The 66,122-nt window shown below is 36.7% G+C and overlaps 4 protein-coding genes across 8 annotated transcripts; all 4 read right to left on the bottom strand.

The window, feature by feature from the left end:
* Positions 1 to 632: 632 nt before the first annotated feature.
* Positions 633 to 7,590, bottom strand: LOC127660860 (putative transcription factor Ovo-like 1). The gene is made up of 4 exons (XM_052151309.1): positions 6,998 to 7,590; positions 3,710 to 3,954; positions 3,200 to 3,491; positions 633 to 1,911 (listed from the first exon to the last, which is right to left on the bottom strand). Exons 1-4 carry the CDS (start codon positions 7,095 to 7,097, stop codon positions 1,589 to 1,591), a joined length of 960 nt encoding a protein of 319 aa, XP_052007269.1. The 5' UTR covers positions 7,098 to 7,590; the 3' UTR covers positions 633 to 1,588.
* A 7,621-nt stretch (positions 7,591 to 15,211) lies between these two features.
* Positions 15,212 to 29,340, bottom strand: LOC127619631 (zinc finger protein RFP-like). 3 transcript variants are annotated; one of them, XM_052092571.1, is made up of 8 exons: positions 29,200 to 29,340; positions 25,231 to 25,934; positions 22,970 to 23,065; positions 20,996 to 21,229; positions 18,973 to 19,117; positions 18,790 to 18,834; positions 18,620 to 18,646; positions 15,215 to 17,025 (listed from the first exon to the last, which is right to left on the bottom strand). In XM_052092571.1, exons 2-8 carry the CDS (start codon positions 25,918 to 25,920, stop codon positions 16,484 to 16,486), a joined length of 1,779 nt encoding a protein of 592 aa, XP_051948531.1. In that variant the 5' UTR covers positions 25,921 to 25,934; positions 29,200 to 29,340; the 3' UTR covers positions 15,215 to 16,483. The 3 variants fall into 3 exon arrangements, with proteins under 3 accessions (XP_051948541.1, XP_051948531.1, XP_051948526.1); XM_052092566.1 differs by having other exon boundaries at positions 15,217 to 17,025; positions 18,790 to 19,117; XM_052092581.1 differs by lacking the exon at positions 20,996 to 21,229 and having other exon boundaries at positions 15,212 to 17,025; positions 18,790 to 19,117.
* A 706-nt stretch (positions 29,341 to 30,046) lies between these two features.
* si:dkey-9k7.3 (circularly permutated Ras protein 1) lies at positions 30,047 to 55,226 on the bottom strand. Of its 2 annotated transcripts, XM_052139993.1 has the most exons (19): positions 55,146 to 55,226; positions 48,224 to 48,307; positions 44,621 to 44,713; positions 44,306 to 44,392; positions 43,775 to 43,872; positions 43,463 to 43,663; positions 39,990 to 40,040; positions 39,800 to 39,889; positions 38,842 to 38,993; positions 37,237 to 37,318; positions 36,974 to 37,098; positions 36,659 to 36,743; positions 35,637 to 35,743; positions 34,742 to 34,851; positions 33,982 to 34,093; positions 33,658 to 33,798; positions 32,452 to 32,545; positions 30,511 to 30,561; positions 30,047 to 30,420 (listed from the first exon to the last, which is right to left on the bottom strand). In XM_052139993.1, the coding sequence occupies exons 2-19, from the start codon at positions 48,303 to 48,305 to the stop codon at positions 30,325 to 30,327; spliced, it is 1,857 nt and encodes a 618-aa protein (XP_051995953.1). In that variant the 5' UTR covers positions 48,306 to 48,307; positions 55,146 to 55,226; the 3' UTR covers positions 30,047 to 30,324. The 2 variants fall into 2 exon arrangements, with proteins under 2 accessions (XP_051995953.1, XP_051995962.1); XM_052140002.1 differs by lacking the exons at positions 44,306 to 44,392; positions 44,621 to 44,713; positions 48,224 to 48,307; positions 55,146 to 55,226 and adding an exon at positions 44,142 to 44,248.
* Positions 55,227 to 55,707: 481 nt separating this feature from the next.
* On the bottom strand, positions 55,708 to 64,965 carry tkfc (triokinase/FMN cyclase). Of its 2 annotated transcripts, none has more exons than XM_052149190.1 (16): positions 64,924 to 64,965; positions 64,426 to 64,615; positions 62,619 to 62,911; positions 61,405 to 61,483; positions 61,156 to 61,245; positions 60,997 to 61,031; positions 60,824 to 60,908; positions 60,608 to 60,697; positions 60,307 to 60,423; positions 59,968 to 60,084; positions 58,476 to 58,613; positions 57,965 to 58,071; positions 57,757 to 57,860; positions 57,243 to 57,276; positions 56,865 to 56,957; positions 55,708 to 56,753 (listed from the first exon to the last, which is right to left on the bottom strand). In XM_052149190.1, the coding sequence occupies exons 1-16, from the start codon at positions 64,927 to 64,929 to the stop codon at positions 56,595 to 56,597; spliced, it is 1,737 nt and encodes a 578-aa protein (XP_052005150.1). In that variant the 5' UTR covers positions 64,930 to 64,965; the 3' UTR covers positions 55,708 to 56,594. The 2 variants fall into 2 exon arrangements, with proteins under 2 accessions (XP_052005150.1, XP_052005145.1); XM_052149185.1 differs by having other exon boundaries at positions 64,426 to 64,618; positions 64,924 to 64,954.
* Positions 64,966 to 66,122: the final 1,157 nt, after the last annotated feature.

Below are 66,122 nucleotides of genomic sequence, written 5' to 3'. Positions count from 1 at the left end.
TATATGCTGTAAAATGTAATTTGTAACGTTTTCCGTTAGATTACTCAAGGTCAGTAATCTAAATACTTTGGAAGATAAATTGATAAATCAAATTGATCTTATTTTAAGGATTTTTTTAGATATTTTTACAGGAAAACAATACAAAATGTATTATCAAGTTTATGATTTTTTCCCTAATATCAAAGGTCTTACTAGAAAAAAATTTATTATGATCCAACGTGAATGTTCTTGATTAAAAAAATATGATCTGGTAACGTGCATGTAAAATGGCTAGAAATAGCATTTTAGCTTAGCGTAAAGCTAACAATTTACACAAGGTTTATTTCTATTTCTTCTGCTCCAAACTTACTTCAAACTTACTTCTCTGTCTACTCGTATGAATTTAACACATCATAAGAAAGTTTCACCGCTGTTCAAATGCACTTTTATCACATAATTTATATGTATAAATGTTTTCCATCTGAAAGGACAAAATATTAAATGAAACACATGACAATAAAATGCAAAGTAATCTCTTCAGTAATCAAAATATTTTTTGAATATAACTTTATTCTAATTACCAATGATTAAAATTGTATCTGTAGTGGAATACAGTTATATATTGTATTTTAAATATTTAATCCTGTTCCCCAACTGGGTATGCTTTGCCTGTCCCTAAAATTGCAATTGAATGAATCACACTAAATTTTAAACCTTCAACTAAAAAACATTTATTGTGGAGGTGTGTTCACACACTCTTTGATGATCTCCTAAATAGAATGCCACAGAGCCTACATGTATATTCAAACAATGACACGAAACCTTGTTTATGATATTTTTGAATGTAAAAAAGTTTTAAAAAAATCATGCAACCCGAAATACACAAGCATTACAGAAAGGCTGTTACTTACATGCGACAATAAAGTATCAAATTTACAGCAAAATGTTCATATCTGCCAAGAAAAATATTAAAATACACCAAGATAAATATAAATCTCTTTTTATGATAAATCTATGCATGAATATATTACAAACAGCAGTAATGAATAACAACACACATTCAATTCCCTTTTAAGAATCCCTATTTCCAAACATTCACAAAAATAGACCATAAAAAAAGAAAAGAAGCAGAGCACTGATATGTAACTCAGTCCCTGCAGAGTTCATAACAGTATTATTTTAGTGTTGAACACTGCTACATAGCATTGTTTTCCCACAGTACAAATGCAAACATGTCACATTCATCTATGCGTTTCTCCTGAGAGGTGTTTCATCTCACCTATTTTAGTAATAATAATAATAATATGTATGTAAACTGAAGTAGTGCATATTTATGCTGTAGACGTGTTAGTCTGCTATTGTGTAGTTTCACAGGGAAAAGTACAGCCAGATTCTACAGCAAAAGTGTAAGCTTAATCTCAGCTTACTGCCATAAAAACATCAAAACACATAATAATTTTGATGTCTTGACATTCCTTTTACAAACTCCCCCTTCCCTTATATCTGTACCTTAAATGAAACAATATGTCATCAAAATGCACATTAATCACCCTCACTTATAATAATGAATCCTTGTTCTACCTCTACCCTGATCCTACAGTTAGAGGAGTCACATACAATCATCACTATAATGGGAGAGAGGAGAACCAGGTTGGGAGGTCTCATCTTTGGTAGAGTTCACTGCTGCTGACTGTCTTCGTGTCCCCTTGCCCTGCAGGAGGGCACTGTCTGGATGTTCACTGTGTAGGTGGTGCAGCAATGTATCCTGGGTTGATGCCGTATGGCCACACTCTTCACAGACGTATAGCTTGCTGCGACGCTCTTTATAAGCATACTGCTGTGTGACACCATGAATCTTTTTCATGTGGGACTCCAGAGAGCAGCGCTGGGTGAAAGCCTTCTCACAAAGATCACACTTATATGGACGAACACCTGCAAGGAAAAGAGAATGCGATACTTGTTTAAAAAAAGAGTTGTACCTATTGAAATGGCACATAAACTAATGTTAAATGATGATAAAATGCTTTCTTCTATTTCACCCATATGAAATATTCCAGTGTCAATACAATTTAAGCTCAGTCGACAGCATCATTTTGATTACCACAAAATACAATTTTGATTTGTCTCCTTTTTCTTTAAAAAAAAGCTAAAATCAAGCTTAAGTGAGGCACTTAAAAATGAAGTGAATGGGGAACTTTTTGGAGGGTTTAAAAGGGTTTAAATGCTTTTATAATGTCACTTACATTAATTCTTCTCAAAAAACATGTATTATTTGAGCTGTAAAGTTGTTTAATTAATTTTTCCAGGCGTTTTAGGCTTTACTGCGTTACGTCGTCATGACAACAAAGTTATACAATTGGACAAAGGTTTACAGAGAAAAGGTTAGTAAGCGATTTTATCACACTAAAATCATTGAGGTAATAAAAGTGATGCCACAAATGCTGTTGATCTTAACTTGTATTGCACCCAAATTCTTCCTTTAATATGCAGAGACAACAATAAGTGAGCCATTCATAGACTAATTCCCCTAAGAAGTATAAACACAGTGGCTCTATAAAACTTTTTACAATTTAAACTCCCATAGCGAAATATAAACTAATCAACGAACAATGTTATAATTTTTTTTCCTAAGTTTAACCACTAATCCAACCGTTAACCAAACCATACACTATAATCCCTTATCCAAACCCCAAACATTACCATGATTTTATAGGAAAATAACCTTTTTGATGTGCACCATGGAAGAAAGACAATATCAGGGTTAGAAATGATAAGTGTATTACATGTTATTGACATACATAAGTCATTTGTATTAAATATACAAATACGGAATGAATAACCAAATTTGTTATTTGCTTAAGGCAAGCTAAAATTAGATGCCTGTATTTTATCCATTTTAAATTGGTTGGAATATATGGGAATAAAAGTTACGCATTTTCATACAAGTCAAGTCTTAATATATCTTACAATTTCGCAATCTCGTACAAATTATGAGGAGTTGCCATGAGACAGTGTTTGAGCATCCCAGACAACTACTGGCGTGAGTTTGGGGTGGGATAATATGTTTGTTCGACCAATGGAAGATGGGAGGAGGGTTTGAGAAACATGTTTGAAAATCGGTCATTATTTTTGCAATTCGGTTTGATGAAGCTAGTGGTGCAGAAATGGCTCACTTCACCATTAACAAGAACATTTTTGAGCATAAATTAAGTTTCCTTACCTGTGTGTGTGCGGACATGCCTTTTGAGGTCGAAGGTATCGTTAAAGCCCTTTCCGCAGAAGTCACACAAGTGTCTCTTCTGATCACTGTGGCATTTCAGGTGTCTGTTTAGCATGCGCTGGAATTGAAAGACTTTTTGACACACCTGGCAAACATAGGTGCTGCCACCTGACTGCACTGAGGATGGCTTAGTATCAAACGGGGGGCAAGGTGATGCAATAGAAACAGGTGGATCTGCAGTGATAATAGGGACAATGGGTGGAGCCTCTGTGGGAAGCTCACCTGTGGTCACCTGCAGTGAAATAAAAGAAAAATAAAATAGACATATTTAATGGCAGTGTAAACAATCTAACTAGAAAGTGATATGTGTTTAACCCACACATGCACAAGCAACATACAAAGTCAAATCAATTATGTGACACAATGGCCCTACATCTGAATAGTATAACTGCAGTAACTAGATCTTAGATCAACATGGTAAAGGTAAACAACTTTACCCAGAAGCCTCACCTTTATTTTATTGCGGACATATGTATTGTTGTGTGAGCTTCGAATGTGCTCTGTCTCTGGACTCTGATGCTGCCCCAGAGCAGTGCAGGATGGGAGCTCAGCTGCAGGAACCACTGCAGAGGGGTCATATGTGTACATCTGGTTGTTTTTGTAAATACTGTGGTCCTTGCGTGTGGACAAGCACAGAGCCACCTCCGCCGGACTGGCTTCTGTCTCCTCTCGCAGAGCAAGGGGAGACATTGAGGCTGGAAGAGACAGAAGACACACAGGTGTCAGTAATGATGGTTCTATATTACAGGTGTTTCATATATTAAGTGTTTTAGTTACGCATCAAGAAGTACAAACTGAATAATTATTTTCAAAATGAAAAAAGTCAATCATTGTCATTACATTATTTGAATTACATTAGGTAGGCAATTGTACAGTATGAATACATTTCATAGACAAATTATGACAAGGACAGGTGCACAAATCTTTCCAGTTCAACTGTGTTTTAGAACATCTTCGCTTTGTAAAACAAGTGTGGCTTACATCCTGCATAGTTTAAGATGAAGGATGTGATTGCTAGACAATCAGAAACTGGGTGTGTATGTGGCTCTTGAGGCAAAGGGGGACAGTTGTGCCTCTGGGCCAGGTGTGTGCAAGAGTGAGTGGGTGGGTGGGTGGCTGCTGTGTTTGAGTGTGCAAGTGTATTGTGCCGGGCTGAAGTCAAACCACTCCTGTTACTGCTTTACCAGTCCGACCAGCTGGGCTAGAGACACAGGCTTGAGCTCCCTTTATACAAATATCCAAACAACACAATGCAACAGAGGAATAATCTGCAAATGTTTGCAGGTGAACTATCATGTTCTGTCCTAAATGGTTGTTCAATTATACTACACATATGCACTAAAGCGATTATTAGGCCACAAGCAAAAACATGAAGATGCATGGCACCACACTTAAAATGGTAGAGTCTGAACAATGAATGTTGACTCTGGTGTGGCACAATCGACTGGGTTGCAAATTAAAATGCAAATATCTAATGTGTGCTGCGGCTAACGGTAATATCCAACAACTTATTATTCATAACAACCATATCATCCAGACCTATGCTTTTCCAAACCCGGTTGCCTTTCATTAAGGAATTTAAAAGCCAACTCCTTAAGAGTCCAGAATGTCAATGTGATTTATAAACAAGAGGGTTTATTAATTTTGCACTGTTTGTTTATTGTTTATTTATTAATAGCAGTGATTGTTACTTTTTCACATGCCCTGGTGTTTGCCAACCCCTCCCTTCACAGATAGTCAACCACACCATACATGCAGCCACCATTGAGCACCAGTCAACATGAGGGTGTATGACAGGACAAATAAAATTATCAAAAAAGTGGGACCTCACAACTAGATTGGGCATAAAACTATTTTATATATGAGCGACAATGCATTTTAAATTAAAAGCATTATAAATCAAAGTAATAAAAAATAAATCCGAATTTAGCATTAGCCTACGTGTCTATAGGCTACTACCATGCAGTCTCCATTAACTCTAAATTAGCTCTTCAACCACAGCATATGTGTATTTAATGTAGTTTTTTTAATTATCTTAAATTGCGTTGAAAGTTCCAACGCCTGTTACTTTTCTCTATTGTTTTTCGTGTTAATGACAGAAGTTTCTTTGGCATCGCATCCAGGGCGAAGAAGCTAATAAAACTATTAGGAACAACTAGAGACAAACCTTGTGGACTAGGGAAACGAACGTAATGAATTGATTAAAACAAGGGTCATAAAATGGGTTGACGACTTCGATAAATATAACAATGCCTGCGCTCCGGGTTTGTTCATCAGATATCTAAAAGTGAGGTGAAAGGTACACTTGCTGAGTGCGTGTGTGTGTGTGTGTGTGTGTGTGTGTGTGTGTGTGTGTGTGTGTGTGTGTGTGTTTGCTAAGGGTGTAGCGGGAAAAGGGAGCCAGCGCGGCGAAGCCCGTTATTTCCTTCAACGATGTAAACATTAACCCAAAACCATATCATGGCTGGCGAAAAACTCGAGGACCAGGATGCGTAAAATAATAATAATAATAAAAAATAATAATAAAAAAAATATATAGGCTATATATATATATATATATATATATATATATATATATATATATATATATATATATATATATATATATATATATATATATATATAAGTAAAATGTATTTTAAATAAATATATAAATAAACAAAGAAAGAAAAAAGAAAAGTGTAGAGAATGTAATTAATCACCGATTAATTACTACCTTACACAAGTCTGCAATCGGTAGTATAGTGGCAACGAATGCACTATTCCTCCTGACATGAATCGATGCTTTATATGCCTTTGATTCAAGATGGTTCAGTTTTAGGCACACATTAAGAAGAGTAGCCTATAGGTTACACTAAGTATATGAACTAGATATTATATAAATATATTAAAAATCTGTAAAGCATTTTTATTCACTGTTTATATTTTGCCTTTATTATAAACTGATTATTTAGAAATTGCATTCCAGAGAAATATAAAAAGAAACAATCCGTCTGTAGCAGGCTAGCCTGTGATTATTCAAGTAAAGTCTGAAGAATTTAAAGGGCTCATATAACGAGCGGTTATGTATCCCGTTAGGTGAACAGCAGTAATGTGATAGCCGTATTGTTTTCTCGAAGATCAGTTAAAAGAGGGCAGATATCAGGTCTTGGAAAAGCAAGTGAATAATTCCATAAAACACAAAACATTTTAAAGTAAAAAAGTTCACAATTCCTATTACATTTATTCATTTAGCGTCTTACAAAAGAGGAATTATACATTATAAGGGATTAATCTCAAGGAGACAATTAGGCTGTAAGTTGAACCCCAGATGGCTGTCTGTAGTCGAAACTGGCACCGCACTATTGTAATGAGTTTTCATGTTATAAGGAAGACAGTTGGGTCTGAAGGTCAACTAGGAACAGTAACGGCCCTCTTAACACGCACGCACGCACGCACGCACGCACGCACGCACGCACGCACGCACACGCATTTTATAAGATCAAATAGTTATTCAGACATTCAGAATTTTTTTATGTGTATTTGTTATGTGCTATTCATTGCATGCTAAACAAGCTTGGCTTAGTTCAAATACACACAAATGCAGTCTCCGAAAACTAAAGAGAAAAATAAGCCATGAATAAGTTACTCCTCAATACCTGACTTTCATTGAGTAGGGCTATAACTGTTGTGTGATGCATCCGTACCGTTATTCGGAGTGAACTCGGAAAAACAGGGTTTAATTGTAAATATTCTCACCTGGAATATAAATGTCACCGCGCTCATGGTCTGGTAGATTGCTCCAGTTTCTCTTGCCGGGTGAAGTATTAGTTTTTTTCACTAGAAAGGCTCGCGGCATTGTGTAGATTCCCGAGGTATTCCTGCCCCGCTATCTCTCGAAATTAAAAAGTAGGGTTTTCCGCCCTCTAAACTAGGCTACTTTGGTGAAAACCGGTCAACAATATAGGCTACATATGCATATAGCCTACAGTGTAGGCTACAGTCCTTCTTGGATGATGTCTGCAAATTAATTGTCCTCGATAGTTTTAGAAAAGATAAGCCGTTTCTTCGCTCTATACGCACACCTCCACGGCAAACTCTGATACCTGTACAGTTTCCCACTATATGTGCCCGCTTCTGCTTACACCTTCCGCCGCCTTCCGCTATACTCTGAGTTCGCGCGAAGTCTTCCTCCGAAAAGTGCGCAATATAGTAGGTCTACACACAGCTAGATGCCTTTGTCGAGGTGAGGGGCGATGTTGGTGACAAGTAAATAGTTAAAACTGCTCAAACGACGGACTTCAAACCGAATTTCAGAGGCTGATTGAAGCGCAGGTACACATTTCATGAGGAAACAGGTAACAATGCGCATGTGTCTGAATATAACGGTGACAACAAACCCGACCCAGTCCGGCCTCTACGTCTTACCTGTCCAACCGGTTTTCTCTCTCTTCCCCCTCCCCTGCACAATTCCGCTTCAAGGTGGCACTGAAGTGAATGTAGAGGTAATAGCCTACGAGACGAGATGGTAGCGACGGCCTAAAACTAAACGAACCAAAAAAAGAGCTCTTAAAGCCGATTGCAGGAAAACGTGTCAGTTGCGTCAGGTAGGCTATAGCCTAATACATGAAAGACTGAGAAGTCTCTTCCTGTTTTATTAAATCAAGTAACACCATAAACATTTTTAATCTAAAATTACAGTAATAGCTCAAATTCCCTAATATTTTAGGCCTACATCAGGGGCGGACTAGCACTAAAAAGTGGCCCTGGACTTTCTTGCCCACAACACACCGGCTCATTGATTTCACACAGTGCAAAAATTCGAATAACTTTAAAACACATATAATTACTGTAAATGTGATGAGGGTATTTTTATGAGAAAGCACTAAAATAAGCACTTTATAGTTCAAACAATTAACATGTCTGAAAACTTTTTCATAACATACAGATGTTAGGATAACATTTACATAAAAGTACAAGGGAAAGTATGTATTTAAGGTGCTGTGACAAGTCAGCATTTCTTCTAAGTTTTTAAAAATCTTAATCACCCTTCAACTTTTTTCTAGAAGTGCAAATAAACTATTGTCTTCGATAATATGAGGTTGTGGAAGAAAGTGTCATACAGCAGGACACTGATGACAATACCTAAAATTCCATGTCATTTACTCACATAACTGTGTAAATGTTTATTAAAAAAAATTATAATGAATAAATAATGAATAAAATCAATGAAAAAATGTGGCCAGAATATGTACATAAACAAATATAAATATATGTACAAAAATAAAATAAACAAACCTCTTAAAGTGTAGATCTTTGCAGATATTTTGCAGATGAATCGCAAATATTTTCACTCCATATGAGTTTGCTGCATCTTTATATCTGCAGGGTTTTAATTACTTCCCCTATTATTCTTTAGAAAAAGTGAGAAGCCCTATGATTTGACAAGTGCTGTTTCTGCTATCCTTTAAACAATGTAAACCTCAAAGACTCAAATAGCCACAAAGTAATATTTTTCATTTATTTTCTGCATGTTTAGGCATGAGCCTTATTCAGCAAGCAGCACTTCAGCTCACAGTAATGCTTTGTAGTATGTATAAATTATGCAAATGACTATGTACTGCTCATAGATTTACTGTTTGCAGATATGCTGCTGTTATTGTATTTGTTGTAACTTGCAGTTATTTGTCATTTTGTGATTACTGAGAGCTCTTCTTATGCTTAATATGTTGTTTTTGGTTGCCACCATTATTGTGATTTGTATGTCAATTAATGAGATCCAAACGAGGTACATATTCACACAGATAGGCACTACAATATTTAAGTAATTTCAAAATAAAAGCCATTATATTGGTTTTACCTTACAGTTTTTGAATGTGTGCTTTGAAATGGGGTAAGCGCGGCCATGTTTGAGCCCAGAGTGGTCACCAATATCATCTGTAGGATGGGCTGGCTCAAATTATCCAGCGGTCCACCGGCTCCCTACAGCCAGTCCGTCCTTTGTTTACATACAAGATTGGAACAGCTTTAGTAGTTTAACTAGAACACTGTCAACTGCAGATTGCAACTAACCACTGTTCCTTATTCATCTTGTAGTCCTTAGCAACAAACGTTGTACCAGTCATACACTGGTGGCCACCGATTTAGCTGTTTCTGAAGGAAATCATGGCATTCAACTGATCACAAAGTATAATCAGGACTTTACTGATGTAAACAACTGCACCATTGCTACTTGAAAAAAGTCATTTTAAATCAAATCTAGACAGGCCCCATTTTTAGCAGCCATCACTCCAACACCTTATCCTTGAGTAATCATGATAAATTGCTAATTTGGTACAAGATATATTTGGTTCATTAAATTAAGCTTAACATTGTCTTTGTGTTTGTTTCTGAGTTGCCGCAGTATGCACTAGACTGGCATGTCTTAAGGTCAATATTAGGTAAAAAATGGCAAAAAAAAAACAGCTTTCTCTAGAAACTCGTCAGTCAATCGTTGTCATGAAGTTTATACAATTCTTGAAATTGCCAAAAAATGGAAGATTTCATACTAAGGTGTACACTATAGTCCTCAAAGACAAAGGACAACTGGCTCTAACAAGGACAGAAAGAGATGCGGAAGGCCAGATGTACAACTAAACAAGAGGATACATGCATTAGAGTCTCTAGTTTGAGAAATAGATGCATCAACACCAGTTTCATGTACAATAGTTAAGAGAAGACTCAGGGGTGCAGTCCTTATGGGAAGAATAGCAAAAATCCCCTTTTGAAACAGAAAAACAAAAAGTAAACATTAGAGTGGGCAAAGAAACACAGACATTGGACAACAGATAACTGGAAAAGAGTGTTATGGATCTTAACCCCATTGACCTTTTGTGGTATCAGCTAGACTGTAAGGTAAGTGAGAATTGCCTGACATGACAGCCACATCTATGGCAAGTGCTACAGGAAGTGTGGGGTGAAATGTCACCTGAGTATCTGGACAAACTGACAGCTAGAATGCCAAGGATCTGCAAAGCTGTCATTACTGCATGTGGAGGATTGTTTGATGAGAAATCTTTGAAGTAAGAAGTTCAGATTTTTTTTTTCAAATTGTAATAATAATCTTTCACATTATTAATGTTCTGACTATACATTGTGATCAGTTGAATGCCACTTTGGTGAATAAAAGTACCAAGTTCCTTTCATAAGAGCAAAATCTATATATTATTCCAAACTTTTGGCCACCAGTGTAGTTCAATTATAGATCGGGCCAATGGGGCCAGTGCCCATTATCGCGGTCGACCCACCAGCCTGCTCGGTTCTGCCAATGGACATTCCACCACTGATCGGCCCCAAAGTGGGTCAGCGCACCAGGAAAATGCCTGGTATGCCACACTGTAAAAATGTCAGTAATTTTAACAGTAAAATACTGTAAAAATGCTACAGTAATAAAATGTTAATTGATTAACAAATATTAACTGTAAAATGTTTTAATATATTTTAAGTCAATACAGTAGTTTTTACAATAAAATTATGTAAAATTTGTATTATTTAAATGTAAAAAGTAAGATTTTCCTGTATAATAAATCGTAAAAAGAACAAGAGAGTACATGTACTTTTTACAGTAAATTATTGTTAAAATTACAGTAAAAAACAGTAATCGGGCGTTCCCACAATTCCCTGCATGACCCATTACATTTCATTATATTTTATGGGAATAGTTATGTTTCTTTTTGTTTTTAATATCAGTTATGTACACTGGGGTGTTCTGTGTTATATTTGATGTAGTTTAGTTAATGTTTACTGCATTATTAAATCTCACATGTGTTACCCTGATGGTGTTTAGTGTTTGTGTGAGTGTTACTGAGCACTGTTTATGTATTTTTATTGATCATTACTCCTAGAAGAGCCACTATTGGTGAACTTCATTTCATAATGTACCCTTCTGTAGTTACTACGGCGATTAACAAATACCTTATAAAGTAAACAACAGATTTTTACAGTTTCAGAAGTCATGTTTATGAATTTTTGTACAGGTTATTCTGTAAAGTGGTTTACATTTTAACTGTATTTTTTACATAATTATTCTGGCAACCACAGCTGCCAGATGTTTTTTACAGTGCAGATTACCAGTCCAGCCCTGATACTGACATACCATTTTTAAAGATAAATTTTAAGTGTGATTTATTTTACATATGCAGCTTGCTCTGTCATTATGTGGTTTTTGTACATATCTCATGGTTTGTTATTATAATGTGATCTTACTATAAAAAAAAGTTTAACATTTTTTTTTCTTTCAAACATCAATATAGAGTTTGGTGTATAAAAAAATTATAATTGATAAAAATAAAAAAAATCATATTGCATTTGAGGTGCTGAATTGTAATATACATTTCCATAGAGCAAGGAAAGGAAGTTGTCATGTCCAAACTCTAAAATATTTAGCATCTCTGAAAAGCCCAGGTGTCCTCTTAAGATACACAAACTATATAATATTCATTGCTATAACTGTATGTTTGCCCTATACATTACAAAAAATAACTTGGCTCTGGATGTTGTGAAAAATAAGATTTTTATATTTAATTTTGTGTGGTACAAAAGTACTGATTTAACTAGATATGTAAATTTTGTCAAGAAAAAATATAATGAAAAGTGTCCCTGGGGCCCTTGCTGGTTAAAATCTGCCCCTGGTACTAGTTACCATGAAACTTCTGAGACAGAGACTAAAGGTACAGGTGTTGTTGTTCTGCATGTACAGAGTGACATTATACATGACGTTTTCAAATGCTTATTTTTGACTGGTGATCCATGATTAACAATGACTTAGGGGAAAATAGAAAACAGGCTTAAAGGTAAAAAGTTAACAGGCGGAAAGATAAAGAGATGATGAGAAAGAGAATGACTGTGAGTGAAAAAGGAGTGTGTAGATGTGCAGAATGACAGGTATGCTGTCTGGGCTGTTGGAGTGGTTGAGGCAGAACATGTGGCTTAAGGTTTTTTATCCTTCCTCATCAGCGTCTCAATCCTTCTCTCCCCATAAGTGCTTCATCAGAATTAATTTCTAATATTAATATATGTTATGGTCTCTGAGAATGACAATACATCTAACTGTTCACTGTGAACTAGATTCATACTGTAATGGACAGGCTTGCACTTTATCCATAAGCCGTCAGAAATCAGTTTAGCTGCAAGATGGAAGTTGGTTCCTGTTAACGCTATATGTCAATGACAGAAAGATGTTGGCTGCCACGCAAGTGGAGTTGGCAGGAGGGCAAGAGTCAGTACATTCCAGCTTAACCTGACAGACGGCCTACGACCATTTTTTTTTTTACAATTCCTCCATCCCTCCCCCATTTCTCTTGCTCGCTCAGAGCAGGATTTGCTTCATTCAGTTCTTAGCCATAAAAATGACTGGCAGTGACTTTTACTAAAGATATGGGTGGAGTTTTGACCAGTGTGCATCACTGTCAAATTATTTGTTTGTGTGACATTGCTTTAACGTGCGTCACACCTGTTGACCAAAATCAATTTGCGGTCTGAAAAGGTAACCTGAAAAAACTCTTCTCACAATTCCACATTCTAGTGTGTATTAGTGAGGAATGTTGGTTACTATTGAAAGATAGTAACAGTCATCATAAACACACACACACACACACACACACACACACACACACACACACACACACACACACACACACACACACACACACACACACACACACACACACACGTGTTGGTGCAGCTATAATTCTGTGGGCTCTCCATAGACATAATGATTTTTTATAATGTACAAACTATAGATTTTATCCCCTAACCCTACCTCTAAACATAACCCTCACCAAAAACGTTCCGCATTTTTACATTTTCAATAAAACTTCATTTAGTATGTTTTTTAAGTGATTTCAATTATGGTGACACTAGAAATACCCTCATAAACCACATTTATAGCATAATACCCTTGTAATTACCAGTTTGTAACCTATAAAAAGTCCTCGTAAAACCACTTCAACCAACCCCCACACACACACACACACACATACTCCTTTCTGTTTTACAGTATGTCAGTCATACGTTCTTGCTTGTCTTGTTGCATCTGTGATTTTTTTATTTATTGTTGATAATGGAACTGAAAAACATTGAAAAAAACAGAAAAATGGAGGTTGTCCGATTTACTAAATCATATTATTTGTAATCTACACTAAAAACTTTTTTTTACACACTTTTCTTTGCTTTCGGTTAATGTAATTCTCTAAAATGTGTGCTCTACTTGATTACAGTAGGGTGAATGTGAACCAATCAAGTCTGTTCAATAACACTGGCAAGCGGATTTGTATTTTCCAGCATTCTTTGTAAAAATTTTGAAATTTAGTGTTACTTTATGCATTTTTGAATAAGATTAGAAAAGGGGGTTACTTCATAGTGTTTAATGTTGTTATTTTGGGATTTAGAACCAATTCTGTTGTGGAGAAGAGTGGAGCTTTTGCCTAGGTTGAGGACAAGTGCACTTTCTCAATTTACCAATTATCATGTTAATATATGCTATTGCTAGCTAAAAGTTAGTCAACTAGCATAATCTTACAACAGAAATCAGTAATGTGACACACAAATATTATGTAAAACTAAGGAAATGAAACATGTTAAGGACACATATAAAATCACTACGAGGCCACTGCAAAATAATACATTTCTTAATTAGTATTTTTGTCTTGTTTTCTAGTAAAAAAATATTCTTAAAAAAAGATAAATTTAGTTGACAAGCAAAATGGTATTAGATAGTTTGTCTTGTTTTCAGAGAAATTGGACAACATTTTGTGAGGTTAATGCTTAAAAGAGGAAAAACGATTTGCCCGTGGGGTAAGAAATATAAACATAATTCAAAGGGAAATGTTTTCATGTTTTAAGCATCACATTTACTCAATTTGGTCAGATTTCTATGAAAACCAGACTTAATCCCTTATATCATTTTGCTTGTCAAGTAAATATGTCTTGTTTTAGAATATTGAGATATTTTTACATTTAATTGGGTTTCCTGGCAAAAAATAATGAGCTAAACCAAGAGGTAAAAAAATATGTTGATGCAACTTAACTGATTCATGTGGAACCGATGTACAGGATTAAATCATGTAAATTCAAAGCATTTTTTTTCCAGTGTAGTAGTTCATATGATGCTGCTTTTTTCACGATCGGTTAAACTTCCTTGAATATCGTTGTATAATATAATAATATATATTCCCATATATGTACATTTAAATGTTTTATATTCTTTAAGGTAGAATGTCCTGAATGGCCATCTAGTGTACATCTTAAATTGGCTATACCAAAAAAAGATTTCAAACATTTCAATCAATATTGCTCAGGATAAAAGATAAAGTTCATTGAACTTACAGACCTTTTAACAGGGCATGTTGTCACACTATATGGGTGATTCTCATGAAACTGGTCAAGAAATTTTCCGGGTCCTATTTGACTACAAAATCAAACAATATTTACAAAATATTTTACTCCCCAATTCTAACTACCACATTTGAAAAAAGATGGTACTTATTATATTCTCATTACCGAAATTTTAATTCTAGTGTATTTTTATTCATCATAGTAGTGATCCCTTGGTACAGCCTTTCATTTTCACTTGTTTTAATCATTGTACATTTTCATCTTTTTACTGAAATATAGTAAAAAAAAAAACAATGACAACGTTTTATGATAATGAAAATCATCAATGGGAATAGTAAAAGTAAAATGAACGGATGCATTGTGATAATGCGATTTGGATGGTAAAGTGTGCTTAAATAAATTAAATGTCCTGAAAATAATGTCACAACACAAATACATCTTAGTGGTCCTAAATGTAAGCTTGATTATCTTTATACAAAGTATGATTTCATATTATTTTGTTTTGATTGGGCATTAATGTGACCAGGACATTTTCTTGACCAGTTTAGTGAGAATCACCCATATGGTGTGAGTTGTCACACTGGGAACATGCCACAAAACTGCCTACAAACTATCAAAACAATTTTTTTTATTATAAATAATATAAAATATCTTCAATCACTTTGACCCAGAAATACATTACAATACAAGGGACATTTAAGCTTTCTAATGATATAATTCTTATTATACCAAACCATTGTTTGTGTTGAGATTTTATAATTTAAATGTTGGCTGATATAATCATTTAAATGCTTTACTTTTTACTTCAGTGCATAAAACTCGAAATATGCTCTGGAATACCCTTTTCACGAGAACACATTAAACCTTTCAGTTAAAAACAAATTTTAGTTTTGGTTACTCTTACAGGTGGTTACTCTTCAGTACAATTGAAAAGCCAGTAGTTTTGCCACTGTGCGGTGTGTTGGGGCAATGCATTCATCCTGTCAGCCCTCAGGTGTTTTCTCTCTGACAGTTACTTTGTGACATGCTTCAGCAAGCACGATGTACAGAGTACAAATACCGTTAGGTTTGGTTTGGGAGTTACCGAGAGCCGTAAAAGAACAACAATGTAAAGATAGTTAGTGTTGATTACAGTGTATTTAGCAGACATTGGGTGGTTTTGATGTTACATATTATGTAAGTGAAAGCTTTAACTTCCATTGTTTCACTGTTGAGAAATATGGCCCAATGCTGTCTGGTACACAGTTAGTAAGAAAGAGACAGAGACAGGGTGGGACGTTATAAGTTTAGTGGTCAGAGGCAGAAGGGTGGGAGGGAAAAACAGAAACAGAGAAATTACATGCAGTAACTTGTTATTTAACACTGAAATTAACACTAAATCAACGTTCCCTTAAACACAATCTCTTGTGAACAGACATTGGAAACTAGGCTGGAAAGACTGGAAACTAATTAGTCTAAATGAAATAGGCCTACAACACTGATATACTAAACACATGAATTCACCAATAAAAAAAGTTATTATTAATATATAATATTATTCCTCTTCAGTACCTGACAAATAGAGGATATTGGTACAATGTTGACATTGATGATTGTAGATTGTTACTCGTTGCGGATTGTAGTGTAATTTTATTGTTCAATTTGATAAGACACATGAATATATATTATTCCAAAACACATGTTGATTTTGTTATGTTATTAAAATAATGGACTTTAGAGCATAATTGTTGGTATAAAAGGATTGTTTTTTTTAGCAGTGAAAGTGTTTTCTGTGTAATCACTGAAATAGACTTTATGTGCCAATGTCCAAATGTTCAAAGAGACAGACCAGTAACAATGCAAATATCCATCTAAAACCTCTTTCCTCACTGTTCAGTCGAGAAGGACAGGCGTGATCACCAGCGGAGCATCATTTCTGCCTGATTTGTTGGTACAGGGACTGAAGAACGGAAAAATGGTCTCAGAGAAGTTATCCATGAAAGTGTAGATGAGCGTCTTTGCATCTACATTAAAGAAGGACACTTGGCCTTTTTCATAGTCCACAAACAGCCCTATCTTCTGAGGTTTCAGCCTGAGAGTTAGTGCAGTAGAAGGCTCTGTCCTGAAGGCATAGTTATTTTTGTCCCGCAAGCTTAAGAACCAGTAGCCGTTGCTGGGACTGACGATGATCTTACCCTTCCTGTTGCTGGAATGACCAGCCACCCCCAGGTCCCAGTCGGTCTTGTCACCCACCTCGACCTCCCAGTAGTGTCGGCCACCGGTGAAGCCCTTGTGTCCCAGTACACAAACCACACGATCGAAACGCTCACGGTTGTTGGGAACTAGTTGGTGCCTGTCAACACACCACACCTTCTTTCTGTCTTCTGATAGGACGAGGCGAGGATGGGCAGTGTTGGTGTCCAGGGTCACATCCACTGATTGAAGAAATTAAAATGATTTACCTTTGTCATAAGATTAGTCTTTGTCAGAAGATAAACAATAAACTCTGAATTATAAAAAGTAACAAAGTGGTTATGAGTATAGAGCAGTGGACCCTGTAGGAGCCAACAGTTTTAAGAGAATTAGATTAATTTTTGCTGCATATTTATGTTGACTTGACAAAACCAACATACTTTTATTCTACGGACTTAGTTTAGGGTAAACCAAGACCAAAATGATCAATTGTAACTCCTCCTAGAGCTTTCAAGCTACAACCAACAAACTCTGCACCAGTACCACCACTACAGACTGACCTTTAGACTGCTTTTTCCTAAATCTTTTCTAACTGATCAGACTTACAGTTTTCATGTGGCAGACAATTGAAAATCCCCCAAATCCCACAGACGGAAAGTTCAAACTGGCCAAGAGTAATCTAACTCCCAAAAATTCAAATGTAAACAAATCCAAACAAGGTCTTTTAAGGAATATTGGAGGTTCAATACAAGTTAAGCTCAATCGACAGCCTTTGTGGCATAATGTTGATTACCACAAATTATTTCGACTCATCCCTCCATTTAAAAAGAAAAGAGAAAAGAAAGCAAAAATCTATGTTATAGTGAGGCACTTACAATTGAAGTGAATGAGGCCAATTTTTGGAGGGTTTAAAAGTCAGAAATGTCTTCTAATTTTATAACAACACTTACATTCATTCTTCTGTAAAAAAAACAAAAAAAACCCATGTATTATTTTAGCTGTAAAGTTGTTTAAATCATTTTTACACACATATTGTTTATGTCTTGTGGCTTTACTTTTGAAATTGTGAGAATTTTAATGTTTATGGATTGGCCCATTCACTTCTATTGAAAGTGCCTCACTGGAACCCAGATTATTCCTTTTTTTTAAGAAAAGGAGGGACAAGTCAAAATCAATTTTTGTGGAAATTAATATTATGCCATAAATGCTGTCGATTCATCTTAACTTGTATTGAACCCAGAATATTCCTTTAATCTGCTTTAATTTACTATCTCTTGCCTACCTACATACCAACCTACGAAAGACAACTTCTGTTGCAGAATAAGGTAACCATGTGTACCAAATACACCTGTGAATAGGGTATTTCCACAATAGCAAAACCTTTGCTTTTATGTGATGTTGCATCCATACCAATAAATATCAGCATAAAGTCCAAGACCATTGATGTATCGTTCAGTGTAAAATAAGAAAAAAAAAGTAGGCTACTTGATGCCACTTTAATTTTAAGCATTGAGAACACTAAACAAAAAAGAAGCAGTAACTTTTCATTATAAGAATTCTCAAAAACATTCAAGTCTAGGAAAATAAATTGCACAATATCTTTAAAGTTATTGCAATAATGTAATACATAATATTTATGTGATATATCACAATATCAAAATTGGGACACAGATGGGATGTGGAGGAATCAATAAAATGGTTGGCTTTTATCTCAAATAGACTTTAGATATATGCCTAAGGGTGTTATGTTGTTATCAAACCTTGAGAAGAAAGACGTGTTATATTTATAGGCCACACATTGCAATAAAGCAATTAAATATAATCTCTAGCTCATACCTGCATATTCTTGTATTCTCTTCACTTCTGCAAAACATTGAAGTAAGATGATGTTATTGAAAAGAATAAATTGTATCGTATTTTATAATTATAAAATGTATTATATAATTCTAGATCCATGATAATGAAACATGGAAAGATAATGGCTTGCCAGCTGAAGCAAAGTTTACTTGGGTGTGACCTCATTGGTGATTGGTCAGCAGACACCGAGAAGCCTAAAGCAGAAGGAAGCAGAATGTCAAGTAACACTTTTGATTGCATGGGCAGCAAATCTAGACCGTGCATGCTACATCTACACCTGCCACTAGATGGCATAGTAGCTTTGTGTTTCCCAGGTGTCAACGTGAACCCACAAATGGCAGGTTGTTTTTGAAGCTCCTCAAACTGTTCCAGTATTTGACAAACAGAGTCGTAAAATGCTTTGGTTCCGAGGTCACAGGTCAGTGAGACTCCTGTCCAGTCTTTGATTGACAAGGGGGTGCTGAGATCAGAGTAGACCTGTTGGAGGAGATCAAGAAATTTGAGTTTTTAACAAGGAGGTCTATAATAATTGGAGAAAGCTATACCCTAGCATTCTCATTAATCTCAATGACAGTTGCTTATTTGGAGTAGAACCCCTTGTTTGCTATTAGGCTCTCAGATGCATGTACTTAGGTGCATGAGCTGTGACGACTAAGGCAGTTGACGGAAAAATAAAAGTCCTTTTCACAAATCAGGCACTGGCAAAACATCAAATGTAATGTAATAAAATATTTGTGATTTGTATGTTGCTTGCAAAAATAAATGTAGGCCTACTTTAGCAGATACCATTTTTTAATGGCCATCAATGGAGAAATGCTAGCATAATGACGTAGTTTTTGGCATCTGACAGCAGGGGGGCTAACTAGCTCATGCTAACCAGCCAGACAGCAAAAGTCTGAGGTTTATTGCAGCTTAAAATGTCCAAGAACCCCCTTAGACAGGAAAAGCCATCGAATTGACACATAAAGCAACCAACCACAGTCGATTTGGTCATTAGGTGCCGTTTAGGGGCTGAGATATCTGAGATATATTACAGTTAGTTCCAGTCCTCGAGTCTGATTGGATGGGTGCCATTCCAAAAGTGCTAATAAAGAAGTCATAACAGTACTAGGACACTTTACTGTTTGTATCACTCCACATGTGTTTGTAACATTCTAAACCAGAGTAATGAGAGAGATTTTCCTAGTAAAATTACACATTTACACCAAGAGATGATGACAAACGACCACCGTTTGTGGTTTGAGTGAGCTTCTGGTAAGAGGGAAAATCGGCGTTGTCTGTTATTGATCGGATTTACTTAGAATATTGGCATTGTCTCTCATGCTGCCTTTATGTGCCATCAGAATTATCATACAAGTTTACATGGAAGATACACATAAACACCCCCTCAAGTCATAATTACGAGTTGTGAGGAGCCATGTGTCAAAATAAGAGTTTCCCAAGAAATATGTACAAATAAAACTTGGGTCCTACATGTTTTATCACCTACAGCAAAACACTTAAACGTGCCATACTCATAATTGCATCTTCAGAAGTGGGAAGTAGGATAATTCTGATGGCAGCATTATTCATAATCACTCGGAGCAAATTACTACCACACCACAGTTGAGGAATAGCGTTAAACGTACAGAATACCCATTACTGTTTATCACTACGACAAATGCAGGTAATCACACACACTCAGTCGCTCTCTCTCACAAGCTCAGTCACTCTTTCTCACATCCTTGTTACTTCAATAACTTGCTAAAAACAGCCCAAACCATTGTTACTAGTCCTAAAGTGACACCTTTGAATTAGTAACGGAATTTCTACCACAACTTGTTAGGTGGTTGCTAGGTGGTTAATTACTGAGAGCCTACCTTTAAAGAGAAAGAGTGTTGATATTTTAACTCAACAGCCAAACAAACACACCACTCCCTTCAGTCCTAATTCAGAAACTCTGCCTCCCAAATTCATGCATGCGTAATAGTGTTGTGTGGATCGGCCCAATCCACTTTGATTATTTTTTTTCAGCGCACACAGAACAGACAGGTAGTGGAAGAGATAATCGCAGTATTTGACAAAAAGTGTATTGGATTCAATTGTCTTTCTCCACCTTTAAGTGTCCATGATATTCTGGCAGGCATCTCTCTTTCAGTGTAAGTTTAACAGTTTTTCCCCACACTTTTCATTGTCTGCCTGATAAAAAGTGTCATACTGACATTCTTGTCCATAGTACAAGCACTAGGGGACGAGTTACGCATAAAAGGTTTATACTTAGGGGTTTGTTTAAATCCCCAAACCTAAATATGGGCATTAACGACAGTGATGCTAGCCTTAGGAAGTAAAAACAGGATAAAAGGACAGACTACAGACCCTCAGTCCTGTGACATAGTCTTCAGTTTGGGCCAGTTGACCCAGTGCAGAGCCCCTCCTCCTCAGCTCTGCGATCTCCTGCTCCAACTCTTTGATCATCACCTCAGCTTGGTGCTCTGCTGATTGACGATTAATCTCCATCACCTCCAAAAGTCCCACCTGACTGCGCTCGATGGAGCTCACCAATGCTCCAATCACCTGCTTGTTGCGTTGTGCCTCACGTTCACCCAGCATCTTGAGTATACAGTGAGATGAAAGAAAGTGGAGTACGGGCCAGATGTAGGAATGGGCATGGGCTGAGCCCACCCAAACGTGAGTCTTGCCCACCCAATCAAGCATTTGGGAAACAGTTTTAAATAAATGAAAATAAAAAAAACAATCCCAATTTGTGCATTGGTTAAAAGCAATATGGGGGCGTACTGTGCATTGCAAACATTGAGGGTGGGCTATAAACTGCCCAACCAATCAAAAAACAGCATCTGAATCGTGTAGTGTTTTTCTATTTATGTCATTGGCCATAAGCAAGGACACTCTCAAGAAGCGGCTGCTATAATCCAGAGAGTTCGAGAAGTTACAAGAGCAATGTATTGGTTTTTAGTGCCCATACAGAAGCCTGGTGATGTCTCATTTTGCAGTGACCATGTGGCTGCGGTTAATGTAGGCTATCACAGGCTCCCTCTTATCAAATATATCCCTCTTCCTCCACATCAGCTACCAAAAATCGCACTGCGGGTGTTCGTGAAGTTCTGGACCTGAATTATAGAGGTCTGAGCTGGATGTGGATTTTTCAGACCCGCTGCAGAGAGATTCTATGTAGCCTAATATTTTGTCCCGCTCCGGCCTGCAACTTTCACGTTTTGTCCCGCTCCCGAAAGCCTGCAGGTGGTGGTCTGCGAGAATTTTTCAGGTCCACTCCTGTAAGATTCTGTTTCTTCTATCATAGCCTATTTTCATTACAATTCCCATCCGAAATGAAAAAAATAATTAAAAAAACGGGTAGAGAGAAAAAAACTTTTTGTTAACACTAACATTGCCAAATATCTGATTGACTTGCTTTTAAAGTTTTGTTTGTACCTTTCTTTAATAAAGCGTTAACATCCATAGCACTACCTCCATTACTTCAATCTTATGAGTCAAGTCAAGTCAAGTCAAATTTATTTGTATAGCACTTTTCACAACAGCCATAGATTAAATGCAGCTGTACATGAAATTATGCTATAAGAGAATATGAATTCATATAATGCTAATATTAATTATGTTTAGAACTATTAGTGGTTAAAATTAGTAAACTGATTAAATATCTACTGTATGATTATATACAATGTTTAGCAGTTTATTTATTTCAATATAATTTTAATATGGGGAAAATGTGTCAAATATAGTTATATTGGGTCTTTTATGATCTTGACAATTGTGCCATGTTATGCCAATAAAAGACATTAAATTAGTTGTCTGAGTAATCCCTCCCCCATCCCAAATGCCCACCTATGATATCCCTCAGCCCACCCAAGCAAAGAAGCTGGGCCTGGTGGAATAAGATATAGTGCCCCCTCAAAGTATTTGGACACTTAAGCTAAACTTAAAAATGCACAAATTTAATTGCATTATATTACAAAATGTGTAAGTAGCATCTGCAAACAAATGTTACTACACCTTTTAATTAGAACTATCTTAACCCCCCACCCCAAACAAAAACAAGACATTTTTGCTTGAAAAGTGAGCTTGTGCTATCTGTCTTGTTTTGATATTTTGTTATCTAATGCAATGATATCCATATATTCTCAATTGTGTCTTAAGTGTCCAAATATTTTATGAGGCCACTGTGGCCTAGGATATCGTTTTTGTCATAGATTTAGATTTGTGTCAATGCAAAACAAAATAATTCTGCTGAGATCAAAACATTAGGTTTTACCCTTTGGGCATTCTTAATTGTGTGAGATAATGAGCAAAAAATGAAGCCGCAACACTGCTCACTTTGATGTCAGTCAGTGAATGTTTTATCTCCTCCACTTTCTGCATCCTCTCCTTGGTCATCTCCTGCATCGCTGTCTCTGCGATACCAATCTTCATCTGTGTGAAAGGAAACAGGAAGTGATGCACCAGTTTTAACAAGTGCTAACTTGACATTTTAGTTCCAAACAAATACTTCATAAGCCATGTCAGTGCTTCAAATTATGTATTATTTTACCAGTGTTGGGAAGTGAATAACTAAAAGTAGCGATGCTACTAACTAAAAGTTTACGAAGTACATTTTTACACTAAAACATTTCACGCCTAAAGGAATCTGTTTTTATATGTATTATATTATGAATTATATTGTATATAATTTATGTTTACTCACATGAGAAGATGACTTCTGTCATGTTCTAGTCATGTCGTGTTCTAGAAAAAGGTGTTTTATTCTACATAAAGGTGGTCCCCCCTCATGGTGGCTGCTATGTTGAGATGATCACATGACAAGCCAAATACTTCTCACTTTATCAATCTCTGAATGTGCAATCAGACCTTCTGATTGCCGAATTGAATCATATTTGATTGTTATATATTAAAAAATATTTCTTACAGGGCTGCAAAATTTATGGAAAAAAATGTGAAATTTAAATTATGGCTGCCACAATGAACTAAACCTAAACTCTCAATTACAGAATTCCCTTTAGGTGTACTCCAGCTGCATTTAGTCTACATTTGTTTTTTTGCAAGATTGAGCATTTTAACCAGTCACAGACATGTCTGTTGTGCGCATGAATGCAATGATGAATCAGAGTGATGAGATTACTTTTACAAAAAATCTGACTTTTGTGGCATTTTCTGTGCTGATTTTGTTGGAAAATCTACAGAATTTTGTGGAATGGTTTTAAACATGGTACAGATGAGACTTCTGTCTTAATGGCTGCTGAAAGTAGAATCAAATATATAACTAGAATATTTAATTAACAAACATACAAGGGGCAGGGAATGTGTGGAAATTTGTGAATGTTTTGTGTCCCAGTTCTGTTTATATCCTGCATAGACCCTGTTTAGGGCAGCTTCACACTTAAAGGGATTGTTCACTCCAAAATGTTTATTCTCTCATCATTTACTCACCCTCATGCCATTCCAGAGGTGTATGACTTTCTTTCTTCTGCTGAACACAAACAAAGATTTTAAGAAGAATATCTCAGCTCTGTCCTCACAATGCAGTTGAATGGGTAACAACATTTTGAAGTTCCAAAAAGAACATAAATGCTGCATAAAAGGAATCCCTATGACATCAGCGGTTACATTTTCAGAAGTGAGATGGTAATTGTGGTAAGAAACAGATCAATTATTTAATCCTTTTTAAATATAAATCTCCACTTTCACTTTCACATTCATCTTCTTTTGTTTTTGGAGATTCTCATTCTTTGTGCATATCGCCACCTACTGGGCAGGGAGGGGAATTTATGGAAAAAATAGTCTTAAATATTGATCTGTTTCTCACCCACACTTATCAAATCACTTCTGACGATATGTATGAAACCACTGGTGTCTAATGAATTTCTTTTAAGGTGCTTTTATGTTCTTTTTAGAGCTTTAAAAATGTGTAACCCATTCACTTGCATTGTGAGGACCTACAGAGCTGAAACATTCTTCTAAAAATCATTGTTTGTGTTCTGCTGAAGAAATAAATCATACACCTCTAGGATGGCAAGAGGGTGAGTAAATTATGAGAGAATTTAAAATTTTGGATGAACTTTAAGTATCAGCATCACTCCATTAGGTGAGAAAATATCAATCCAAATGCCATCTGCAAACTATTACTGCTAGACCTTTCAGAACTAATATAATTTTTCTGAGCTATTTTGTCAGTAATTTTAACCAAATGGTCCAAGATAATTTTTAGTGGATGTGTGAAGTCTGTTACCCTCTATTAGTTCATATAGGTGTCCTAGCAGAGTAACCACAAGTATTGTACATCACATTAACTATTTATGTGTTCCACTAAGTTTGACAAGTAGAAAGTGTCCAATTACTTTATTTTTTAACAGTATTTCCTCTGTTTTTTTAACTTAACAAATATCCTTTCGTGAAAGGTTTTGCCTGCTATCGTTCTTCAAAATAATAGCCTCTCACCTTGATATTTGTTTCTAATGCAGTGACATTCATACTTGAAGTGTGCCTTAATTGTCCAAATACGTATAAGGTCAACAGATAGACTATTTTTTTTACACCCTATAGCGTTTTGTCAGTGATATTTGTTCTTTATTCCAACATACCTTGTTACAATGCCACTCTTTTTCTGCACATATGATGTTGTGTGAGTGGTGGTCTGTTTGTCCACACTCTACACAAATACATTCCAAATCGGATTGACAGAACAGCTCCAGGCTGCGGTGGTGTTTTGGACAAAGGGGCACTTTCATAGCGTCTGCCGCCCCACTTAGAGTAAACCTTCGCATTGACACCTGTCTGGTTAAAAAGGCTGGCTGGGCGCTATCAGCACTATCGTTGTTTGATGTGACGGTATGTTTCAGTCTGGGTTTATCATGACATGCTTGAGAACTGCCATTTGGAGAAGGCTTGGTGAATTTCCATTTTATTTCATCAATAAGATCACCTGGTAGATGAACTGGCTTTAGTGTCCTGTTAACTGACCGTTGTTTTCTTCCCCCATCCTCAACCTCTGCACCTACCCCAACCCCCCCACAGGCTCCTGCTTTGCCCATCATCTGCTTGAACTGTTCGGTGATCTCACGGAGAGTGCGATTAATGTGGAGATCAGGCTTTCTCTTGAAGGTCTGCTTGCAGAGGGGGCACTGGCAGTGCTTGACTGAATCCCAGTACTGAACAATGCAGGCCATGCAGAAGCTGTGGCCACAGGGTGTGGACACAGGATTGTCAAACACATCTAAGCAGATGGAACACAGCAGTTGCTCTTCGGACAGGAAGCTGTGTGAGAGTGGCATGGCTGTGCAGAAGACTAGACAAAATGAAACGAGAGGAGAGGATGCAGAAATGTAAAGTTTAGAGGAAATAGAGTTTCTAATCTAAAACAAACATAATCTGCATGTTCAGAATCTGTCTTCTGCACGTATCAAATAGTGACAGATAATGAAAAACACGGTTGTTATGTATTAAAACTAGTATGTAAGCATGTTTGACTATATTTTGAAGGTTATAGCTTGCTTTCTGTTTATACTCTGCAAAAATTAAAAGATACTCAAAGCACCATTTGGGTGCCACACTGGTGGAACCCTCTGGAGATCCTCTAGTCACCCTTTCAGTACTCTGAGAAACTTACTAAACTCTAAAGACTACCAATGTTTCTTTCAGTAACTCCATCATAATGGAAAGGCTTGAATGCTCTTGAAGTATCTTGAAGATCCTTTAGGACATAAACAGGATATTTTAGGCTCATTTAATGGATGTCTGGACTATTTCTATAAGGGTACTGTCAGTGTGGCATGTGAGGAACCCCTAATTTACAGGGGGTGGGGGGAACGGGGCATTTGATTTGAATTCATATTCAATAACTTGTGTTATCAAGTTCACCTAATGTGGTATTCACATAGAGTAAACTCAATATTTTAGCCTAGTTAAATTAACAATATTAATATTAAGTGAACTAGATGCAAGGGGACATACCTGTATTACCACTAAATAATTACAATTGAATTGGCTGAATTATGAAAATGATGACTGATTCCTCACAGATGTGCATCTTGATTTATTTCTAATGGAGTTAATGAATATGCACACAAACAAATGCAACAATATGCAATATAACTTCTGGCATTACAGCTCACATCAGCTCATGATCAGTCATCATTTTCATAATTCAGCCAATTCAATTGTAATTATTAAGTGTAAACAATTATACTTTAATAGAAAATCTGAGGTAAGTCTCCTTGCATCTAGTTAACTTAATATTAATATAGTTAATTTAACTAAACGATTGAGTTTACTCTATGTGGATATCATGTTTGGTGAAGTTTTGAGAGTCACCATTATTCAATTAAATTGAGGGAATGAGTTTACTTATTAGTGTTTACAACAGGTCAACATAAAATGCCATTGAATATAAATTCAAGTCAAATGTTTCTTACTCTCAGGGGTGTAGATACCCCCCAGGTTACATTGTTAATAAATATTTCATAAACAATTTATGATTCAATAAATATTTAATTCATAACTCAATTGTTCCATTGCTTTACATTAACTATAAATTAAAAAGTGGAACAAATGGACACATACATTTTATGTACATAAATATTTTCTTAGCTATTTTTATGCTCTCTTCTAACTTCTGGTCCTAAATAAAAAACAATTTGTATGATGACCATTTCAATCAAATTCACACAGGTGTCGTTCATCACATTAACTATGCATGTGTTCCATTAATTTTACAACCACAATCATCTGAATACAACCATCTGAATACTTTTCATCTTTATTCTGAACAGGATATCTATTGTTTTATAATGCAAAACTGGTGACACTTTACAATAAGGTTCCATTCGTTAACATTATTTAATGCATTAAAGGGTTAGTTCACCCAAAAATGAAAATTGTCCCATAATTTATTCACCCTCAAGCCATGCTAGTTGTATATGACTTTCTTATTTCAGCCAAACACAATCGGATTTATATTTAAATATCCTGGCTCTTCCAAGCTTTATAATGGATTGAATAGTACCTTCAATTTTGAAGCCCAAAAAAGTGCATCCATCCATCAAAAAAGTAATCCATACTGCTCCAGGGGGCCTTCTGAAGTGAAGCGATGCATTTTGTAAGAAAATATCCATATTTCTAACTATTATCTATAATCACTGGCTTCCGGCAATGGCCATCCGCATGTTCACAAGAGAGTCGAGTTCCGGCGTATGACGTAGGTGTACGGTAAACTTCGGTGAGCAGTGATGAATGCAGAAGCGCACATTGTTTACAGCAAAGGAAAACAGCGAAAAGAAGTGAGTTGCTTTAGCAATACTGTAGATTTGTATTAGTCTTAAAATGGTGCGTTCGTTCATCTATCCAGTCATTCCAGTCGTCCATTTATGGCAGCAAACACTCTCGGCCTCTGTTGGCATTACCTCTCATTTCCTGCATGAGCACCACCACGTCTCCCTTACTCTCCGTCTACCATATTCTGTTGTTTGTGCCGCTGCTGTAGCCTCCTCCAACTCTCGGAGTTCCTGGTCGGTGTACTCCGGTTCAAACAAATATGGCTGGGCAAAAATTTCAATCTCCTCTTATATCGAAATCCTCCAACATTTTTCTTTCAAAATCCTCGTTGTTGTCTTCTAATTAGTGGCCGCCGTTTTGCTCTATCCTCTGCACTTCTGCATTTGTCACTTCTCACCTGAGCTTACGCTACGTATACGTCATACACCGGAACTCGACTCTCTTGTGAACATGTGGACGGACGTTACCGGAACCAGTGATTATAGTTTATAAAATAATAAATCTGGATCATTTCAGACACACTTCTCTTCTGAAGAGAAGGCCTTTAACAACACCCTGGAGCTGTATGGATAACTTTTTTGATGGATGGATGCACTTTTTTGGGCTTCAAAATCTAAGGTACCATTCACTCCCATTATAAAGCTTGGAAGAGCCAGGATATTTTTTTAACATAACTCCGATTGTGTATGACTGAACGAAGGAAGTCATATATAACTAGGATGGTTTGAGGGTGAATAAATTATGGGATCATTTTAATTTTTGGGTGAACTAACTCTTTAAGTATCATGAACAAACAATTAATCACAATATAAATATACATTTATTAATCTTTGTTAATTTTAGGTAATAAAAATACAATTGTTCATTGTTAGTTCATGTTAGTTTATAATGCATTAACAAATTTGAAGAAATACAAATTTAGATTTTAAAAATGTATTACTATATGTTGAAATAAATATTAGCTAATATTAATAAAAGCTTATTAAATATTGTTCATTGCTAGTTCATGTTCACTAATGTTGTTAACTAATGTTAACAAATGTAACAGAAGAATTTGTAAAGTGTTACTGCAAAACCTAAAAAATTGTACTTGAAAAAAGTGTCCTTGTACTATTTTCCTTTCATTTTTTTCATCACGTTTATACATTTTTAAGAGTGGCTTAAGACATAATAATTTTAGGGCCACTATCCTGTTGTTGTTGTGCTCTTAAACAAATCCATTCAAATAATCATAAAACTTTTATGGTGGTTAGAAAACAGTATATCTCTCTGTAAATTACCTCTTTATGATTCTTCCTTTTGTCTGGTCTTCTCTCACTCCTTCTTGTGCTATATCCAGGTGATGCAGTTGTACAGGTATGATAGAAAATCTTACATGTGGCTTGCTTTTGGAGCATGTTCTACTCTCTGTTCTGAACTCTGTTTTATTCACCCTTTCTCCCTCTCTTTCTTCCAAATTCAGTGTTCAAACCTGTCTGACCAGATCTGATCCAAGATTACACATGCCTCTCTTTCAGGTTGTGTTCTAATAAATAATTAGCATTTAGGAACATTACTACTTGTTTATATACTGATGTAAATGAGACTAACATTGATCATGACTATCACTTTCCATAATAAAGATGACCTAAGTTCCCAGGTGGTCAGTTAGTGGAGTGAACCAAAGTTCAGCCATGCAAAACAACACTTAATTATGGAAAAAACCTGACATAGTGTTAAATTAGTAGACAAACAAACAGATGTCTTTTGGAGGGGGAAACCAGATGTGACAAGATGTATGGGTACATACTGACTGCAGAGAGACTTATCTGTTAGATAGAATCACCTAATTTCAAGAATGCTATTTAAGATGACAAATTATTCTCTACAGCTGCCATCAATAGAAATAATGAACATTATAGAGGAAGATAAGAAGGGAACAGAAAGACTGAGTGATCTGGGCACCTTTGTCATGAACAACATCACTGAGGTTGGTTCCAACCAGTTTCACCTTTTCTCAACAATATATATCTACGCGTGTTCACATTTTTTTCAAAGGTTCGCTTTATAAAAGCATAAATAATTTTCACTGATTTGTAAGATGTTGTGAGAACAAATAGTAAGAGAAAGCAGTACATGACTGTGAAATATTTTATTATCTTAATTATTACAGTCCCCAGGGACATTGGTAATTTGACGAACATTTATACAAGTTCCCAGATGAAGATAAACACTGGTATGTGTTGAACCTGGAGGCTTTCACCTACAGGGGTTACTAGGTCAGCGACTTAAGCAACAACATTCCAAGCAGTATTCATAGTAGTCCATAGTATGTGACTGATACAGCAATTCATTACATTTGTAAAAGGTAATGGGCATGTTACCCACTTCAGACAATCAAATTACTTCTCATGAGTCTTGGCAGCTCAGTTCTCCAACATAGGAACTCCCTGTCCTTTTCCTTTCACACTCTTTGCTCTCTTCATTTGGTAGACCACATTGGCCGCCTCGTCTGAGAAACTCTGGAGACAAATATTATTACGTTTTAATGTATAGAGATAGATATATTAAATAAGATAAATATGCTTTATATATAATATATCTCATCTCACTGCATTGGAAGATGTTCGGCTTGATGGTTGGGCTTCAGTTTCTGTTGTGTTCTGTTTATATAGAGCAAAGTGTTTTATGTTTTCAATAGCAATGACTTTAACTTGTTTAACGAGTCACAATGATTCATCCGTAATGCCTTGGGTCATAATGCCTTTTTGTTGTTGAACAGATTTCAACACATTTAGTTCAGCAGTCACTGACAGATACCGTAACCAGTTCCACAAACAATCCACGTGTGCAGAACTTAACAGAAACTTCTGCAGAATTGACATGCTCTTGCACCCTGTGTGTTTGTTTATTAAGTATTTTTGTGTGGCTAATTTGATCATGCTTCCGACTACCAATAAAACTTAAAAACATTTCCCTATGTTTAAATAAATTCCACAGAATTCTGCAGATTTTCTCCTACAAATGAGTACAGAAAAATTGGTAAAACTTTAAAATAAGGTTTTATTTGTTAATATGAATTAATCTCATTAGTTAACATGAACAATACTTTTACACCACACATTATCCTTGGTTAATGTTAATTTAAACATTTATTAATACATTTTTCACATTAAAGATATACAATTAGTTAAAAGATTATTGAAGGAATATTCCGGGTTCAATACAATTAAACTCAATCGACAGCATTTGTGGAATTATATTGATCACTACAAAATTAATTTTGACTTACCTCTCCATTTCTGCCTCAGTGAGGCAGTTACAATGGAAGTGAATGGGGCTTATCCATAAATGTTAAAATACTCACTATTCCAAAAGATTAGTCACAAGCTGGGTTGGGGGGGTAACAAAATACATATAATGGGGTTACGTATTTAAAATACAAAATTTAAGTACATTTATTCCACTATAGTAACAATTTAAATAATTGAATTTAGTAAACTGTATTTAGAATACAGTTACATTCAAGAAGTATTTTGATTACTGAAGAGATTACTTTGCATTTCATTGTCATTTGTTTCACTAAGCTAAAATGCTATTTCTAGCCATTTTACATGTACACGTTACCAGGCATGATCAGATTTCTTTATCAAGAAAATTCACGTTGGATCAAAAAAACATTTTTCTAGTAAGACCTTTGATATTAGGGCAACAATCTTATTCTTGATAATAATATTTGTATTGTTGTCCTGTAAAAATCCTTAAAACAAGATCAATTTGATTGATATTGTTTTAGAAACAACACTGCATAAGATATTTAGGTTTTTCAGAGTATGTATTTTTAACATGTGTATTTTGTCTTACTGTACTGGAAGAGTTTTTATAGTCAAAACCAGTGAAAAAAATCTACCAGAACTTTTTTTGCTTCTTTTATTTAAAAGTAAATGAGTTATGCTTTGGAATTATTATTATTTTTGTGGTAATCATCATTATGCCACAAATGCTGTCGATTGAGCTTAATTTGAATTGAACCAAGAATATTTCTTTAACTAACTTGAACTACAATTAACAATTGTATTTGTATAAATTAACATCAAGCAAGATTAATACATGCTATTGACATATATTGTTCATGACACCTAATGCATTTACTAATGTTAACAAATACAACCTTATTGTGAAGTTTTACCAAAAATGTGTACGTGTGTGTATTTATGAGAGTGTGCCCTTTAATGCTGACTGAACAATGACAAAGTATTTGTTTTTTCCCCTTCAACTCTCATAAACTATTGTTCAAGTTTGGGGTTTATTTTTTCAGATTTTAACATTAACAAATATTTTTATTCATATGTTATTAATATGTATTCATATGTATTCTTTACAGAACTACTTATCTGTAAGGGATAATGTTTGTTAATGATTTCTTAATGTGTGTTTTATTACTATGTGTCAGTGTGCATGCTGAATGTGATGTGTTCAAAAGTGTTACAAACATTAAGTTCTTTGATTTACTGACAATGATTGTTTGGGTTATATTGAGGTTGTGTTCTGACCTGGTTGACATTGGTGAGGTCTTCACAGATCACACTCATAGTACTGATCCAGTTTCCATAGATACTCTCCTCTTTAGGGCTTGGCTTCTGTTCACTGAGAGGTTAACAAGACAATCTCACACACATATTGGTCAACAGAAAAAAATCAACAGAAATTAAAAAAAAAAAGCTTACTTTCGGTAATATTAAGATTATTGCATTGTGACATTATTTATGTAAATTAAGGGCAAATTCTCATTACTATGACACCTTGTCTATACCGGACACGAACATCCTGTCACGTCAAAATCAAAAAGATCCCATTATAATCAATGAACCTAGCTACCGTCTGTTATTAAAACCCATTCGTTTTTTCCACATGCGATCTACCATGAGCTCCGATGTTGTTAATCTTATAGTCTTTGTTATCTCAACTTAATTTTTTTTAGAAGTTGTGTTTAATAGCTGAAGAACTACACTATTATGATCCTGAAGAGAAACGATCCACCCATCAGAAAATCCTGTCCAACAAAGTGCGCCAAACTAGCACCGCATGCAAATGAGTAGATCTCCCTACACTTTCAAACTACTTATATCTTTGTAAATATTGGAATAAATATAAATATAATGTTATTATACTTATAGCCAACATTCAATATTTTTTGCCATTCATTTTTTGGCTATATTTAAATAACTTCTGACTGCTACGTTAAGCTCATAATGTTTCTAGTCTCTGTACTACTCATTTAAATAATTGCTTGTTTCTAACCACATTTATACGCCATTTTAGCAACAATAACATTAGAATAATAATTATATAATAAGTACATATTTATACCTCTAGATTGGTATCTCCTCAACCACCACCAGTGTGCAACATCCACCTGGATGATGTGACGGCAGCCATAGTGCGCCAGAACACCCACCACACACTAGCTATTGGTGGAGAGGAGAGTAGAGTGATGTAGCCTATTCAGGGATGGAGATTATTAGGAGGCCATGATAGCTAAGGGCCAATGGGGGGAATTTGGTCAGGACACTGGGGTTACACCCCTACTCTTTACAATTTTGGAATTTTAATGACCACAGAGAGTCAGGACCTCAGTTTAACGTCTCATCCGAAAGACGGACATGTCTTAACAGTTTTTATGAGAACCCATATAGATATGTACACATATGACCTATCAGACAGCATACTCAGTAGCTGTCTGGAGATGTTCTCTATACCTGATATATTTGAGGAGGTCCTGTTGAGCTCGGAGTTGCCTCTGTGCTTCCTGTACTCTGCCCTCCATAGTCAGTCTGGCACACAGCTGGGCACAGTGAACGTCCAACACAGACATATTTAAACTGCCTGCCCATACCCAACTACATAAGAGAGAAACAGAGATGTACACTTTCTATGCCCACAATGATCATTTTGCAGATATTTAGCATGTAAGAAAATCCATTTTAAAGTACCAGGTTGAGTATGGTAAGATTTTAAAATGAGTGAGGTCTCATGAGATGGAGAACTGGAGGATACTGACTGTGATTGTGTGTTAATTTTACCTGCTTGTGGTCACTCGTTTCTGTTGAGTGATGACTCTCATCACTTTTTGGAAATCTCGAGTCCTGAAACTGAGCTGCAACTGAAAAGGGACCCTGTCGCTTGTTTGGAAACCTATACAAACAAACACTTAGCTATTTGCTTAGTTACCTAAATGAGGAAATCCCAAACACTTCTGTTATTTTTATAAAGGTCATTATAATGACTATAGACTCTAACCCAAACCCTAAAATTACCCTCAAAAGAGAAGTTTAGCATTTTCATAAAAATGCAAAAACAGTATTTGCCTAATTTATGAATTGATTTAGCATTTGAGGTTATCCCTGAATTTAGCTAAAGGTTTTGTCCGATTTACTGTATCAAAAGTTTGACTATAAGTTTGTACAAAATCGTACACTCTGACATACTTTAAGCATCTTGGTTATTTATATTTTTTCCAAAGTTTTAGCATTGTTTAAATGTTTAATTTATTCTTGATGTCTCAGCTTAAAACCCACCTTTTCTCTTTGGTATTTGGTCCAACAGAGTTTAAATAACTATTAGTGATATTACTTCTGTAATATCTGAAGATATTACTCTGTCTCCTTCTGTATTTTCTTTTCCATATAATTTGTTTACCTATATTTTTTAATACTTGATTATTGTACAGAAAATTGGTCAACAGTCTGTTGTTTTTAATCATGCTTTATAAATAAATTGACACACACAAATACATTTACACATTTGATTGCAAAGTTATTTAATATGTAATTTTGTGCTTACTTTCAACCTTTTCTGGTCTGACTGCAAACTGGAAGGTGATCTCAACTCCATCTGTCACGTTACCGATCTCTCTCACCAAGCGATTATCATCCTCCTCATAGGGGAAATATCTGTGACAAACAGAGAGCAAACAGAGAGATCTTATGTGCATCAATGTTGGGTGTATCCGAATAAAAATAATTTGTTTCTGTAATACATTTACTTTTGGGTCAAAAAGTAGTGTAACATATTACATTTTAAATTCATGTAATCAGATTAAAGTTACAGACAATTACTTTCAATTAAAGTAATAACTTTTATGCACATTACTTGTGCAAACATAATATGTATAAATATTTTAAAATGCAAATTAATATGCTGAAGGGTGTGCGACAATGAATGAGGAGGAAATATCGATATTTTCATTTCCGCTATATATTTTGAGTGGAAAAACAAAAACTTTTATAGAAGCAATTAGTCAATTGTAGTAGTTCCCCAACACTGGTGTGTGTGTGTGTGTGTGTGTGTGTGTGTGTGTGTGTGTGTGTGTGCGTGTATTAATCACTTTGTGGGGACCAAATGTCCCCATAAGGATAGTAAAACCCGAAATTTTTGACCTTGTGAGGATATTTTGTCGGTCCCCATGAGGAAAACAGCTTATAAATCATACTAAATTATGTTTTTTGAAAATGTAAAAATGCAGAAAGTTTTCTGTGAGGGTTAGGTTTAGGGGATAGAATATAAAGTTTGTACAGTATAAAAACCATTATGTCTATGGAAAGTCCCCATAAAACATGGAAACCAAACATTTGTGTGTGTGTGTGTGTGTGTGTGTGTGTTTATTTGGGGGTATAACGCATGTTATGCATGTGTTGGTTTGTGTGTTTAGGCTGAATGTAATTGATACAATACTTACATGCCATCAGGTGTCAGCAGTGTTGCCATGACATTAGTTGCCAGGACGTTGTCAGCTATAGCACTCTGAATCTCTGTGGCGACTGTACCAATATTTACAATATTGATCTGGGAACAGGGTGTGAAGATTTATGTTAAAATGCATAATTAGTATTTAATATTGTTCATGTTTATAGAGGATAGATGTGACTAATATTGAATTACTGTATATGTATGTTATAATACAGTTCTCAATTCAAAGAGATATGCAAGTCAACCCATGTACAAAATGATATTAATTAAAAGAAACTGTTCTGATGCATTTAACACTTAAAATACACTTGTGGGGAAAACAGTGAAAACAAAATCATCCTCTCTTCTCTGTTATACTGTGTGTGTGGGTGTCATTGGAAATAAGCATCAGTTTCTCTTAAATGGTCTTTAAAGTACATGTTTCTTAAACCCATTAAAACAGGTTAGACATCTACAAGGGGTTATACAGGCAACGCAAGCATTTTCCAAATAGATGTCCTAAAACAGTGTGAGTTGTAACGCTATTAATAACAAACAGCAGACTTGTTTAAATGTAGACTGGGGTTTTGCAGATAATGCAAGAGAATGTGTTACTACAGTGTGACAGCATAAGTGACGTCTGTCATGTGCTGTCTAGCACATGTCCTAGAAAGACGCAAGAACTACAGGGTGAACTGAATTAATATTATGTCACCTAATTAATATTCATGAGACAATCTGAAAAGTTTAAGAATGGGCCCCGCCCCACTTCAGATCATTTCTACTCCACTGTTGAGTGACAGTGATAGCATTTTCCACATGATTTACTTTGTGCTACAAGTGTGTAAGATGTAACCAAATTGGTAAATGACAACACCCTTAGGAGACACTCTGTGTTGGGCTCGTGTCAAGAGTTCCCTCTAATCTCAAGGTTCCTCTAAACCGGACTCAAAGTCCAGCTCTATGACCCTGCCTGCTCTGACCCCAAACAGTATAAAGGTGGATTGGAGATGATCAGAAGCTGTAACTCACTCTGCCTCCAGTGTGGTCGGCCAACCTCCCAACCTCTGCCAAACAACAGTCCTCTCCTTCAAAGGTCATGACTGACACTATAACACTGTAAAAAAGAACAGAAACAGATGACATAATTACTCTGATTACATGATACATGTTAATATTATGCTTAATTCATGTAATTATTTTTGTCAACTAATGCGTGTTTTGAAGAACAGGCACTAGGACACGTTGACTTGTAAATGTCAGTTTTTCCTTTTATTAATCATGTGCTCTGTTTCTTAGTTTAAACTAGCATCATATTCAAAATTAGATTTTTGCTTTATCACTCACCCCTTTTCTGCAGCATAATAGGCCAACTGGTTGTAGAAATAAGGCGAGTGGACAGGACAATGGGTAGACTCTTGTTCTAATTGGCCCAGACCTATGTTTGCCCGCCCATCTGTGCAAATTATGACCTGAAAACAAATCAGTAAGTAAAGCAGCTAATTTACATGTAAATATATATTAACATAGCCCCACACACTTTTTCTTGGTTATATACATTATTACAAGATTTTGTATATTTTTTAGAGCATGGAATTATGAATACAAACTTTTGACCCTGTGAACTGTGATGCCATGGCGACAGAGACGAGAGCAGCTGGTCCCAGTGCTGTACCACCATGCTCTCGCAGCCTGAGAGGAAGGAATAGTTAAAAATGACCAAAAAAAAACAAAGCAATTAATCACATTTTGAGAGTCGTTCAGGTTGTAGTCCAAAAATCCAGAAGAGAATTAGCATTTTTGAGCCTCGGGTTCCCTCTGGATTTTCCAATGGGTTTTATAATGGCTGTTTTGGATTTAGTAAAATCCAGGAGTAAAATACGTTCTATGGTAAACATTACTTGAAGATACATGGACTTGCATGTGTAAACACTGTGAGATTTTCATTTCTATTTGTTACATATTTATTTATTTATATTGCATTAAAATCTTATGACTTGCTGAACATATTTGGCCACCACCGGTGAACGCTCCCCAATCAGCACACTCACACAGGGAAGATCCTATTTCATGTTTAAAACAATTAAACCAGTAATTCTGACTCTGGAATGGAAATATTCCTTTATTTTAACATTTATTAAATGTCTCTTAGCACACCTGAAGATTATATTCAATTGTAAGGACATGAAAGCAATGTGATCATTATCATTGCTCATACGCTACAAGCTTTATGTGTAATATAAGTAATTTTTTATGACATACTGTATACTCCTATATGTTTACATTGGCATTTATTCATTTAGCAGCCATTTTTATCCAAATCGACAGGCAAATGCGGACCAGCGCAAAAGTGATTAATCTTAAGGAGGCAGCAATAATATGAGAAGTGCTGCAATACAAAGTTTCGATTTGTTTTTGAAAGTTTCAAATATGTACACTTGTTTGTACTATAATCTTGCCTTTCTCTAGTAAAAACGTAGTTTTATGCTGCAAAGTTCTGCCTTCTCATGTGTTCTAAACCTGTATGACTTTCTTTCTTATGCAGAACACAAAAGATGTTTTAATGAATATCGAGGCCCATCTATTCCATACAGTGTCAGTGGAGAGTGTCTCACATTTGGTCAAAGGACCCAAAAGTATCATAACAGTAGTCCTTGCGATTCGTGCGTCATATTCCAAGTCTTCTGAAACCTAACAATAGGTTTTGGTAGGAAACAGCTCTTAATGCAAGTAATCAGTGAAAAAAATGGTGTTGTCTGTTGCTGATTCATAATCGCTATGAGTAAACCTTGTTCACATTGGCTTGCGTGTAAACGAGAGAACTTGCATTGATTAACACTAAAAACAAGCACTACAAATGTTTAAATGGATGGACAACAGCTATGCAGATTTATCGTGGCATTATTTCAGTTAATCACCCTTATTTCTATTTATTAGTTGCACTATGAGTGCAATATTGCCATGCATTTGTTTCACAGAAGTGTCATTAAAAGGCATTTTCAGCTGAAGGGCCATGTTTTAATTATTACAGTAATTCCGACCCATCAAATATGTTCATACAACATGCATGGGGATGTTGATTGGTACTTTTGTCCACTGGGTCAGACAGCATTTTCCTCAAAAACAAACCATTGCAAAATTCATTGAAATAGGACTGAGAGGACATAACAAAGGTACATAACCAAACAATAACAGCTGGAGAGCATTCTACCCACTCCTTGATTTTCTGAGTAAGAGGCTGGATAGTCTCTGCAATGCAGTGAGGGGTATTGTAGTTCTCTCCCTCCTTCTTCAGGTAGTCATAGTCCAACAGAGCCCAATCTCTCAGAAAGACAGGAGCCCCGGTACCGTCCCCATATACCATTACCTGAAAACAGCAAACATCATGCTTCACTCAACTCATTTCTTTGTTACTATGAGTAACAGAAGCAGCATTAACAACTGGGGAAGTGGTTATCTTGTACATTTCTCTTTTCACACAAGATAAATGTGAAGATAAATTCTAAAAGAGGCGACCAAAAACAACATGCGATATCTATTAACTATCTATTATTCTCTTATGATTCACTGATCTACTTTTCTAGAAATCTTTTTTTTTTGGTTGCTAGTCATTTTATTTGTTTCTTGTTTTGCGCACAGGCTATTCATGATGAAGTCAAACCAAAAAGCCAAAAATGTTTCCAAACCAAAACCGGACTATAAAATGCTCACTCATCATTGCTTGAAATCTCACTATTAAAGATCTGCAGAGTTTTAGCTTCAGAGGAATGTAGTTACTCCTCATGTCTGTGATTCCTCAGCACAACAGTAAGATTTACAACATACCGTGGCCCCAAAAAGTATTTGGACACTTAAAAAAGTATGAATTTCACTGTGAAATTCAGAGGCTGTTTTAGTTCAGTCCACACAAGTGTCCCAGCAGAGTAGCCACAGGGGTACTTAATCACATTAAATATGTATAATTTATAACCATATAAACTTTTTGAGAAATGTTTATTACTTTTTGGCACCAGTGCACTGTACAGTATATGCAGGTGATAAAAGCCTATTTTACTACAGCTTGTGTACTAACATTTTATGTTTGATATTTTTTATTTTTTTGAAGTCTTGTTTCTGTCTCTCCTCTGATTCTTTTCTGGCTCACTCTTTGCCAACTCCCATAAGAGTCTTTACCTCATTGTTAAATGTCACCAGTGCCACTCTTCTGAGAGGTGATGTTTTCTGCAGGGAGGACAGCACCATTTGAAGAGCTTCTTGGACTCCCTGAATGCAAAAATTGGGAGAAACTTTACTAAGTCATAGACAGGACTCTGTGTCTGTTAATACGAGCATAGGATATAGAACTGTAATTGTCACCACTTACTTGCATTCGTGGAATATATGTGGGTGAGCGCATGCTGTTACCAGGAAAGATCTAAGAGAATTGAAAAACAAAAAGATCACAGGAGTATCAAATGAGAGTATTGCAAACATAATGGGTCTCATTCACTAAGTGTGAACGCACATTTTTGTGTGTTAGACCGGTGTGTGAGCATTTTGATGCAAAAAAACATCAAAAGAGGATTTAAATATTGATCTGTTTCACACCCACACATATAATATTGCTTCTGAAGACATGGATTAAAACACTGGATTTGTTTGGATTACTTTTATTCTGCCTTTATGTGCTTTTTGGAACTTCAAAGTTCTTGTCACCATTTACTTGCATTGTATGGACCTACAGAGCTTTTTTTTCTCTAAAAATATTTGCTTGTGTTCAGGAAAAGAAAGTCAGACACATCTGGAATGACATGAGGGTGAGTAAAACATTTTGGGTTACTATCCCTTTAAAAATAAAATTCAAACTACAACTCAACCCACACTGAAGCAAAACCATGGACACCACAGACTCCTGGTGTCCTTTGAAATATGGAATGTGTTATATATAAATATATATACACACACACACACGCTGGTGGCCAAAAGTTTGGAATAATGTACAGATTTAGCTGATTCTGAAGGAAATTGGTACTTTAATTCACCACCGTGGCATTCAACTGATCACAAATGTACTGATGTAAAAAAACAGCACCATCACTATTTGAAAAAAAGTCATTTTTGATCAAATCTAGACAGACCCCATTTTTAGCAGCCATCACTCCAACACCTTATCCTTGAGTAATCATGATAAATTGCTAATTTGATACTAGAAAATCACTTGCCATTATATCAAACACAGTTGAAAGCTATTTGATTAGTTAAACGAAGCTTAACATTGCCTTTGCGTTTGTTTTTGAACTGCCACAGTATACAATAGACTGGCATGTCTTAAGGTCAATATTAGGTCAGAAACGGTAAAAAGAAACCGATTTCTCTAGAAACTCGTCAGTCAATCATTGGTTTGAGGGATGAAGGCTATACAATGCTAGATTTCATACAAAGGTGTACACTATAGTCTTCAAATTGAAAGGACAAATGGATCTAAGAAAGGACAGAAAGAGATGCGGAAGGCCAGATGTACAACTAAACAAGAGGATACATGCATTAGAGTCTCTAGTTTGAGAAATAGATGCCTCAACACCAGTTTCATGTACAACAGTAAAGAGAAGACTCAAGGGTGAAGGCCTTATGGGAGGAATTGTAAAGAAAAAGCCACTTTTAAAACAGATAAACAAAAAGTAAACGTTAGAGTTGGCAAAGAAACACAGACATTGGACAACAGATAATTGGAAAAATGTTTTATGGATCTTAAACCCATTGAGTTTTGTGGGATTATCTAAACTGAAAGTGCCCGACAAGACAGCCACATCTATGGCAAGTGCTACAGGAAGTCTGGGGTGAAATGTCACCTGAGTGTCTGGACAAACTGACAGCTAGAATGCCAAGGATCTGCAAAGCTGTCATTGATGCGCATGGAGGATTTTTTGATGAGAAATCTTTGAAGTAGTTAAAGAAGTTCTGAACATTTTATTTCAAACTGAATGGTAATTTTTCACATTATTAATGTCCTGACTATATATTTCCATAAGAGCAAAATCTGTACATCTGTAAATTATTCAGAAATTTTGTCCGCCAATGTATATATATATATGGAATAACAGAAATGGAAGTATGGGAATTATGTTGTGACTAAACAAAATCCAAAATAAATAAAAACTGTGTTATATTTTAGCATCTTTAAAGTAGTCACCCTTTGCCTAGAATTTGTAGAAATGTACTATTAACAAAAATGTATTGTAAAAAGATTACAGAAATGAATTAACTCATTATCATAATACACCCAACACTGGGTTTAGCATGCTGCCCTACAAAGCAAAAAGGCAGTAACTACGCAGAGTGCAGAACTGAGAAAAATGACTTTAAAGTTATCCTGTCATCCAGCCTAAGTAGTTGTAGGTAGATTATTAGACATGTGGCTGTTTTGTTACTTTATATTAGCTTATTCTTTGTACATATCAATCCTCATATTTAATTTGATATTTTACCCCTATTTTGCAGTTAATGTATTCTTGCTTTGTATTACTTACCAAAAACGTGGCACCATACCAAGGAAAAAGGCAGTAACTACAGATTCTCCAAAAACAATTTTGCCACAACTTGGGCTCTGGGTGTGTTAGATACACTGTATTTGAAATAATTGGAACCATTTGTTTTCCTGAACATGGATATACCAAACCCAAACTAATTTGACCATTTTAGGTCAATATTTTCCACCCGGAAGCTGTTCTGATGCTGAAACGGCTGCTTAAAGTCTCACATTGCTAAGCTGTATCAAGGCCCAAATTGGGACAATTTATTTTGAATAGGACCACATGCTTTTCTAGTTATTGAATATTTTTCCACCGCTGGTTGGATTATAACTTTGTGACATGAACAACAAAATGATGACATGGCATCGGCGATGATGTGAAGTTACAGAGAATAAAGTTACAGCTAGGAGCAGGGAGGATCAGGGGCAGGTAAGCAAAGCTATTTAAAACATTGCCTGTCAATTAGCATAATGCTATCTGAATGGACCTCTGAGAGGAAGTGCTGCCCTGGTGGCTGACAGGTGTTTTATATTGTGATAGCCTAGCCTCTAAATGTTTAATTTGTCACTGTTACTTACCATTCTCCGGGTATTTTCTTTTCAATGCCAGTTCGACCATCTTCTTTCCCCAGCTTTGTGCCATCTCAAACAAAATTTGTGTGAAGTTAGAAGGGTGAAATCGCAAATGTTAAAACCGTCCCGTGAGGATGCCACGAAGTCAGCTGTGTGTGTTCACCATGGAAACAGTACCTTCACTGCGCAGCAACACGGTTATTTTTTGTTAGGTAAAACATAACAAGAATACTGTAATGGATGTTACTGTACTCATGCTTTGTTTCACTAGGGCTTTTTGCAGTTACTGTACAAACGACTACCAATTTTCTCCAAAACGACACACATTTGTGATAAGATGTTTTGTCACATAACAAAGGATGCCTTGAATGTCATGAAAATGATATTAACTCATTTTTGACCAAAAATGCAGTTACTGCCTTTTTGTTTTGTAGGGCAGCATAGGTGTTGCATAAAATTGAAGCTGGCTAATGTGTGGTCTAGGCCTATATAAAAGGTGTTTTAAGAATGACACACTTGGCTTTACTATAACATTTTCTTTAGAGAGCACAGAGCAGAAAACCCAAATATGAAGATGGTTTGGTGTGCCAGTTAATATCTGTGGACATGCACTCCATTTAGAATAATCTGGATTAATTGACATTAGTGGTAGAACCAATTTAAGAATATTTTCTGTGATAAATTTTCTGTGCTTTTAATTAAGAAAATTTGGGGAGTCAATAAAAATGTCAATAAAACTGAAAAATGATCACCACCTCAGATGTGACACTCATACTTCCAGAAATATCCACACATAAGACAATGAGCATGTCATCTAGATTCTCATACTCCGCATCCCTGTCCTCCTCCATGTATATTATATCCCTGCCTGGTGGAGGCCGCAAGGGAAACCGGCCCTCCTTCAGTGCAGACAGGGAATAGACATTAACCTTTCCACAAAACTCACAGCTCCACGTCTAGAAGGAAAAATGGACAGGAAGCATTTTGAACAAAGCATATGTTGTGTAACACAAATATCAGTCAGGTTCATGGCACAATTTGGGTTTGCAACTATTGTTGTAACTCACTATCGTGTTTTGGCATGTCTCTGTGTTGCTTGTAGAGGATATGATGGCATTGCATTCCCCACAATGTACTGGTTTTTGCTTGCTCTGTATAGCAGATGCTAAGAAAATAGTGTGTGAACTGGTCAAACATTGAATAGGTAACAGAGAATTTACATGTTTCAAAATAAAAGTCAACATGAAATCTAAATGGATCCAATTGACTTTCTTAGTGCATGCTCCTGGTTTTATTATGCCTGTATAATCAGTGCATGCTATTTTAAAAGAAAATAACTTTCCTAACCCTGATCATAAAATGTAATGTCCGCCTCTAAAACGTCTTTGCTTTTTGGTTGCATTTAACTATCTTTCTTCTTTCTCAACCCCTTACCTCCAACCACTTGACTTTATTGTGGTATTTGACACCTACTTTCCTAATCAAAATGTTGCATCCTTCTTTTATTTGTTGAATATTACAATTCAGTCCATAAAAATTCCAGAAGTAAAATGGGTTGTAAATGTTGTTTCATGTTGACTGCAGACAGTTTAGCACACCTTTACTAATCTCTACAAGGCTTCCCACATTCAGTGACACTACATTAACATTAGCTTTAAGTTGAGCCTCTCCATTGTTCTCCAAATCTAAGAGAGAAAGAGAGAAAGAGCGAACAATGTAGAAAGGGTGGAAAACATCCTTAATGTTACACAGCCAGCAAAACTAAAATGTAAAAAAATAAATGTACTCATCAAACCAATTATTTTGGAGGAAAGGTATTTTGTGACTTGACGATTCAATGTATGCATAATGGAATAATTTGTGTGAATCTTTTTGTGTGTGCATTCAGGAAGGATGTGTGAGTGTGTTCTCACCTCTTGGCGGCAATTGTGGCGGAAGCGAGCTAGAGTGTGTGTTGTTCTGCTGTATGTTTCGGGGCGGTACAGGAGGTGGAACCAATGAGGAAGCTGTAAAAAATGGAAACAGATACCTAATCATATGTACTGTTTAAAATATACTGTGGCCCCAAAAAGTATTTGGACAGTTGACAGTGGCTTCAGGTCAAAGATAAAATGTTTTGCGGGACATGTTTGGGCATATACTCAACCAGTTCCTATAGAACTGCTCCAAGATTTAGCACCAAAACTTTCAGCCCATCCAAACTAAAGCATCAACTACTGACATTTTCTTTTCTATTGCATCCTATGTGGTTCTACAGGGTTTGTGTCAGGGCTATTGAGGTCCCACTATTATTTTTAGTGGATGTATGAGATCAGTTTCTATCAAAATCCCAAAGGTGTCCTTGCAGAATAACCATGGGTGTATTTCATCACTATGGGCATTTACCATTTGACAAAAAGAAAGTGTCCAAATACTTTATCTAATTATATGTATTGTATTCTAATTTAATAAATAACAAAGATATTTTTGTGAAATGTGTTGCTTGAAAAGTGTACTTGTGCCATCTTTCTTATATATATATATAAATATATATACACATATACATATACATCAACTGAAGCTCCTGACAGTATCTGCATGATTTCATGCATTACACTTTTGCCACACGATTGGCTGATTAGATAATTACATGAAAAAATAAGTGTACTGGTGTTCCTAATAATGTGCTCAGTCAGTGCATAAATGTACAGTATATACTGTATATCGCAGTGAGTTTTTTCCGCTCCATGATCAACCAATCATCAAGATTCTTCCTCTGTCATCAGTTCTTCACACCCACAAAAGGATGGGTTCATGTCATGCAAGCTCACATTTACAGAGATACAAAAAAAAGATAGAAAAACTTGCTGTACACAAAGCGAGGCACGCACCTTCCGGGGCAGTCTAACAGCTAATATATAATATATATAGGCCTATGTATTTGTATAGTCTAGCACTATTATATATTACAAAAAAAGATTTAATTATGTTTGGCGCTCCATTTGATCCATATTATTCTATTTTATTCAATAAATTTTTAGGGTGATGACGCCATAAAATATGACGACAGACATAAGAAGCTTCATTCTAAAACCTCAACAGAAGTTTCGAATGTAAATATGACATGACATTTGGTACAGTCTAGTATGAATGGTCAGAATGACCGCTATGGCCATTCTAGTAGTTATAGAATTTTGGTAGTTCTCGTGTTAAATGCAAGTACAAGTCTATTGCTTGATTAGTGTCCTTTGGAAGATCAAAGCGTGTCTCAGCCATGACAGTATTACAAATGTCATAGACAGTAATGTCTTTGTATTGAAGGCCAAGTTTAAAATATATCTCTATAAATTCATGCGCATCCATGCTCTCAGTATCTTTGAGTAAATGAATGATGGCAATGACGCAATCGGAAAAGAGCTATACACACACCGGAAACTGTAACGCGTGCGCACGCGATAGTTTCCCGTGTGCACGCAAAAGTCTCTTAGATTTTTTTTTTTGCACAGGTCACTTCGGGGGCTCCGTAGCTCTGTAGGTCCATACAATGCAAGTGAATGGGTGCCAATATTTTGGCACTCCAAAAAAAGCACATAAAGCCAGCATAAAAGTAATCCATAAGACTCCAGTGATTAAATCCATATCTTCAGAAGTAATTTGATAGGTGTGGGTGAAAACAGATTAATATTCAAGTAAACGTGTGGCAGGGCGGAGGGCGGGGCCGGGTCGTTATTCTACACACCCGGTCCCTTATCAGGCTAATCAAGCCTCCGAGAGGGATAAAGGCCAACTGCGGAGGATTGTGCGGGAGAGAGAGATAGTTTATGGGCATGTCCGTATGGAGGATTGTGCAGGAGAGATTGACATGTCCGTAAGGGGACAAGATGTGTAGAATCACAACCCGGCCCCGCCCTGACACAAAATGTTTGCTAGAAATTCTTCTCCCTGTGGAGTATGCAAGAAGAATGAGAATCACCAAAAACAAAAGAAGAAGAATGTTAAAGTGAAAATGGATTTTGACTGAACAGAGAGGAGAATTTATAGTAAAAATTTACTAAAATATTGATCCATTTCTCACCCACACCTATCAAATCGCTTCTGAAGATATTGATTTAATCATTGGAGTCATATGAATTACTTTTATGCAGACCTATGTGATTTTTGGAGCTTCATGTTTTTGGTATCCGTTCACTTGCATTGTATGGACCTACAGAGCTGAGATATTCTTCTAAATATCTTTATTTGTGTTCTGCTGAAGAAAGTCATACACATAAGGGATGGCATAAATGTGAGTAAATGATGAGAGAATTTATATTTTTGGGTGAACTATTCCTTTAAAAATGTAACCTTTATCTTAATCTAAGACTAGTTTTGAACAAGGTATTTACAAGTGTTGGGTAGATAACTTCTGTAATATAATCTGGTACTGTTTACAAATTACACCATTAAAATTGTAATCAGTAATGTAATTGTTTAGACTTTTTATGTAATCTCATCTGATTTCTTATGGATTACTTTAGATTAACTCAATAAGAAAATATTCCTTTAATATACCTTTATCAACAAAATAAAGAGCCTCACATAGTGTTTCTTATTGATTAAATTTTATTTTATTTTTTTAAATATATGAGCATTAACACTCCTTAAAACTAAGATATATAATATATAAATAAGAAAGCTCCATTTTCATTGTAAGCAGTGCTATCTGGCTGGGATCATGTCTGTCTGTACTTCCTTCATGTACTTCCTGGAATCACATGAAGGTAAGGCTCTAACAAATTTCTAAATTGGTGATAGGAGGTCAGTTGTTTTGTTTCTTAAATTGGCCTATGCTTTCCGAATGTCTAAAAGTGCCCACATCCAACAACATTCAAATATATGCACAAAAGCACGAGACCAAAGCTGCATTCTTTTACTTAAAAGTGACGCAAATGGCACAGCCCGTCTGATTTCCAAAAATATTACAGTAGTAATTACATGAATATACTCCAAACCTAAACCATAAACCTAACATTAACCCAAACAGTACTGAGACTTGAGCAACATTCTTTCTCTTCTTTGCAAATTAATATCCGAAGATCAAATGAAGATTCAAATCAGATGTAATGGAAAAAACGTTGGAACTAACATAATGATTTCCTGTGTAATCATGTTGGTCTATATGCAATCAATAAAAAGTAACTTTAATCTGATTATGTGTATTTAAAAATGTAATGTACCCTAATTACAAATACTTGTTTTTGTATTCTGATTACACATTCCAGTTTACATGTAGTCCAGGATTATCCAACACTGATTGAAACCAACACACAAAACCACTGTTAGTGAAAACAAGGCAAATAGACTTTTGACTCAAAACCTTATCATTTCCGAGATACAGCCCTTGTGATATCTTCCCAGTGTGACAACTCAAATCCTCCGTCTCCTCAACTAGATTATTTTTAATTTTTTGTCAGCAATTCTGAATGATTCTTCTTGTCTCACATCTCTTGTAAGCATAACATTTGTTCTCAATAATAGATTTACAGCTTTTGACTGACCTTGATTTGAGACTTTAGCTTCATCTTCTGTTAAGCTCTCAGACCTCCAGTTACACACAACATGACTGCATGCAAACTCCATCTCTTGGAGTGAGAGAAAAACAGAAATTGTGATCAAAAATAGCCCAAAATTATACTTACATCAAGCTCTGTTCTTTAAAGTCAAATTAAAATAGACTGTTATGCCCACACACTTCAGCATGAGTCACAGGAAACTTTTAACTCTTTCCGTGTTTTCTTTTGTACATAGATAATGGCATTTAATACAGTATGTTTCTCATGGGTGGGAAGAGTATTGAAAAATCATGACCTGTTTCTTCCCAAAAAATGTAGTGTGAGTAGAGTAAAAGTAGCTCTCATAGTAAAATTATTCATGAGTAGTGAGTATTGAGTACAGAGTTGCAAAACCTACGCCCCCTTATAATGAACACTGTATGCCAACTTTTAAAATACATCACTTATCTATGATAAACACAACATGAATCTGATTCCAAAAAATAAATGGGAGACATGCATTTCAATACACTGATCACCATTTTAAATCATAATGTTTGAAACAATTACATTAAAATCAGTTTATGTGTCGGGTCTAAATTTCCCTTAATGCCGACAGAGCATTATTGTTGTGCATAAAACATGATCAAACAATGCAAGGAATGCAAAATAAATGCTAAATGCACTTAGCACGTAATTTCCTGCACAATAGAGGAGGTAGAGCAGGCATGGGAAAAGTTGTTTGGCACAGGGGCTACATCACGCTTAAAAAAAGGAATAATTCACCCAAAAATTTAAATTCTCTCATAATTTACTAACCCTCATGCCATCCTGGATGTGAATGACTTTCTTTATGCAAACACAAATTAAGATTTTTAGAAGAATATCTCAGCTCTTTTGGTCCATACAATGAAATTTAATCTGTGCTAAAATATTAAACTCCACAAATCACATAAATCAGCATAAAAGTAGTCTAAACCATGAGCCTTCAGTGGTTTAATCCATGTCTTCAGAAGCGATATGATAGATGTGGTGAGAAACAGATCAATATTTAAATCCTTTTTTACTAATTCTCCTCCCTGCTAAATCTCCACATTAAATTTCATAATGTTCTTCTTGTGTTTTTGGTTATTCACATTCTTCATGCATATTGCCACCTAATGGGCAGAGAGATGAATTTCTACGCCACTCCAGCCGCCGCCGCCCCCCCCGCGTTGCTCCTTCTTCCCATGGGATTGAGGATGACCCGGCTGGCGATGGAGGCGATTTGGGGATTTTGGCGGGCGCAGTTTCACTGGGTAAATTCCCACAAACCTCCCGCTGTCCAGGAACGTCATCTGTGGCTGAAATTGGTTGAGATGAGGTAGATTGACAAAGCTTACTTTCTCAACGCCCCCATCTCCCAGCTCAGTCAATTCGGCAACACCGTTGAAGACTTTTCCCAGCAGTTTTCAGCGGTAAAAAAGCAGACAGAGGCCATCCAACACATCTTGCTTCGGCGCCGGATTACACCCCGCCAAGCCCCGTCTGCTAGCTGAGGGTGTCCCCGTGGCAACAAGAAACCAACAGGTAGCTCTGCCTCAACCAGGGCCCAGCTCTCAGCTCTCTACCTGCAGGAAGCGGATGCCCCCCATCTCACAAACATCTTCGAGGACGCGGAAAGCTCCCAAGCGTTCCTGAGATGGACAACCCAAGGGACGAGAGGTTCGCATAGGAGCTGGTAGCCAGACCACTCCTTCACCCTGTGGAGGGCCGGGAGGAAAATCCTTGGTTTCCTTGTTTTCATTTGCCACACACCCTTCGGGCTGTGGTACCCACATTGTCAATAAGAGATCGATTTCCTCATTCCTTGGGTCACCTAGCCAGGGCCCCAGAATGCCTTTCTCATGGCGCCCCAGCATCAAACCCTTACAGGCAAAGTGGCACTATGGACGTAGAAACTTCACCTCCACACCCACAACTGTACAATGTTTACAACCCCGGCCATCCACCCCACTTCGGTGCATGGCAAAAAAGCCAGCACCCTGCGTGCGGAAATCGCTACCCTTCTACAAAAGGATGCAATAGAGCCTGTCCCTCTTGCTGAGATGGAGAAGGGTTTCGACAGCCCTAGGGCATATGGCATCCTCAGCCGCGCCGCTAGGGTTGATGCATATGAAACCGCTTCAGCACTGGCTTCTGACTCCAGTCACGAGATGGGCATGGTGCCACAGCACGTATCATGTGGTCTTCACCCCCCGTTGCCATCAGATATTCAACCCTTGGACAGACCTCTGTTTTCTGCAGACAGGAGTCCCCCTACAGCAGGTGTCCAGATGCATCGTGGGCACCACAGATGCCTCCAAACAGGGTTGGGGTGCCGTGTGCAATGGGCACGCAACCGCCGGCTCCTGGACAGGAATGGAGTTAGACTGTGTACTTTGGCACATCAACTGCCTAGAGTTGCTGGCTGTATTTCTTGCCCTGCGGAGGTTTCTCTCACTGATTCGAGGCAAGCACGTCTTGATCCATTCAGACAGTAACGCGACGGTAGCGTAAATAAATCACCAAGGCAGCGTGCACTCTCATCACATGTCACAACTCGCCCGCCATCTCCTCCTTTGGAGTCAGCACCGACTGAGGTCGCTGCAAGCCATTCATATCCTGGGCAGACTCAACACACACACAGCTGGCCCCGGGGGCTGCACAAGTACACATTTCCCCCAGTGAGCCTACTTGCACAGGTGCTGTGCAAGGTCAGGGATGTTGAGGAACAAGTCACTCTAGAGGCCCCTTACTGGCCTCTCAGACTTGGCTCTCGGATCTCATGATACTCGTGACAGCACCTCCCTGGCAAATTCCCCTGAGGAAAAAACCTTCTTTCTCAGGGACAGGGCACCCTCTGGCATCCTAGCCCAGACCTCTGGAACCTCCACGTCTGGCCCTGGATGGGATATGGAAGATCTAAAGTAATCTACCACCTGCTGTCGTAGACATGATCAACCAAGTCAGAGCTCCCTCTACCAGGCAGCTCTCCAACCTAAAGTGGCGCCTGTTCGCAACTGGTGCTCTTCCCAATCAGAAGACCCGCAGAAGTGTGCAGTCGGGTCAGTGCTCTCATTTCTGCAGAGGAGGTTGGAGGGGAGGCTGTCCCCCTCCACCTTGAAGGTTTTGTAGCTACTTAACCAGCCCACCACGATGAATCCTCCCAGGCCATGCCTGTTCCCCTCACTGGTTCTCTCCGTGCTCCCTGTGGGCCCTCGGAGAGCCCCCTTTGAGCCGCTAGAGTCAGTTGAGCTTGAGCCCTCTTCTGAAGATGGCCCTCCTGATTCCGCTCGGTCCATCAAGAGGGTCGGGGACCTGCTAGCGTCCTCTGTCCGCGACACTTGCCTGGAGCCCGGTCCGGCAGATGCTCTCGTCATCCTAAGACCCTGACCAGGCTACGTGCCCAAGGTTCCTACGGCCCCCCCCCTTTAGGGCCAGACAGTGAACCTGCAAGAGGCTGCCCCAGGAGGATGCAGACCCAGCCTTATCATCGCTGTGTTCTGTGCATGCTTTGCGCACCTATTTGGACCACATACACAGAGTTCTAGATGACTCCGAGCAGCTCTTGTTTGCTATGGCGGACAGCGGGAAGGGATGCTGTCTACCAACAGAGGCTTGTCCACAATGTCATCAATGCCCTTGCACCGGTCTATTAGACCCAGACCGTGCCCGCCCCCTTGCGGGTTTGAGCACGGTGTATGTGGAGCATTGCATGCTTGTGGGCACAGGCCAACGGCGCCAATCTAGCTGACATTTGCAGAGCAGCAGGCTGGGCAACACCCAATACCTTTGCGAGATCAATAACCTCAGAGGGTTGAGTTGGTCCTGGCCCATGTTTCTTCAGGTCTGAGCACGTAGAACTCGGTAATACTGAACAGCTGACCTCTTCCGAGGTGAACCCGTGCGCTTTTACCCCCAGGTGAGTCCAAAAAGCTTGTGCTCCTTGGATGTCTTTCCTTCATAGCCCTCTGGCTCGTGAATTTGGCGGAGGAATTCCTGACCCACTACGGGTACTAATTACTCTGTACTGGAATAGGTGCTCCACTGGTATCGGTCATCACGATTACCCCCGGTGTTGTACGGTCCCCATGTCAGTGGACCCGCATCTCCACTGCACCAGTCGCCGTGTTTGTAGAGCTCCTCCCTCATTAGGCAGGACCTACCATCGCGCCACTTCCATGTGTGGCGTAACAGGCCCATATGACGTATTTGCCATATATTCACCTCCCCAGCCTGGGCTGGATGTGGTCTCTGTGGGGTCTTTTCCCCCTGAAAGAATAGGACTGGAAAAGAACACCTTCCCCGATGCGTGTTATAGCTAGATGACCCCAGCTGCATCTAAAACGCTACGAGGAGAAGAGAGAGAGAGAAAAGGCCACTTGTCACATCGCTTGCTCCCACCCCTCAAGGGAAAACCTTGGATGGATGCCGGGAACCTAATAAAAACAATATGACTTCTTAGTGTGGAGTTGGGGAAGGTTACATGCAGTCAGATGCCCATGCTCCTTTGGCACGCAACAGCTTGCTTACACCAGCATCAGATCACGTAACACGGTTCATTGTAGGTGGCATTATTGAATGGGGCCCCTTGTGTCACTACAATCGACACAACGTCGAGTGAGTGGCAGAAGGGAAACGTCTAAGTTACTAGTGTAACCCCCATTCCCTGATGGAGTGAACGAGACGTGTCCCCCTTGCCACAACACTGTACCATGCCGCTGTAATGGCCAAACCTTATTCTTGGCTCCTCAGTGCAGAACCTGACTGAACAGATGCGCAATCCCCGCCTTTTATACCCATATGTCCGGGGGCGGGACATGCAAATTCTGTTCGCCAATTTTTCATAGGCCTCTTCTCATATTCAGAGGTATCTGAGGCTCCCGAATGAAGCCCCTTGTGTCACTACAATTGACACAATGTCTCGTTTCTTCCATCAGGGATCGGGGGTTACACTAGTAACCTAGATGTTTGTCTGGATAGTGTTAATTTTCCTTTTTGCTGTGAATTTTATTTTTTTTATGATTATTTACATTAATTGTGTTGGGGTTGTGATATGGATTTGGTTATTTTATTAACGTGAATTTGTTTTGAAGCTCTCTTTGCCCCTGATATTAATATTAGAACAATTTAGAACATTTCTCCTTATTTGACCCTGAACTAGCTCAGGGAGGTTAACAGCAATACCTATTGGGTGGATCATTGGAGTATCGACTTGTGTATTTTATAATGTCAAATAAAATTGGTACTATTTTTGTAAAGGCTTTAAGTCCATTAATTTGAGCTGCCTGTGTGGGGAAAATTTTAGGTTTGGGCTCTCCTACCAATAAAACAGGAGTGGTGTAGTCATACACGTTTGATGTGATACGTTTTTGGTAAAGGAAAAAAATTAATATATATATATATATATACACACACACACACACACACATAAAGGGAAATTGTGTATGACAAGTCACACAGTTATTTATTTTCCTTGTGAAAAAATCTACATCTAGAAAATGTGCTGACTGATCATTGAGAAGAAACTGGCATGTGCTTTAAATGATGATTAAATCCATTAGTGTGGTTGTACGTTCTTTCCTAGCAGAGTAAATAAAATATCAACAGGACTCATTCATGCATTAAATGAAACTAAATTTATCCCACACTGATTCTTGAGATAAGGGACAAAACATGCTAAAAAGTTTTTTTTTTTTTTTTAATACTAAATTAATTTGAAATATATTTGCAGACAAAGGTCTCAGCAAACGAACGATGTAAGGGAACAGGTTTTTATAAAAATGTTGTTTTTTTTTCTTCTGAATATTGACATTTATTCACTTCATAACTTGCATCTTACTGTCATTTAACTCCATCAGACACACCAAAAAGCATGCTATTTTAATTTGATTCATCCAACAAGTGTAAAGTCTTAAATTATCTATTAATATTGTTCAGTAAAGGAGTTAAGTGATAAAATACATTCAATATATATATATATATATATATATATATATATATATATATATATATATATTTCTGTTTTTATACTATTCTGAAAATTAGATGGAGTTGACAGAATTTAAGATTTTTCCATCTTAACCATGTGTAGTACAGTTGTACAATGGAGCCATTTCCCCCACTCAGTTTAAGATGCCTTTATAAACTAAACTACAATGCCAAAATTGATCCCACAATTTTAACAGAAATGATAATAATGAGAATGCCGGAGTTAACAAGTTGAAGCTGTGACTGCAGAGACATATGCATTGTTTGTTTAAAATATAAAAAATATAAAACGTCCCATACCATGTGTCCTACTGTTGCATCCACCATGAGCAGGAAGTGGGAAAGGGGTACTCGGCGTTAAAGCTGATCAGGATATTTTCTGATTTATTCTGGATTAAACAAAAACCTTGACACAACTTGATAGGCAGATTTTTTTTTACGAAAATTTTTATTTAAAGTGTTCTTAATGTATTGTTATACATCTCACAGATCCCTACCTTTCAGTTTAATATTTATATTAATGAATTTGTTGTATTTTTAAACACTTTGTTTAGCAGTTTAACATTGTGACCTCTTGCTGAGGAAAGGTTACGTTGCATGTGCTTCCAAGTATAAAGCATGCATTTAAAAAAAATCGAATTAAAGTGTAAACACATTTCCTTTAGATTTAACTTATCCAGTATTTTTATTGTTATGAATTTCTTGATTTTTAAAATAAAGATGACTTTAGTTTTGTCCCTTATCTCAAGAATCAGTGCCTGATAAAAATCAAGACAATTGTGTAAGGCATTGAATTTAGTTTTTTTTTTCCTAACTTTTTACTAACTTCCAAGTTAGCAAACACCACAATGTTTAAAAAAAGGAAAATGGCATAGTAGCATGTTTTAAAGTAAACTTTGTTTAAGATTGTACCTACCTGGTGATGGTAGTTCAAGGTGATGTGTCCGTCATTCAGCTTGCTATAAACCCTACAACATTATGGTACTGCACTTTAGACACCAAACGCATTTAACTGAGAAAGGAAGTGAGGAAACCGTGGGTACACAAATAGAAAAAAGTAAAGAGAGAGAGAGAGAGAGATAGAGAGTGCGTGTGAAACAAAACAAGATGTCCAGCTTGAATATGATTAAGTCAAGTATCTTTGTTTTGTATAGATTTAGCTAATTTGTCCCTTGTTTTTCCTTGTCCTCTTTCCCACACCAATGGACTTTGACTCAGATAAGAGGTTTACCTCTATTTTTATTGTTATGAATTTCTTGATTTTAAAATAAAGATGACTTTAGTTTTGTCCCTTAGTGTAGATGGTTACACTATATAGAAAGATATATAGTGTAACCATTTAATTATTAGCTGCAGTTAAAGTCTATATTTTTACACTTATGTATTACAAAAAAATAATCAGGCATTGTTTACATAATGCCTGATGAAGTTCGCATTACCGAAATGTTGCATTAATAAATATATACACAGATTGCGGGATTCATTCCTTTGTTTATTCTCTTATTCAATTTTTCCTACGCATCTACATACAGGATTTATCAGGTGTTGTGGTGGCGCTTCATTTTGTTTTTACATGTAATTGTTATTAAAAAATTATGTAGCCACTGATTATAAAGCAAAGCTAATTTATTAGTTTTAAAATTAAGTTACAATGTGTATTAGTGTTACAATATAAGTTTATAATAATGTTCCTCTTACATTAAAATCTTCTATTTAGTGTCATAACACAATTACATATCTAAAGTGCATTAAACCACAGTAGTTGTTTACAGTAGTAAACAAAGACAATTCAATTACATTTACTTTCTTATTTTAACACTGTTTGGTCTTATGTTGTGATTTTATTGTTTCAGTATTGACAGTTTACTGTTTAATTATTTATAAGGAAAGTCCATAATTTCCTATAGTCAACATGAAATCAGATTTAACCAATTTAGTTTCCAGCCCTTATTGTGCTTGATTTGTGCATGTTATATCAAACAAAAACATAAAATGTAATAACTTGTTCTGCCTTTGAAATTAATTTTCTTTTTGGCTAACGTCGCCAATTCCTCTATTTTTCAGCCCCTCCCCTCCAACCACCTCTCAAATACAGTAGAGACCACTTTTCACAATCCAATCAGTTTCTGTTGTATAAAAGTCCTTTTCTGATGTATAAAAGTCCTACCTTATATTTTCTTATCATTCAATATTCTGTTTCACTTGGAAATATGTCAGATTAGGGAAGTAAAACAGGTTGGGAATGCGGTTTCATGTTGACTTTAAATCTACACAACTTAACATTAGCAAACCCTACAATCAGCTATCAGTTGTCATCAGTCTTCTCGTTGTTCTCTAAAAAACTGCCTATTGGTGGCGTGCTTCTCTAGCTCTCGCCCTTTAAAGCACTGAGCACTGCCTTCAGAATGGAGGCTACCGCAATGGCACCAGGGTCTGGCTGGGTCAAATGTTCAGACGCAATGTAACTGGCACGTCCAGCCCTTGCGGTGAGGTTACGTGTAGATTCTGCTCCCGAAGCTGCTTTCTGTACCAGAGAACACAAAAGGCTAATATTTTATATTCAGATATTCAGAGAAAAGAGTAAAAACTATAATCAACAGATAGAGAAAGAAAATAATGTCTCTCTGATGAGTACCTCAACTGCTCCTTGTAGTATAGTCATGTGACCACCGGGAGATGCTGTGGAAAGTTTCATCAACTCCTCCACAGCAGGGCATAGGGCATCAAGCTGAAAGATAAGTGCTAATATCAGTTTTAACAAAGAACTGCAAGTGCCCCCTGTAGGAGCCATTGTTAAGTGCATTGCCACTCATATTTTTAAGCAAGTATATTTCTTCATAAATCATGTGCAGATGGTACTAATCCTTGTATAGGTTTACTAATCTGTTTGCCATTTACAAATTCAATAATTACTACTAATCCATATACACTGATTACTACAGCATGTTTTCTTTTCTACCATGACACCATAAGAATTAGACTTTTGAAATTGAAATTCTCGTTTCAGTTATACCATGGTCCTGTCTCCTGGTTCAGCACCTCCATACCTGTCAGAAAACAAGGCAGTGTATTCAGACTGAAATGCAAGTTTGACATTTCTGTGTTGCTAGCTTCACCAAAGGTCATTGCATTAAAACTATTGTTTTCAAACAAGTTTTCTAAATACTCCTGCAATCTGTCATTGGTCAGATAAACAGATAGTTCTGCCTCAAACTCATGCTATTGGTTGAGCCAATGTTGCTGTGCCAAGCTCGTCAGGATACTCAAACAAACAGAGGAAAGTTTTGATAGCACCACAGAGCAACAGTGTTTAGACTTTTTAGGAAAATCAACATACAACTGGCTTACTTATAGTTGTCCATCCATATTAAACTGGTATACAAGAAAATGTTTTAATGCAACACATCATTTTAACTTACGCTGAGCATCAACGTTAACCAAAGAACTGTATCAGAACATGTTTACTGTAATGCTAAAAGCTTGGGGACATATTTGAATTAAGTTTGCTTTACAATAATGTGACAGACCTCTTCATGGCCTCTGTCCCAGCATGCAATGCTCTGGCCCATGCAGCACCATCACAGCACTCTCTGAGATGGGGGGCAGCCGCAGACAAAAACAGGCAATATAACTGGGAAGAAAAAATGCCAACTATGGATTAGTTGATCATTTCATATAAAATACATCCTCTCAGACTTTTAAAGCAATTAAAGAATTGGTTCAGTGTTTACATACCGCACCTGACGATCCACCCATCCGTTCCTGGACCAACAGAGCAAGATCTGCCAGAAGCTGCCCAAGATTACCAGAGATGCTGCCACATTGGAGCCACTCCTGAATGGCTGAGGTAGATGACATTGTAAGAGCAAGTAAAACCATGTGTCATGGTAGAATATAGTCATATTGGTAACACAACAGTGATAAAATTATTATAGAATTATCATTTGTGTGAGAAAAACATCCACACTAATCCATTTCATGTGAAAACTCCGCTATTCGTTTCATAAATTAATCCTTTTCCAAAGTAAATGGTAATGAAATGAGAGGAAAACACTGTTCTAGTGTGAATAAGAGACAAACTTTTTTTCATAAAATTATTGCGTTTTCAGACAAAAATGTATTTGTGTGGGTGTGGCCTAACAAAAACAAAAAAAGCAACATGCCTTTTAAAAAAAAAAACATGAAAACAAAGCACAGACTGAATATTCTAACTATGGCATAAGGAAAGAGTTGATCAATATTTTACCATTAGCAACAAGGGCATGTGTGTTCCCACAATCTCCATCTCCTGATGCACGGTCCAAAGCATTGAGTTCCTCTTGGCTCTGCAAGAGGATTTTGCACACAGACTCCAAAACCAGACGAATGAGGGGAGAAAGTGAACCTGTGGATCAGCCTCATTTCATATGACTTTTATACTGAAACTAGCATCTAAACCAGTTTTTCTAAACCAGTAAACCATTACCAAATGATAAACCTAACAGTACATTATAAAATAAAAATCTAAATAAATTGTCTGAAATTTTTGCATTAAAGGGATGATACACCCAAAAATGAAAATTCTGTTATTATTCACTTATTCTCGTGTTGATCCAAATCCATGGGATATTCTGACTTCTGTGGAACACAACAGGAGATATTAGGCAGTGTGTTAGTCTCAATCACCATTCACTTTCATAGCATCTTTTTTCCATACAATGAAAGTGAATGGTATCTGAGAATGTCATTATATAGCTCAGCGTTTGAGGCTCTGGGTTACTGACCAGAAGGTCAGGGGTTCAAACCCCAGCACCGACAAGATGCCACTGTAGGGCCCTTGAGCATCACCCTTGACCCTATCTGCTCCAGGGGCACCATATCATGTAGGACCCTACACTCTGACCCCAGTTTAGCTGGGATATGTGAAAACAAATACATTTCACTGTATATATGCAAAAATGTACGTATAATGTGTGACCAAAATAAAGGCTTCTATTCTATATCTAACATGTACTTTTGTGTTCCAAAGAAGAAAGAAAGCCATACAGGTTTGAAACAACATGAAATGAGTAAATGATGACAGAATTTCCATTTTTGGAGAGTTAAAGGATAAGTCAATCATTTACTCCAATCATTTACTCACTCTCATGCTATCCAATATGTGTATGTCTTACTTTCTTCTGCAGAACACAAAAAAAGATTTTTAGAAGAATATCTCAACTCTGTTGGTCCATACAATGCAAGTGAATGGTGGCCAGACCTTTGAAGGTCCAAATATAACATTAAGGCAGCATGAAAGTAATCCATAAGACTCCAGTTTTAATCCATATCTTCAGAAGCAATATGATAGGTGTGGGTGAGAAACAGATCCATATGTAAGTTCCTTTTCCTATAAATGGTCCACTCTGCCCAGTAGGTGGTGATATGTGTGAATAATGCAAATAGCCAAAAACAGAAAGTGAAAGTGGAGATTTATAGTAAAAATGACATAAATATTGATCTGTTTCTCACCAACACTTGAAACAGAAATGGTTCACTGGAGTCTTATTGATTACTGTTATATTGCCATTATGTACTTTTTGGAGCTTCAAAGTTATTCTGAGATGTTCTTTTAAAAATCTTTGTTTGTATTCAGCAGAAGAAAGAACACATCTGGGATGGCATTAGTGGTGAGTAAATAAAAAAAAATTAACTATTCCTTTAAATCAAAAGGCAACTAAATTAAGCAGATGATATCCACATCTCTGTCTTCTCGTTACCTTCACTATATTTTTCTGCAGCTGCGGCAAGTTTTTCTGTGGGTTCCATGATGAGGTTCCTCCCACTCACACAGACACTGCTGAGGTTGGGCCAGGCCAGGGCTGTGGTTTTAGCATCTGAAAGACAATAGAACACATTATACTAGATATACAATACATAAGGACATTTCAGAGTATACTAGGTTTATCAAGAATTTTTTTCTACCCTAAAGAGACAGCATACATAACTGAACTTTGCCATGTGTTGAATAAGGAGGTATCATTACTAATTACTTTTTTGAGAGTAAACTAAATGCTCTCATAAATATGTTTGTAAAGTTGGGTTGAAATGGAACGCACCAAACAGTCTGAGAATCTCTTCATCGACCTTCATTAAAGAAAGAGACATCCCTGCCATCTCCAGTGATGTCATAAATGATCCTGACATCACCCTGACAACCAGCACACCTCGCTTCTCTGAAAAGGACCACCATACCTAACTTTTTATTCAAATGTTTTTACATCAAACAGTGAGTATTAAGAGTTATTTTCTGTAATTGTAAATATATCACAATTTCTATCAAAATAAAAAGAAGTATGTAATGCTAAATATAATAAATCTAGTATATGGTTCACAAGTGTCCTGGTGCTTGATACTCACCTAAGCAGTGTACAGCTGCTCTGGTGACCACAGCAATTTCCAAACATGAGAGAGCACCAAGATTATTCACACAAAGCACCACCTTATCTCCTGTTGGAGTAATTTAAGATGAAATACACATTCATTCTCATACAAATATACACCTTCATTAACCCTGTATGCATTCTCATACAAACATACACCTTCATTAACCCTGTATGCATCAACACATCTTACCTGATTTCAGGGACAGATATGATTTGTTTGAGGGATCAGTCATATGTCTTATTATAGTTTCCACAACCTCATCAGCGGAGCCCACCTTAAGAAATCAATGCCTTTAATCTCAAATCACTGTACATGCAACAGTTCTATATTATAACAGAGATTGCAATGTCATAAAGACTCACCTTTGATCTCTTAATTCCTGGTTCTCCGTGGATCCCTGTACAAATATGCCAATGTTTAGCCTTTGTCCAAGCAATTATGTCAAGTCAATTATATATTAATATCAGTTAACAAATCAGTTAATTATTACTGCAAGCTCTTTGTGTTTTAATTTCTCCTACCTAGTCCCAGCTCCATGTCTCCTGGTGGAAGCTGGAATGATGGAAGGCATCCTGGGACACTGCATGGAGACAGACTAACACCCAGTGTGCCTGTAAAAATGCCAAAAAAGGACATTTGCTGGTTTTAGAAGGATTCTTGGCACTTGACAACTGGTCTGGGTGGGAGATTAGTTTAAACCAGCTAAGAGTAGTTTAAGATGTGTTTTTCTTAGCAATCACTAAGGCTACATCAATGCAGGCCTTTCTCACCAATATTTTTAGTTGCTTCATTCAGCCGTGCAACAATGAAATCCAACGGGCAACCCTCCTCCGCCAGTGCTCCGGCTAGCTAAAACAAGAAAGAAAGAAAGAAAAATCATGCCAAAACAAAAACAAAGAGGATTAAACAAAGACATAAAATGTATAAAATCCTTTCTTCACATCACAATATTTCACATTTCTCAGAAGTGTAATGATTCTGGAGCATGTTTTTTTTTTAAACGATGCATGAAATGCTCCACAAAGAATCTGGGGCTGGAATTACAAAAATGCATTAACGAAAAATAATATATTAGGATAGTTTATAAATATACTTCATCTGAATGTTCCTAGGTGCAATATTTAATAAAAATAAAAAAAGATAAGGAATATTTAAGGTTAAGCTCAATCAACAGCATTTGTGGCAAAATACTGATTACTGCAAAAATAATGTTTGACTTCCCTCATTTTCTTTAAAAAAAAAAAAGCACAAATCTGGGTTACAGTGAGGAAGTGAATGGTGCCAATCCGAAAATGTTACAATACTCACCGTTTCAAAAGTAGATCCATATGACATAAACAATGTGTGTTAAGGTTTTATCATACTAAAATCAAGTTTTCTGTATAAAGTTGTATCCAATTTTACAACTTCATTGCCATAGTGACATAAAAATGTAAACCATACATCAATCATTTCTTGTGTTAATCAACATTATGCCACAAATGCTGTTGACTGAGCTTAACTTGTATTAAACCCAGAACATTCCTTGAAGCCTTTACATGAATACAAACTATTCTTAACCTTTTTTAAAGTTAGAAAATATGAAGAAAATAGTAGTTTCTATGTTATTTTTTATTTTATTTCATGTTTCATGTTATTTTATGTTTTGTGAATCTGGCCACTGGGCAATTTGTTTCATTTTCTGGGCTGATTTTGGGGAAAGATCTGTGGACTTCTGCAGAATTAATTTGAATTTCATAAAATGTGTTAAATAGAGGTACAATATCTACACTCTTATTATTGGCAGCTTAAAATATTATAAAATTAGCAAAAATATTTAAAAATCAAACAAGCAGGGGGCAGGAAATGTGTAGAACTTTGAAAATGACAAGCATTTGTATTATGCAGAAATTTGTGAAGCTTTAATTTCTGCACTTTAAATGTGTAATAATAACGTACTGATTGCAATTGATAATGAACCCTTCTGAAAAGGTCTGCCAAGTACCTTATGAATGAATACAGTTCCACACAAGCCTCTTCTGCCAGCCTTGCTGGGCTGAGTGAAGGCACAGTCATCGCCCACAATCACCATGTCCACATGGACACCCTGTGACCGGGCCTGCTCTACAGCTATGCCAAAGTTTAGCCGGTCACCCGTGTAGTTCTTCACCACAAGCAGGACTCCTGAAGTGCCTCCCTTCCACAGAGTCAGAATGGCAGCCAGTACACTACCCGGAGGAGGAGACGCAAATACTGCTCCAGCCACCACTCCAGACAGCATACCCATGCCAATGTAACCTGAATGAAAGAGAGATCTCTCAAATGTGAGACAAACCAGTACTCAAATTTTTCAAATGGTACATTACCTTGGTAACCATAGTTTCTGCTAAAAATCTAGTTACTACAGTTATTACTTCTGTTGCTGCTGTACTGTACTTCTCTTCTTCAAGAAGCTTTTAGAACCTATGACAGAAATTTTAGGGTTAACAGAGATAGCTAAGAAGGGGAGCATAGAGTGGTCAGTGCAAGTTGAATTGTTTGAGAAACCCATGCACAGGAACATGCAACTAACGGTGACTGGAATTTTCATTAAACTCTTGGCCATTGCGTCTTACTCTCTTATAAGCATTTCTCAGATTAAGCAATGGCATTAAAACGCTTTGTCAGGAAAGGAGTTCAACCTTGAGGACCAGGACTGCCAAAATAAAAAATAAAAAAATATCCTTAAAGAAATTTAAAAAATGAAAAAGTGTACAAATAAATACATGTTAAAATCTGAAATAAATTAGTATTTATACTTTTATTTACTTATTCATGTATTATTGTATTTATTTCCATTAATGTATTTCCACATGTATTTACAGTATTTCCTGACATCGATCCAGATCAGAGCACTCCAGAGTGAAGCTGGGAGGCAACAGTGACATCTTGTGGTTGACTAAATGAATTGCACAGTTGGGTGTGTACATGCATTAAGAAAATATCAATTGTAACTGTGAGTAGAGAAAGTCAAATAGAAATTAATTGTCTGTATTAAATAAATTACTTATACTGTAGGTGTTAAAAATGACCAAAATCACAAATCACTACTGTTTAACTAATTTTATAGCTCTGTAACCCTGTGTACCTAGAGTAACTTTGAAAATCTAAAATAAAAACATTCACTTTGGCTCAAAAGTTGGCTTGTATTTAATTAGTTTGTGAGTTTTTATAAAAAAAAAAAAAAAAAAAGAAAAGAAAAAATACCCTTCCTTGAGTTGTCAACTTTTTGTGCCCAGTCTGAATGCATTTTCAATTCAAAATCTTGTTTATTCAAGAGTGAATATTTACTCTTTTCTGTACACTGTAAAAGTGTTTTGTCAAGTTACATAAAACTGTGCTTCATGCAGTATCATCTACATTTACATTAATGCATTTGGCAGACGCCTTTATCCAAAGCGACTTACAGTGCCCTTATTACAGGGACAATCCCCCCGGAGCAACCTGGAGTTAAGTGTCTTGCTCAAGGACACAATGGTGGTGGCTGTGGGGCTCGAACCAGCAACCTTCTGATTACCAGATTACCAGTTATGTGCTTAGACCACTACATTTAACATGGCATTGAACTATAAATGAACTACAGTGTAAGATAACTCCAATAGCCTTCTCTGGTAACAACAGCACAGCTGTTGATGATAACTTACCATTATCATCTTGTATGGGAATATAGATGTTAAAATGCACGTCTGCGTTGCGAGAGACAGATAAAGAGAAAGGAAGAGAGACAGATGTTGGTGGTGCTGGTAAATATACTGGATGCTACGCTGGATTACCTGCATGTGCTGGTTCATGTCCAGATCCTCCTCCGGAAAGCAGCGCTACCTTTCCCCTGATGCTCTCCAGATCGGCCCGGAGCACAACTTTGTGTCCCCGCAGCAGCACTAGCCCCGCATTACTCCTCACCAGGCCCTCCAAAGCCTCGTCCACACACCTATCCACCGTGTTTAACAATTTCCTCCGCACCTGCTTCAAAGAAGAAGGCATTTTCATCACTACTTCAAATATCTCCATTCAACCTGTTACCTAACTCGATTTAAATGAGGGCAACCTTGGATAATGAAAACCAAGAAAACTTTGATTTCTAAAAGCGTACGAATTTTTAAAAGGCCATAAATCAAGTAACATCTTTTTTAAGGACAATCACAGAGACAAATAAATAATATACGTGCTTTACGCAACGAAAAAGTATTTGTTGTATTTTAGCGCAGAACTTTAAAGTTTAGAGAAAAATGTCATGCAAGTGAGACCGTTATTAGTCTATAACAACACACCTCCATCGTGTCTGTGCATCCACTAGTTTGTACTTTGATCACTTCCGCACACATGCAGCAATGATGCTGACGTCACAGTCAGATCACCTCACCAGATTGCTAGCGAACGAGCATTTGGTTTTTGGTAAAATAAATAAATACATTTAAAAAAACATGGAGAAAAAAAATAGAATACATTTTGTATCAGCAATAAAGATAAAGACGTATAATACAAAATATTGCATTTGATTTATCCTGCCAAACATGTATTGGAAACATTGAAACTGAACATTTGTCACAGGCTAATTGCGAATTCTGAAAAATAGAGACCAATTTGCTTTTATCATTTTATTTATGCAAGATTGTTCTGGAAGGATTTGGAAACCTATACTGAGAGAAAATTTGTGATATTTGAAGTGATTTTTATTTTATTTTATAGGTGGCCATCATCTCAACACCAGGGGGCGCCCACGGCCCTGTTATGCTTTTTCTTGGGTCACTTACATTTATCTTTTATGAGGCTGAGCGTCAGTCCATCTTAAACCCTGTCTTACCAAAGTCATCATTGTTTATTTTATTAAAATTGGTAATACATACTTTTATAACTTTAGATTACATACAATTCAATGTTTGGAAGTATTTCTGCACTATTTTCACGTTGAGAAGACATATTGGTAAAAGTTTCAGCTTTAGTTCAGCACTTTTGGACCGGACTGATCCCATAACTAATAACTCAACACATAAATGCATGGGAATTTCACCAAACACTTACATACTTGGTCTTCAGAGACACAGCACTTATTTCTATTTACATTTGGATCTACAAAATGTCCAGATAGTGTCAAATTTTCAATATTGTTTCAACCATTTTATTGTATTATTTGACAATTAGCAAATAGTAGAATAAAATGTATCTTTATATGCAGTATTTTTATGTTTTATTTTTCGTATATCAAAGAGAAAATGCAAGAAATCAGGACAAATCTAGAACAGGCTTCATTACTTGTACACTTAAATCAAACATATACAGTATTGAGCTACATATAACACATAAGATAGACATAAGCTAAACATAAGCTACACATAAGTTACACAAAAGTATTTTCTCAGGCACATGTTGAGTCTAAATAGATGCACAACTTACATAATTTCAATAGTACACTCTAATGAAAATATTTATATAATACTGTTCATGTGTTGTACTTGCTATAGTTTATTTA

This window comes from Xyrauchen texanus, chromosome 2, assembly GCF_025860055.1.
Source record: "Xyrauchen texanus isolate HMW12.3.18 chromosome 2, RBS_HiC_50CHRs, whole genome shotgun sequence".
NCBI lineage: Eukaryota > Metazoa > Chordata > Actinopteri > Cypriniformes > Catostomidae > Xyrauchen > Xyrauchen texanus.
The sequence above is the reverse complement of the archived record's forward strand: the minus strand, read 5'-3'. Positions and strand labels throughout refer to the sequence as shown.

Excerpts from the sequence above, each read along its gene's own strand:
- si:dkey-9k7.3 (XM_052139993.1), bottom strand. The coding sequence starts at position 48,305 with ATGGAGTTTGCATGCAGTCATGTTGTGTGTAACTGGAGGTCTGAGAGC. Across the intron at positions 44,393-44,620 it reads GCCACAATTGCCGCCAAGAG|ATTTGGAGAACAATGGAGAG; the intron begins GTGAGAACACAC and ends TTTCTCTCTTAG. Across the intron at positions 37,319-38,841 it reads CTTACTCAGAAAATCAAGGA|GCTGCGAGAGCATGGTGGTA; the intron begins GTGGGTAGAATG and ends CCTTCCTCTCAG.
- LOC127660860 (XM_052151309.1), bottom strand. The coding sequence starts at position 7,097 with ATGCCGCGAGCCTTTCTAGTGAAAAAAACTAATACTTCACCCGGCAAG. Across the intron at positions 3,492-3,709 it reads ATGTCCGCAATAAAATAAAG|GTGACCACAGGTGAGCTTCC; the intron begins GTGAGGCTTCTG and ends ATTTCACTGCAG. Across the intron at positions 1,912-3,199 it reads GCATGTCCGCACACACACAG|GTGTTCGTCCATATAAGTGT; the intron begins GTAAGGAAACTT and ends TTTTCCTTGCAG.
- LOC127619631 (XM_052092566.1), bottom strand. The coding sequence starts at position 25,920 with ATGCCACTCTCACACAGCTTCCTGTCCGAAGAGCAACTGCTGTGTTCC. Across the intron at positions 23,066-25,230 it reads AAGAGTGGCATTGTAACAAG|ATGAAGATTGGTATCGCAGA; the intron begins GTATGTTGGAAT and ends CCTTTCACACAG. Across the intron at positions 19,118-20,995 it reads ACTATGTCACAGGACTGAGG|GTCTACTCTGATCTCAGCAC; the intron begins GTCTGTAGTCTG and ends CTCCTCCAACAG.
- tkfc (XM_052149185.1), bottom strand. Across the intron at positions 62,912-64,425 it reads ACATGAACCAGCACATGCAG|GTTACATTGGCATGGGTATG; the intron begins GTAATCCAGCGT and ends TCTTTCATTCAG. Across the intron at positions 60,909-60,996 it reads CAGGAATTAAGAGATCAAAG|GTGGGCTCCGCTGATGAGGT; the intron begins GTGAGTCTTTAT and ends TGATTTCTTAAG.